General features: G+C 47.2%; 2 protein-coding genes across 2 annotated transcripts; one reads left to right on the forward strand and one right to left on the reverse strand.

Moving 5' to 3' along the window:
* Positions 1 to 27,009: 27,009 nt before the first annotated feature.
* On the reverse strand, positions 27,010 to 32,371 carry LOC127334496 (katanin p60 ATPase-containing subunit A1-like). The gene is made up of 7 exons (XM_051360959.2): positions 32,088 to 32,371; positions 30,990 to 31,461; positions 29,530 to 29,727; positions 28,912 to 29,156; positions 28,459 to 28,617; positions 27,648 to 27,735; positions 27,010 to 27,425 (listed from the first exon to the last, which is right to left on the reverse strand). The coding sequence occupies exons 1-7, from the start codon at positions 32,204 to 32,206 to the stop codon at positions 27,147 to 27,149; spliced, it is 1,560 nt and encodes a 519-aa protein (XP_051216919.1). The 5' UTR covers positions 32,207 to 32,371; the 3' UTR covers positions 27,010 to 27,146.
* A 3,399-nt stretch (positions 32,372 to 35,770) lies between these two features.
* LOC139832500 (uncharacterized) lies at positions 35,771 to 37,785 on the forward strand. Its single transcript, XM_071822275.1, has 3 exons — positions 35,771 to 36,615; positions 36,718 to 37,530; positions 37,764 to 37,785. Exons 1-3 carry the CDS (start codon positions 35,771 to 35,773, stop codon positions 37,783 to 37,785), a joined length of 1,680 nt encoding a protein of 559 aa, XP_071678376.1.
* The last annotated feature ends 34,304 nt before the right edge of the window (positions 37,786 to 72,089 follow it).

Below are 72,089 nucleotides of genomic sequence, written 5' to 3' on the forward strand. Positions count from 1 at the left end.
CGTTTTCTCAGCCCCAACAGCTATATTTTGGGCCCCCTATTTATACCTCTCTTCCACCTCCGGTCCAACCTACCCTTCCCCTCCATTCTCTCTCCTCCATTGTTGACCTTGAGTTGCTTGATCCTCCTCTTGATCCCCCCACTATTTGTTGCATATTTTTGGGGGAAAGGAGAGAGGAGATCTAGATCTAGAGCTTCACCAATTGAATCACTCTCCAAGTGAGGGGATCTTGCTAGATCTAGATCTTGGAGTTGCTTGGTGTTTCTCCTCATATTTGTTCTTCCTCCCTTATTCCCCCAATAGCTTTTGTAGCTTTGTTGGAATTTGGGAGAGAATAACTTGGGCATCTTAGTGGTGTTCTTAGCCATTGCATTAGGTGCATCGGTTTGGGTTCTCTCCGGGGTTTCGATCTCGTAGAGGGCTTGTTCCCTTAGTGGTGTTCTTGCCTTAGTGGCCATCTTGCCTTAGTGTCCATCTTGCCTTTTGTGGCCATATTGCCTCTTGTGGCACCGTGACTCCTTTGTGGCCTTGTAGCCTTAGTGATCTTATCATCTTAGTGGCGTGGTGGTCTTTGTGGCGGTGTGGCCTTTGTGGAGTGTGTTAGCCTCTTGTGGCGCATCGCATCCTTGGTGGAGTTGGTTTCCTTGGTGGAGTGTGTTAGCCTCTTGTGGCGCATCACATCCTTGGTGGAGTTGGTTTCCTTGGTGGAGTGTGTTAGCCTCGTGTGGCGCATAGCATCCTTGGTGGAGTTGGTTTCCTTAGTGGTGTGTTGTAAGCCTCTTGTGGCCGTGTACTTGAGAGCCTCCGTGTTGTGGAGTTGCCTCAAGCTTGATACTTGGCGTTTGCCCAAGCTTGTACGGGTTCGGTGACCACCCTCAAGTGTCCCTTAGTGGATCGAGGCTTTCCTTTGGTGGAAAGGCTCGAGGAGAATACGGTGGCCCTAGTTGGCTTCTTGGAGTGCCTCGTGCCTCCACACCGCTCCAACGGAGACGTAGCACCCTTGGGTGTGAACTTCGGGATACATCGTCGTCTCCTCGTGCACCGGTTACTTCTCAACCCGAGCTCCTTTACCTATACGCTTTACATTGTGATATCTATCATGCTTGATGCTATACCTATCTTGTTATCACCTTGTTTCTCATCATGCTAGTATAGGTTGTTGGAGCACTTAGGCAAACTCCTAGTTGATAGGCCTTGAGCTAAACTAGTAAACACTTGTAGTTTTATTCCGCCAAGTTTAGCTCTCAAGAAGAAGTTTTTATACACCGCCTATTCACCCCCCCCCCCCTCTAGGCGACGTCCTAGAACATTCACCCTTTCTTCACCTCCATTGTTGCTCTTGGAAGAACTTGCTCTCCCCTTTGATTCCTCCCATAGTTCTTGCTATTTCTTGAGGGATCTAAGAGAGGAGATCTAGATCTACACTTCCACCAATCCATTTCTTCTCTAAGTGAGGGGAACTGTTGGGATCTAGATCTTGGAGTCTTTTGTTGACTTTCCCCATTGTTCTTACTCTCCAATATCATCCTAGCATTTGTTGTTTGGGTGGGATTTGAGAGTGAAGGATTTGAACACCTCTAGTGTTCTTGATTTGCATCATTGCATAGTGTTGAGCTCTCCACCACGATTAGTTCGAGTGAGAGACTGTGAGCTTGTTACTCTTGGAGGGAGACCTCCTAGTTGGCTTGGTGATTGGTGCTCCGGTGATCTCTTCAAGAAGATTGTGAAGAGGCCCGGGCTTCTCCTTCGTGGAGCTTGTGAAGTGGTTGTGGAGCTTGCCATCTCCGGAGCGGAGGAAAAGCTAACCATAAGGAAAGGGCCATTATCCTTCGTGGGTGTGGTTCGGAGAATAGGGTGAGCCTTCGTGGCGCGGGGAATCCTTCGTGGGACCTCCACTCCTCCAAACGTGACGTACCTTCTTGCAAAGGAAGGGAACACGGGAATACATCCTCGTCTCCGCGTGCCTCGGTTATTTCTATACCCGAGCTCTCTTTCCTTGTGATAGCCATCGTGCTTGAAGTACATATATCTTGCTATCACTTGTGCTACATATATCTTGTGCCTATCTTGCTTAGCTCTAGTTTCTATTGTTACACTTAGTTGAGCTTAGCATATTTGGGGTTTGTGCTTGTAGACTAAACGTTAGTTTAATTCCGCATTCTTACAAGACAAATCCGCAAGAGTTTGTAATTGCCTATTCACCCCCCCCCCCTCTAGGCGACATCTCGATCTTTCAAGCCTATATCCCGATGGCTGCCGGCCTCCGCCGGCCGAGTTGGAGGAGGAGGAAGATGGACCGTGGTTCCCAGTCATGGTGGCGGTGTGGGGGCCGTCCGTTCCGGCTTTCATTGGTGGTGGTCCTAGGGTTCTTCTTTCGCGAAGATGAAGACATTCCGGATGCCGATCTTTCTTCATCTAGCCGGAGGGATGAGTTTCCGAAAGCTCCGATAGAGAATGGAATAGTGCATCTTTTGCTGGAGTTCAAAGGTTCGGGTGGTATTCGGTCGCGTGCACCCATGCTTTTATTTCGACTGTTTGGTTTCGGAGGGAGCGGCCTGAAGGTTTCTCTGAGTTGACATCAAGTGACTTTTGATCCATGGTGAAGTCAGAAGCACATAATATCATGAAGACGAGATTGGGGGATTAACTAAAGAAGGTCCAAGTCTTCGCGATGTTGTGGAACTTGCTTGGTGTTTCGGGATTCACAGTTGTGGTATGAAAGTGGGGGCGACAGCACAGGTGAAGTTCAGAGTCCTACCTTTCAGGTTGAAAACCCAAGGTTTGGCCTTAACTGGTTGTGCCTGACAATCATGACCTTGTTGGAGGCATTGTTTTGAGAGCGGGGGCTATCTTCAGGGTGAAAACCTAAGATCTTTGATCGGGCGACAACGGCGTGGTGCACTGTTCCCTTCTTGAAGGCGTCGTTTTTGGAGAGTATGTATTTCATGTGTTGTCTTGGTGGTGGATATATTATTGTTGCTAGACCTAGGATACTATGGCAGGACTTTTATTTCTTAGTTTTATTTCTTTTTTTGGATGTGTGCATCCGTACTGCCATTAGGGTGTTGCATTATTGTAGAGGTTGGATGTAATTGGTATTTTTTGATATTAATATATTCTCTTTATCGAAAAAACCTAAGATTGATCTGACAGTGATTGATACAACCATGAAGTCGAAGATCGAAGGTTACCTGCCACAAAAGTGAAGTTTTCTTTGTTGTTTAGGCGAGGTGTCTGCGTAGAATATTTGTGATGTAGAACGTTCGCATGCTAACTAAACTGCTGGTCTATTAGACTATTGTTGTTATCATCCCAAGTCTGTTATGGCAAGACAAAGACTAACGCGTACATGATTGGAGAAAAAGCAAAAGCATTCTGCGTGGGCATTTTGGCCATAACGGGACAGGTCTTACTTTGCTTCCATCTGGATGGAGAAATTAGCCTGAGCTCCTTTGCTTACCTCGATCGATCGGGGGACCATTTTCCATTCATGAATCATCTACCTGCTCCTTTGACCTCTATTATCTCTTCTACGCGTGCTAGTTTACTTCGTGTCTTCCTTTCCCTCTCTTTAATTTGCCTGTCTGCAAAGACACGTCGATGATTTTCTTACAATAGAAGATCTAGAACACTAAAAGGTCTCCGAACCAACTAACACGCAAGAAAATGTTCGGAAAAACGATATTCATCAGCTTGTTCTGTTTGGAACAAGAACCTAAGATGTCACGGTGCTACTATTTCCGGATGCCTTGATGGCAACTAGATGACCTGTTGCGCTATCGCGCAAATGGCATAATTAAGTCAGAATTTAAACCATAAATTTTAACTTGTGTTATCACCAGGATTTGACCGAGTCAGAGGTGGGCCGCGATCAAGATGGATTTGAAGAATATACGTGGAAGAAATACGTGAATCGGCCTGTTATGAAAAGTTTGGGCTAGTTGGCCCGTGTATCTGTAATATATAAACAACAACCAACGTTCAACCAACAAATCAATCTCGGCGCATCGCCAACTCCTTCGTCTCGAGGGTTTCTACCGGTAAGCATCATGCTGCCTAGATCGCATCTTGCGATCTAGGCAGCACAAGCTTTATGTTGTTCATGCGTTGCTCGTACTGAAGCCTTTTTGATGGCGAGCAACGTAGTTATCTTAGATATGTTAGGGTTAGCATTGTTCTTCGTATCATATGCTATCGTAGTGCAACCCTTGCATATCTAGCCGCCCTCACACCTATCTTAGGTGTGGGGGCGGCACCCCGCTTGATCATTATTTAGTAGATCCGATCCGTTACGGTTGCTCCTTGTTTCTTCAAGGATTAGTTTAATATCTGCAATAGTTAGGCCTTACAAAGGGTTGGAGGATCCAGCGGCACGTAGGGTGTCGTTTGCTAGTCCTAGACAGGATGTTCCGGGGATCAACCTCGTGTTGGTTTTTAGGCCTTGTCTAGGATCGGCTTACGATCACCGTGCGTGGCCGCGAGGCCCAATCGTGAGTAGGATGATCCGATTATGCGGTGAAAACCCTAAATCGTCGTAGGTCGTTTTAGCTTTATCTTGATCAAGCAGGACCACCATATATTCGTGCACCTCGTACGAATCATGGGTGGATCGGCTCCTTGAGCCGATTCACAGGATAACCTGAGAGCCGATCGAGGCTCGTATTTAATGTTTACGTGTATGCCATGCAGGAAACTAAGCGAGGCATCTCCATCACCTTCCTGACCAGGTATAGGTCAGGTGGCACGCCCTTGCATCAGCATCGGACGTGTGTACCAGAGGCTTTGCGGGCCGTCGCTCGGAGGGACCAGGGCCAGCCGCAGCCCTAAGTTGTTCCCGGCTCTACTGTGTTGCCCGTCGCTGCCCGCCGGTGGGTTTTGACCGCAACAACTTAATAATTAGCATGAAATTTAGCTGCTTTAGTATATTATAGACACGCCATTTCATAGAGACACTGCACTAAGATATGCTAATTTAGTACGATTTCACATTATTATTTTTTAGCTTTTACGCTTTTGGATAAGCTTCTCCACCAAATTCTGGTTATTGTATTGAAAAGAGGTAGCATCATAAAAGAAGAATAAAAGGATAATTACTAATTTCAAAAAGAATATTTCTACTTATTGTGAGTAGAAGAAAAAATGTTTGGTTCGAGATCTTAAGCCCCTTTACCGATGGCACGGAACCAGAAACTATTTCCACCACTTTTCTCTGCTGATACCGTTCATCCCATTGTGATTTCCGTTAACGGCCCAGTCTCTCCCTCTTAACCCATCTCCCTACCCCTCCTCCGCCTTGAATTTCTACACCTCCCTCCCTTCCCTCCACCTCATCTAATCCACTGAAGCTAAAACAATCCACGCCATCCGCTGCTCACCCCAAGATTTAACAAATTAAACATTTCAGAATCCTAAGACAATATGTTGTCAATTAAGAATCCGAACACAATACATTTAGAGAAATAGTTGTAAATCTTAAAGAATGTATTTCTAAAATAATGACAATGCAATCTGCTGAAAGCCACCAATACCATTAGGAAACAAAATGTACACTTTGCAGATTAAGGTAAGGTAACTTCATGATGTATCATGTGCCTATGATAGTACCAAAATCACACCAGACTTGGTTTTCATGTCAAGCATAGATTTAATAACACTAAGTAGTATATGATTGTTTTTTGTAGCTGTAAGTTCTATCTATTATTCAAGTGACCAAAACATGAGATTGTCACAATTTACCGTTAATTAAAAAACATACACTTAGTCGGCAAGCGTTTGTATACTGATTCCTCAAAGAAAAAGAGTTTCTATACCGATACCAATATAACAATAACTATAAACTGTGTCAACTCCATGTGACTTAAACACATGCTTTAGTCTCAATGACGTGCAACTCAATAAAAGAAATATGGACACGTCACTGAAAGATCCATTAGTTTGTTGGAGTTGTTTTGGTCACATATTAGTCGAGTATTAACTTTCTTGACAGAAGCAGTACAATAAGAACACATAACAATCGTATTTTTATTCGAAGTAAGACATACAATCATTAACCCAACATAATGGCTGAGTATTCAGTTTTTTGTGCGAGTACCTCAAATTAGTTTCGCAAGTAACACATACTCCTATTGATGAGTATTCACTTTTATGCAAATTGAGAATTTCTAAATTGTGTAAACTACATTGTTTTTTCTTAACATGACAAGATTCTGAAAATAAACTCCATTGAAATATTTGGAAAACCTCTAAATAGGAGTATAAGGAACCAGTAGAGTATTAATACATCAATTATAGAGGGCAAAGGGAAAAAAAGGCATCACAAAGAGGCCATAAACTGGAAGAACGTGACAAACAGGGCCTATGTAATATACCAAATCATCAATCGGTTTCCTGACCAAAACTGTTTTGACACTTATTCTCCAGTTTCCATAGTAGATATAATCTTATTGTGTACATACTCTGAGTGTGAAGAGAGCATTCATGATCTCACAATAGTAGCCTCAGCAAGACAACAATAGTTGATCAAACCACTTCCTTTTTCTCTGCAACAGGAGTATCAAGTCTGTAACATACAATACATCTGTGACTACAAAAGCATACAGCAAAAGCTAAGATCAAATAGTTTAGAAAATATCATGTTTTGTCAAGATAAAATAAGAACAGAAAATAGTCAGTGCAATTTAGTCTTCCTACTGAATGTTAAAAAAATATAAGCAACTTGCATTGAATTACATTGGCTTAGAAATATTATATCTGCAACCACCTAGGAACTTTTGCTTTATAATCAGAAATTACAGCTTCATTTGGGATGATATAAAGCAAGAAAACCATATCAATTATGCTTATAACTTTTCTTACGCCATTATATAGGCTCGGTATGAAGCCTATTCAGAACCACTTTGCACTACTGAATTTTGGGAGCATATGCCATTAAGATCTTATAACTAATATTGCTAATAACATATTGAACACACTAAAATCTGGGCACTAACATGTAATATCAGAATGCTATGGAAGTGGAAAGAAAATATTATCTGAGCATACTTCGCATCCTAATGATATTTGAAAGATCTCAACACTAACTTGTATTTTCAAATACTGATGGAGGTGGAAAGGAAAATATTATATGAACACGTTGGTTACCCTAATAATATTTGACCGATTTTGAAAAGAATACTTGAAGCATTCCTTGTTGGTAATAATTTCTAGTACTTTAGCACTACAAGTACGTATTAACAAAATAAAATCCTGTACATAATAAGAAAACCTTTCTTGAGATTTTCCCTTACTCGCTAATCCACTATAGGTATAGTTTATAATCAAGAGATTCAACCTTTCCTTTCAGAGAAATAAAGGAAATTCCTTTACACTGTTCAATAATGGTTCAAAGTATTACTTTAGGAGGTAGATCTAGGAGGATTTTTCTAATGATGGTTCAATAAATCCATGTAGTACATATGAGTATCACAAAACAAATAGTTCAAAATATTACATCACGAAGAATAAAAGGTTTACCCTCATTGACCGGCCTTAATTTGATCTTCAATTTTGCCCCTTAGGTACAGGTGGAAGTCAATGGCAGCAATAGCAGAGCAGAACATAACATACAGTTTTGTCAAGCGGGTATACGTAGGTAGACGGTACAACAGATGACTGAAATAACAATTAAAAGCACACACAAAAATAAATTGCCTCAAAATAAGGGGAAATGGATCTCCTGGATAACTGCAATCCAAATAACATGAGTCACAAAACCATGAACGATGTGCAGTGCAAACTATACTCCTAGCTAGATGAACAAACAATTCTAAATCCAGCTAATTAAGTTAGAAATTGAGTAACGAAAAACAACAAGGTTTCCCTCTACCATAAAAAGAGTGTGGTCGGTATGATGACAGCTCAACTCCTTTTACCTTACTAAAGACTAAAGCCAAAGGTTCCCTGCATCCAATTCTTTGTTTAGCTATATATGGTAAGAAAATGCTAGTACAATCTAATATCGGTGTCTTAGTAGTTGTTGTGGCTTCAACTAAAGAACCAATCTCGTTTCTAATACAAAAGTATAAATATACATATAATATAGAAGCGAGCTTAGAACTGGACTGTTTTGATAAATAAAGTACAAAAACAGATTGCCATTAATTCACCGCTATTGATATTTACATGATCATTTCTTTAAAAATGCAATGTTGTATTTATCTTTCCCATAGTTTAATAAACATCATTACACAAGCACCAACAACAAATTTTGCACGACCAAGGAAATTGCTACATTTGCCAAATTTCACCCATCGAAAGATATACTGCTCATGGTTTCATTTTCATACCAAACAAGTAGTTTTTATGGTGGAAATGAAGCTTACTTGTAACAAAGAAATGGTATGTTTTGGCCATAACACAAATGTGGCTATAACAGGACCCAAAGCAATATTATGTGTTTTTTTTCATAAGGAGCGTTATTACCTTGTTCCCATTCTGAAACGGCCAGGTCTATGGAGACCTAGTACCATGAGCGCCTCCTAAATAGAAGCCTCCCATCCTGACTGGAAGCAAGAAGGAAGCGAGATGCTGGTGCAGAGAGGGTGACGAGGACGAGCGGCAAAGAGGCCCAAAGGGCTCCGAAACCTAGCAAGATGACCACCTCGTCCTGGAGCTGCAGCAACACGAGGTGTGATCAGAATCTGCAAGCCATATTTTCTTCGATGCGCAAGTCTTGGAGCAGATTTGATGATTTCGCATACAAAAAAAAAGAGGCCACGCTGCTACCAACCAGAAGAACCAACAGGTCGCGAGAGGACTTATGACTGGGGCAGGCTGCTAACGGCAAGGGTGCTGAAGGCCGTGGTGCTGCGCCATCCCGTCGCATCGTCTTCCTAAGCTGGGAGCTCTGGCGCTCAGCCACCTTCGGCTCAATGGCCGCGGCGTTGCCCAGCCGCCAGTCACCTGCGTGGGAGAAATCGTGTCGGTGACTTGGCAGGACCCACCATGCACCACCTGAGGCCGCCGTTGTCCACCAACAGCGGCTGCAGAATAGATGAAGAGAAAAGGCTGAACAGAGGCCACTAATGCTCTTCAGACCTGGAGAATTTAACATCTGAATCAGAGACATCACTAAACCCTATAAGTGCAGCAATGGATAAATGTTGCATAAAGTACCATCTGAAACAACGGGGAACCTGACAATTTGTTCTTCCTCGAATTGATATACGTTGTATAGTAAGGGAACTGGCTAGTTTACAGGGTGTATAGCTCTTACATTGTTTTCCTGCAAAATCCCCACCATGAATCATGAAATCCTTTGATGATTCGGTGGAAGAAGCAGCCCTGGTATACATCCCCTTTTTCTCCTGCCCCAACCAAAACAGAGAGAAACGATGCATGAGTCCAGATACATACTACTGGACACACTTACTGACATAAGGAATGGATTTGCTCTCAAAATTGGAGGGCGTGGGGAGAGCTAATTTGAATAGTATTGATTAGCCTGATATACCAGTGCACAGGGCACGGAAGTTGTCAATCATCTTTGGGACGACCTCGCCGAAGAGCCCGATGACCACCTTGCCCACGCGCTTCCCGCCGATCTCAACCTCGAAGAAGAATTTGCTCGTTACCTTGGCCTGGAGCTCCACGTCACTCTGCAGCAGCAGACCAAGGCAAATTCAACCACCATGCAAAGGCTAGCGCCGAGCACAGAACTGCAACAGCTGGTACACAGTCTCATGGAGGGCGAACAGGCGCGCATACCAAGCCTGAGCGACCCCGCGGAGCTAATAAAAGAAGAGAGAAAATTAACCTGGAGTCATTGACCATGTTTCTTGCCATGGAAGCTCCCCTGGTCTTGCCGGAGAAGATCTCGAGGCCCAGGATGCAGTGGAGTGCACTGCAAGTACGTACTAACAAAATAAAATTCCGTACATAAGAAGAAAACCTTTCTTGAGAGTTTCCCTTATTCGCTAATACACTATAGGTATAGTTTATAATCAAGAGATTTAACCTTTCCTTTCAGAGAACTAAAGCGAATCCGTTACAGTGTTCAATAATGGTTCAAAGTATTACTTTAGGAGGTAGATCTAGGAGGATTTTTCTAATGATGGTTCAATAAATCCATGTAGTACATATGAGTATCACAAAACAAATAGTTCAAAATATTACATCACGAAGAATAAAAGGTTTATCCTCATTGACCGGCCTTAATTTGATCTTCAGTTTTGCCCATAGCAGTGCAGAACATAACATACAGTTTTGTCAAGCGGGTATACGTAAGTAGACGGTACAGCAGATCACTGAAATAACAATTAAAAGCACACACAAAAAAAAATTGCCTCAAAATAAGGGGAAATGGATCTCCTGGACAACTGCAATCCAAATAACATGAGTCACAAAACCATGAACGATGCGCAGTGCAAACTATACTCCTAGCTAGATGACCAAACAATTCTAAATCCAGCTAATTAAGTTAGAAATTGAGTAACGAAAAACAACAAGGTTTCCCTCTACCATAAAAAGAGTGTGGTCGGTATGATGACAGCTCAACTCCTTTTACCTTACTAAAGACTAAAGCCAAAGGTTCCCTGCATCCAATTCTTTGTTTAGCTATATATGGTAAGAAAATGCCAGGACAATCTAATATCGGTGTCTTAGTAGTTGTTGTGGCTTCAACTAAAGAACCAATCTCGTTTCTAATACAAAAGTATAAATATACATATATATAGAAGCGAGCTTAGAACTGGACTGTTTTGATAAATAAAGTACAAAAACAGATTGCCATTAATTCACCGCTATTGATATTTACATGATCATTTCTTTAAAAATGCAATGTTGTATTTATCTTTCCCATAGTTTAATAAACATCATTACACAAGCACCAACAACAAATTTTGCACGACCAAGGAAATTGCTACATTTGCCAAATTTCACCCATCGAGAGATATACTGCTCATGGTTTCATTTTCATACCAAACAAGTAGTTTTTATGGTGGAAATAAAGCTTACTTGTAACAAAGAAATGGTATGTTTTGGCCATAACACAAATGTGGCTATAACAGGACCCAAAGCAATATTATGTGTTTTTTTTTCATAAGGAGCGTTATTACCTTGTTCCCATTCTGAAACGGCCAGGTCTATGGAGACCTAGTACCATGAGCGCCTCCTAAATAGAAGCCTCCCATCCTGACTGGAAGCAAGAAGGAAGCGAGATGCTGGTGCAGAGAGGGTGACGAGGACGAGCGGCAAAGAGGCCCACAGGGCTCCGAAACCTAGCAAGATGACCACCTCGTCCTGGAGCTGCAGCAACACGAGGTGTGATCAGAATCTGCAAGCCATATTTTCTTTGATGCCCAAGTTTTGGAGCAGATTTGATGATTTCGCATACAAAAATAAGAGGCTGCGCTGCTACCAACCAGAAGAACCAACAGGTCGCGAGAGGACTTATGACAGGGGCAGGCTGCTAACGGCAAGGGTGCTGAAGGCCGTGGTGCTGCGCCATCCCGTCGCGTCGTCTTCCTAAGCTGGGAGCTCTGGCGCTCAGCCACCTTCGGCTCAATGGTCGCGGCGTTGCCCAGCCGCCAGTCACCTGCGTGGGAGAAATCGTGTCGGTGACTTGGCAGGACCCACCATGCACCACCTGAGGCCGTCGTTGTCCACCAACAGTGGCTGCCGAATAGATGAAGAGAAAAGGCTGAACAGAGGCCACTAATGCTCTTCAGACCTGGAGAATTTAACATCTGAATCAGAGACATCACTAAACCCTATAAGTGCAGCAATGGATAAATGTTGCATAAAGTACCATCTGTAACAACGGGGAACCTGACAATTTATTCTTCCTCGAATTGATATACGTTGTATAGTAAGGAGGAGTAGGAATGAAGTAAACTGGCTAGTTTACAGGGTGTACAGCTCTTACATTGTTTTCCTGCAAAATCCCCACCCTGAATCATGAAATCCTTTGATGATTCGGTGGAAGTAGCAGCCCTTGTATACATCCCCTTTTTCTCCTGCCCCAACCAAAACAGAGAGAAACGATGCATGAGTCCAGATACATACTACTGGACACACTTATTGACATAAGGAATGGATTTGCTCTCAAAATTGGGGCGTGGGGAGAGCTAATTTGCATAGTATCAATTAGCCTGATATACCAGTGCACAGGGCACGAAAGTTGTCAATCATCTTTGGGACGACCTCGCCGAAGAGCCCGATGACCACCTTGCCCACGCGCTTCCCGCCGATCTCAACCTCGAAGAAGAATTTGCTCGTTACCTTGGCCTGGAGCTCCACGTCACCCTGCAGCAGCAGACCAAGGCAAATTCAACCACCAAGCAAAGGCTAGCGCCGAGCACAGAACTGCAACAGCTGGTACACGGTCTCATGGAGGGCGAACAGGTGCGCATACCGAGCCTGAGCGACCCCGCGGAGCTGATAAAAGAAGAGAGAAAATTAACCTGGAGTCATTGACCATGTTTCTTGCCATGGAAGCTCCCCTGGTCTTGCCGGAGAAGATCTCGAGGCCCAGGATGCGGTGTAGTCGATTGGCGTGCCACCGCTGACGCCCTTTTCTGGGACGTGCTCCTTGAGCTCCTCCTTCGCCCGCGTGCCACGGTGGCCACCCCATCCGGCTCGATCCGCACGCCTCCACCTCTTCCAAGATGCGCTCCACAAAGGCAATTCTATGTAAGGCTGAATGAAAGGAACCAAGCATCAAAGTGCAGAATCGAAGTATCCAAGTATTAGAAGTAATGAGCAGAGGAAACATAGCTTAAAACAAACTGAGTTCAAATCAAGAAAACAATTATCAAAGTGCAGAATCAAACAAACCAAGTATCGAAGTGCAGAATCAAAGAAAGGATGAGCTGAGTTTCATAGTCATGAAAATTAAACACACACATAGCACTCGTCCTCTCCCTATGCTTTTAGTTCAGGATAATATCAGCATGCTATTTCTCTCGCGTGGAACATTCTTCAGTCCAAACGGTCTTGCTAATCATTTAGGTGCAACGGGAGAAAACAGAAGTGGCACAATTAACACAGCTAAAACTAAAAATAATAATGCTTATAGAGCTAAGAACAGGTCTATACAGTCCCTCTAATTATTCAGCTACAAAGAGAGAAAATAACAGTGGCACAATACTCAGAACTAACCACATTCTGAAACTCATCATCTGTAGAACCAACATGACAAGAATCCAAATTGATCATGTACATGCAAATATTAAAGCACGCAAAATTTAGCAAATAAAAAATGCAGCTGACTGCAAATACATGATCAAACAAAAAAATTCTCTAATTCATTTTATAGAGTAAAAAATCAAACAGACTTGATCGAAGATTCCTTTAATCTTTTCAGTTTGCTTACACAGTATAAATGAGCACGGTGATGGTGATATTAAATGAAGCTTGTATGCCCACACCAATAGGGTATTATGAATGGAACTCCAAATACTTCAGGACAATACAATACAATAGGTCATGCAGTATAGTAAAGTTAATTATAACAGTAATACCTTTGTTTCACTCATGCCTAGAACTGTCTTGGTGATGCTACTCCTTTTTTTGAGAGTGCAGTAAAGCTACACCTAAGAATAGCAGAAACCATTGTTAGTTATTGCCACTGACACTGAAAATCTGGGATTGAGCATTATTTAGCAGACCACATACTCATAAACAATACTGCTCACACCGCATCTCTCTTATCATCTTTGAGACAATAAATCTGAGGTAGAGGCACTGTGGTGGAATGGATATAGCATATTTAAAAAAAAACAAATCTGCACCAGGATCCGAAAAACTCACAATCGAACAAATTAATACATTTTGAACTGAGACTACAAACGGAGAGTGCAAGGCAGATTATAATATTCTAATAAGCCATCAATGCTATTGAATATTTAAGTAGGGATTGGTAGAGCACCCCTCCCTTCTACTAAACGAACTGATTTCTGTCCTTTTTTTGTAAGGCACACATCTGCTTCCATCTATATGAAAGCGGAACAAATTTTAAGAGAAGCACCCAATAAAAGAGAACTGCTACGAGATGGGAAAAAACAAATCAGAAATCTGCAACTCACAGTGCTTTGCCCCTTTCATGCTAGTGGTCGCCTGGGAACTGGGATGATGGTCAGTGGCAACCTTCTTGCTTTTGAGCGGAGTCGTCCAGCCGTCGCAAGTGCCACGCGAGGCCGCGTGCGGCCGGCTTACCTGCACTCCCGCCCCACGAAAACCTGAGTAAGGAGAGAGAAGTCAGACCATGGAGGCAAATCGAGACGAGGCCGTTGTAGCTTCAGTTCCCGACCTCGGCCAGGCGCGTCTCCACCTTCGCGTCCGCCGCGGCCGGCATCGCCGCCGCTGCCTCGACCTCAACCTGCTGCTGCTTCACGCGGCCTCGGGCGCCGCTGCCACGACCCTCGTCCCCCTCCTCCGGACGAGCACGGCTGCTCCTCCAAACGAGGCCGGCCGCCGACCAAATCGAGGAGGGACGGTTCCCCTCGCCGCCCGCTCTGCCGGCCTCCTCCGGGGCGTGCTCTTACAGCACCTCCTCTCACCCGGCACTGGCTCCTCCAAGTTGCTGCTCTGCTGCTTCGGCTTTGACCCCGGCGTCGGCCTCCACACGCTCTAGGTTTGCGGAGGAAGAGGATTGGGCAGGAGGGAGGCAGCGGGTTGGTGGAGAATTTCACCGATCTAGGTTTTCACCATCTCCTGCCCTCACGCGCACAGAAACGAAGGAGACGCGAGGGAACCGGCTTCGCTGCCTCTGGCTGTGGCTGCCCCACACGCCCTCGGACCCAGCATACAGGGACTCAGAACGAGCAGCAGCGGGTGCAAAAAAAAATGATTGCATCGAACGGCTGTGGTGAAAAGTGGGGAACGAATTTACTGTGGCAAGGCCAAACGAACGGATCAGATGATTTTGCCCCCCTCAGACCCCTGGCTGGCCGGGTAGTGTTGGAACATTTATAGGAAGAATGCAAGTAGCAATGGCCACGAAGAACATTCAAGATGGATAAGATACAGGTCCATGAATTATTAAACTAGATTTAGATGTGCGCCTTGGCGCACGACCCCGTAAAATTTACACCGATTTGCATTTTGTATAACGATAATAAAAATTAGGTGGGAAGATGACAACGTGTTTTTAGGTATTACAAAACAAATGTGGCACGATAAAGCACACCAAATCACAAACTGAGTAGCTAACTCTTATATACAATCATGAAAATTTTGAGAAGGAACCAGGAGATGAAAAGAACTCCATTTCTATGGTAAAATAAGAAAATAAAAGGTAAACCTTTGGACAGACGCTATTTTACAATTATGCTTGTGAGTGTTTATCCACAAGCAGTGTCACAAGATGCTGCCTACCGACCACAAATGCAGGGACCCAATACACCAAGAGTCCAAGGCTTGCTCGTGGCCTGTTCATCAGAATTTGACTCCGTGAGACCCTGCGGTAAAGATACAGGCACATAAGACCAACAGCATGCGTATATGTAATATGCAGTACTCTCATTCCAACACAGCCATGAGAGTCGTCAGTGATGAGAAACAATCAACCAGGATAACATGGGTAGCAAAAGGTTCTTTGTTTCCTCTCTTTTAATAAATCTGATCTGGCACACATCTGAACATAACTGATTTTTTTCCAGAGAGTACGAAAAAAGAGGGGGGCACTACTAAAATCATATCTACTGCATCTAATAGCCAGGTTCAATTATGTAAGTTATTTGGTTCATGATAAGTCCAGCTAAAACACCAAACTCAGTTTGAGCTTGTGTTAAGAAAAGCGAAGAAAAAAGGAATAGGAAACACATATCTTTGTACTCGACTATATATTAAAACGAAAAAGAAAGAAAAGGCAAAGGTTCGAATATTTGCAAAGTCATGCCTTTTGGTTCTCCCAACACAATCTGAATTGTAGTAGCATTACTTGTTAATCTGGAAATAAGTTTTCAGATGCCATCAACTCCGTCAGCAATGTGCTTTTCTTGTGTTGGAATCAAGCCAGACATATGCAGTGATTTAATACACCCTCCAAAACAACAAACATGGCACTGTTATTTAACACATAAAAGTTTTAACCGAAATAACTAAAAATGTTTTAACCGAAATAACTAAAAATATGGCTAATGTTATCTTTGTTACCCGAATCATGTGCAACAATTAGTCGTTCAGACTCTGTCCCATACAGACCACGTGAGATAACACCAGCAGTGTCTGGATCGAATCTGCGATGGCAAGTGCAGGTACCGCAACCATCCATCCGGTCAACGGTCACGCCAACCTGCAGATTAGGCCATATCCCTCCACAATAGATTTGTGTGATATGTCCAACTACAACCCTGGATCTCTCTCTCAACCTCATGTTAGTTTAGTATATGAATTTATTGGTAATTTTCTATTACTTCCTATGATTGTTTTGTAGAAATGGGGGATATTCCTGTTCAATTTCAGGTATGCCATTCGCTTGACAATATCATTCGACTCTGAATACCATGGGGTTGATCTAATACATGAGACTGATACAATTGAATGACTGCTATTTGTTGTTCTTTTACAGTAGGGTTCTACCATTTCACACATAATCATATACTTACTTAAATCTACGGAAATATGAAGTGATTCTTAAGAACAAACTTGCATTCTATCTACAATTCAGGATTACCGTGGTGCTGTTTCCCTAGAGGGCGTGCTTGCTAAAAAAAAATATTTGATTGAAACTGGGGGCATGCTTACTGTTGGATGAACATATAGCCAGACATGGAAACATCCATACCTTTAGGTATGTGATACTATATCTCATTATAAAAATATGTACTTCCTTATTTTTAAGGGTTACTTTTTATTCCTTTAGTTTGCTGATATATTGCAAATTACAGAGATGCCTCAAGGTATTACTGTTTGGCACTTGAATGTGAAGCCTAACTACACCTTGATTTTTCATTTGTGTCATATTGCATTGAGAATACAGTACTCCTGAATTCTGTCCCCTGGGATGTTTCAAGGTTGAAGACAAATAAGGGCACCAATGTGTTTTTGGTTTGAACATAGATGCTATCATTTCATCGTATGTCTATACTGCAAGAGAAACTGATCGATGTTCAGTTTGCAAACTTACATGGGCAAACAATCTTCTCCAAGGTTAAGCACTTGACTTCAAACCTACAGCTTGACAAATGTAAGATTCTAATTAAATACTGCTTTTTTTAGCTTAATTCTAATTAAATAATGCTGACCAAATGTTTTATCCAAGTACTGAGTTTTATCTGTAGTTAAAACTTAAAATACCACTACTTGATTATGCAGGTGATAACGACAATTCTAGCATCGATGAGAGAATCCGGCATGGCTGGTTCTTACTGTCTTCATGTTTAATATTGTTCTATGCAGGCTTGCAGACTGCTGAATAAGATTTAGTAAATGTTTACAGGTTTTCCAACTCAGGAACCATCTCACTTTATATACCTTTGGTTATTCTTCCGCTCAAAATGGTTCAAGGTGACACTAATTTCTATCCACACGCATTTATGCTGCAAGGTTCTCATAGCATGAAATTTCTAAGTCTGCCGCTCCAATGCATCCACAATACAGTAAGTTATAATATGTTGAATTATTGTGAAAATAATATCGTCAACCTATGTTCTTCTCTCATGTTGGCTGTGTGTATTAATCATTAAAATATGGAGATACTATAATTATGTATGCACACATTTAGACAGAGAGAAAAGGTATACTCTGGAATAGTGTCCTTGATCTAATTGCTCACCTTGTGAAGTAATCACACGTAGTATAGTTCAGAAGCCAAACCAGTGGCTGCATCCGTTGGTAAAGTCAAATATTCGAGGACGAACTGAACATATAAGTATATGTTGCTCTAATCCATCATCAGAAATATTGTAGTGGTACCTAAAATTATAACAAAGTAAAAAAGTGTAAATCTCTCAGTAGAAGGAGGGATTTACCACCATAAAGAAGATAATTGTGGCACAGCGACAGTAGAAGGAGGGGATTTTGGGTATGAACATGAACTGGCGTTGCGAGCCATGCTAAATCTACGGTTGACCACCTAGATAACCACCTGTGTATATAAGGGGGTGAAGGGACCTGCCGAGCAGTATCTCAACTTACCACAATCTCTCTCGTTCATTAAGTTTTTCAAAACTGAACATTCCATCTACCGGCATGAAAAATAATGGATTCCAGCTGAAAAACTGTCACTTTTTTCGGACATCTTCTAGTACATCTTGAAGTTATGCACCTTCTTTACATGTGCTTTTTCAAACTTTTATTATCAAGAATTTTCTTGTAAAGTAAAAAACTAACGCTAAAAAAACCTGACAATAATTTTTCAGATTATGTATGTCGATGTCAACCCCTCACATGGCAGCTTATGTCACTAAATAATTATAAGCAACACATATGCATCAACTCTCACGGTACTCATTGGATTACATAGATAACACTGAAATACACATTAAAAGGTGGAAATGGGCATGACCATGCTAACAGAGAATAAAATTGCAAAGAAACCAACCTCAAACTTCTCTGCAGTTTGCGAATAGAGTGATGGAAGGTAGCGTGCAATCGGTAATTGCAAACCTGCGCAAAGTTATGACAGTCAAATCCCATAAACCTGAAAGAATGCAAAAGGCAACATAAACTATTCTGATTTTCCAATTAGTATTTCATTTGATGAACGAATCAAATTGTCCACCTTTTAGAATGTAGTGCCTAGTATATGAAATAGCAGTGTCCAGATATTAAAAAATTGTGATCTTGAGGGGTTCATTCCCCTCCTCTTGTATTCTGATAAAAATGTGATATAAAATCAATGATTTACATAATGCAATCCAATATAATATACACATGATACCCTTTATATATAAGTGTTGTAGCTAAACTATTATTCAATACAAATATAAATATGAGCTCCTTTATAGAAATTAACTTTGCAAAAATCCATATCTCAACAAAATGCCAAAATGGAGAGCTAAACCAGATCCTATTTCAGATCGCGGCCCAAGAAACAACATCGATATCATAAAGCATTTCAAGACAAAGAAAAACCTACCCTATTTCATTATCCAGTCAGAACCATAGCTGATCAAAAAATAATATGTTGGAGACCCCCTTGTTGTAATAACAGAATTTGACAGCAACAAGTTAGAATAGGATACCAGAAAATTAATGAAGATCCATTATTTACCTCTCGAACATGGAGGAGAACCTTCTCTTCTTTTTGGGCAGCTTGAGATTTGCATTTAATCCTGCACCCACAACAGCCACATCACTCAACTTAAAACCTAATCAATGGATCAAAATGAATGAATCAGATAAGAGGGGGTTTATCATTGCAAATATTTTGAAAACCCAGAGCAGCATAAAGTAGTAACTGCTTCAATGCAATAATATACGAATTTCCCTAATGTATAAGCCTCATATAAGGGAATTAATTTTGAACCTTTGCAAAATATCCTTTGTTTTCAATCTTGGATAGAAGGAATCTTTTATATAATGTATATTAAGAACTTAAGAAGTTGGGTGCTAACGGGATAGAAAATTATTAGATAAATAAATTGGACGGTCATACCTAAAGATCATCACATATTAATATAATCCAATTTAGGATGTCCATAACTACATCTTCAATGATCTGAAAATAAGATGACATGCTTTGGTTAACACATATTGTTCAGTAGTACATGATATAGAAAAGCACATATGTATTCTACATATGCAAGTACATATAAGGAGAACGACTATTGTTGCAGATTGTTGTACTTCCCACTGGTCAAAGCAAAACAAAATAAATTAAAATAATACATGAAGGAAAATATTAGAGCTGAAAAGTCACCACCGTGACAATGGTTAGAAAATAATTCTCTGTAGTTATATGTTAATTCTCTCTATACAGTTATATGTGTAGCCCAACGCCATCCTTTGAAAGGTCTGTTTTCCTCCTTTGCAAGTAGCCAAGTAGACTTTCTATTGGCCCAAATGAATTGTATGGATTGCTTCTAGCCTAGATCCAGCGTTGTAAAATAGGGCTTGCAAAGATACCCTTACAACTCAGGCTGCTAGCCAAATTTACAGGATAGAGTAATAGCTGCTCTGCTAGCTTCACTGACTGAACAAACGATTGGGGAGGATAAGAATTATGCTCGTTATATATTTAAAATTCTGCCGAAGTTCACAGGCAAAACATAAGCATTTTCCATAATTCAAAATTTACCGTATTACACTTTCTAGGATGGACAACAGTACGTGATCCTCTCAGATTATAGTCTAACTTCCTGTTAAACGAACTAAGACATTCATCAGAACTATCAATAGAGGAATCCTTCAATTCTAGGCTTTCCCATTGTCCATTTTATGAATAATATATATATATAAGAATGGCGTAGAGGTGTAGATAAACCAACATGGACAGAACATCAATATAACTATTTTTTGAGGGAGAATATCAGTTAACTAAAGAACACCAAAGAGTTAAAGAAGCAACTGTTTTTAGAGGAAAGAAGTAGCATATGTATGTCATAGAAATGGTGAAAAAAATACAAACCAAACAGTCATATATGGCTGGCCAGTAGGACTGAAGTCAAGTTCAAGAAATTCACATGCCTGCCTAATAATCAGCACAATTTTCCCAAGCTCAGATCCTTCTAAATTTTAATAAGCAGTACCTCTTATCCATACATTCAACTCCAGCCCCCATAAACTTAACCTAGGGTACCAATCACTATTCAGTGTAAAAAACTGAAATACAAACTGCTCACTTCCCTTTATAGTTCCTACACAATGCATAAAGCCCTCCACGCTCTAGGCTACGTTTATCTTGTTCTAAGCACATAATTTATGGGTTACCACCTTGTTAGCTTTGTTGTTTGCATTAAATAGCAGAATCTCTCAAAATAACCTTGTTTTATAAGATTAGTATTCAATAATCTTACATGATATATATAGAGTTTTATCAGATTCAATACAACATACAACAAGTATATTTAGCCATAACACCTGAGTGAACCAGTGAGTTTACATAAAAGAATTAGCAGAAAAAATAGTAACACATATCAAAACTGCATCGAGTGAGATGTTATAACATGTGAATGAATGAAAAGGACAGGTACAGGAAAAAGATGCTTAGGTGTGACATCCTTAGTCAACTCCAAAGGCTGACATGTCTTGCTATGAAATTAGAGGCTATCTTGATACACGTAACTGTTCAATAAAAGATAATGAAAGCTAAAAAGAAAGCTGCAAAAAATAACAGATAACCATTGCTTACCTGCTGCTTTAGGGGGGGAGTGAACGTTGAGCCATGCCACAAACGCAGAGCCAAAGAGGAAGGACCAAGCCATGGTTGTGCTCAAGCAGTAAGCTCATGATGCGGCAAGTTTAGAGTCCTGTTATTGCCTCGTCAAGCCTCTGAATATTTGCCCACTGTCCTCCACATCATATGCCCTACTGGAGACCTACAGGAAGTGACGCCACCTGATCATAGCAAGAAGGGATCACATCTTGACCATCTCAAATCGAGATGCATCCTAAAAATCAAGAAATAGAGAGGAGAAGTGGAGGTGTTGATTGCACACCTTGCTTGGCCACCAAGCCCAACCACGAGCCTGAATAACGTCTTGGGGAAGCCAATCAGAAGAGATGAGGAGGACAACCGCGCTTCTCTGCTCCAGTTGCTTCCCATCCTGCACTGCTTCCCAATGGATGACGACGGGCGCAGCTCCGGCTCCCTCCTCCTCGCTGCTTCTTCGCGCGGCTTGCCTCTCCGCATCTCCGGCATCTCCACTCCTTCCCCTCCAGCCAGCCTCTCCTGCTCCCCAATTCCAACGTGAAGGCCCCGCCGCCGATGGACGATCTTGAAAGGAGGAGAAACGAAGGGGACGAGAAGGGGGCGCTGCGGGGCGGGTGGAGGCGCGGGGCTCGAGGAGGCGGAGGAGTGCTGCCCCGCTGTTTCTTGCCGGCGCCGCACCCCGCTGCTTATTCGTTGGTCGTCCTGGGGAACGAGGCGGGGGAAGCGCCCTCGACGAAGATCTCGAGCCCCGCCGGCTGTGGACGAACTTCTCAAGGCGGCGCGCGGCCACCACTCTCTACGCCGCCGCTCGACGACGTGGGCTCTCCTGCTCTTGGCATGGCGACGCCCGCGACCGGCGGCGACCGTGGCGCTCTAACAGCGGCGGCGCCCGCGTGCGCGCTGCCTCCTTATGCGAGGCACGAGGCGGCGGGATCAACGCCGCCACCGCGCTCGGGATCTTGTCGCCGCCACCGAACTCTAGGTCGGGCACCGGGTGGACAGGGAGGCCTCCGCCTTCGTCGCGCCTGGTCACCCCCCGCCGCGTTCCGCCAGATCCATTCGCGCCACCACCGCTTGCTCCTCTCCTTCCTCCTGCTTCTTGCTCCTTTCCTCTGCGCGCCGCCATACCACAGGACAGACGAGGGAAGAAGAAGGGGGAAAAGAAAAGATATGGTTTCGGGTGTGAGCTCTCGTTCTCTCTCCCCAATCCCCATGTACAAGGGCAGGAGCAGGCGGCCAAGGGGCCTCGCCGACACTGTGCTGTAGCGAGCACGTACGGCGTCGCCTCCCAGCCGCCACGCGCGTACGGCGGTGGAGGAGAAGGACGAAATGGGGATGCGATATGGCAAAAATGCCCCTGGAGGACAAGCAAAACCACAAACTCAGCCACCGCGCGTTACTGTTTGGCTGTACTCCCACAGAAACTCACGTACACTCGGTCGCTGACGTTCGGGGCCCACGTAAAGAAGGCCCACAAATCAGTGGTTGGGCGGGTGCACCACGCACGGTGAAAAGGGAGGCTTTGCCTGCTGGTTGTCTCACACCCTCTAGTCGCGCTTGACCCAACCAACACTTACCCCCATGTGAATGACGAGTGGACCCGGACAAACATGGGTCCCGAGCGCAGCTGCATACGGGTAGACCATGGCCGTTGCATGGCTTGATCAAGGGAGTGCTGCTGTCCAGAATTGATGGCCAAGATCCCCTGTCTTAGAGCTGCTGGCAAGATCCAATGGCTCAGAATCGAGGATCGCTGTGAGACCCCCTATGGGGGGCATCGTTTATACCTTTAGATTTAACGGCTAATCGAAACACAGTTGACTTAATCTATCTCCCCTCGCGTCGCCCTCCTCTGGCGGCCGAGGGGCAAACCCTAGCCGCCGCCACTCACCCCCCCCCACCTCCTCCCTTCCCTGCCTCACCGCCGCCGGAGGGGGGCCGGCAAAGCCGCGCGCTCCCCGAGGATGGTGGCGGCGGGGCGATTTCTTCCCCTCCCGCGTCCCTGGCGAGAAGGAGCTCGCTCGGGCGCAGCTCAGGGCGGCGGGCGCGGCGGCGGGCGGTGGAGCTCGCCGGTGTCGCGGGCGTGGCTGCTAGGCGGGCGCGGTGGCTCTTTCTTGCCGCCGGCGGCGCGTGGAGCTCCGGCGGTCGTGGGCGGCCGGGCCTACGGCCGGGCGGCCATGGCGGCGCGCGGATGGCCGGCGCAGGCCCCCCCTGGTCGTGGAGGTGCTGCGGATTGCTGCAGCAACGGCGGCCACGGTGAGGGCCCTGGGCCGGGAGGGCTGCGCGGCGGCGGCTTCGGTGTTGGCCACGAGGTTGGTGTGCCGTCGTCGGCGTGTGAAGGCCAGGGCGGGCGCGGCATGTCCCTGGGAGGAGGAGCTCGGTGAGGGGCGCGACGGGACGGCGGCCTCGGTTTCCTCGGCGGTGTGGCGGCTGTGGTGGCCACGTGGGCGGCGTGGCGGTCGGATCTGGGAGTTCTCATCTACGGTCTTCGGTGTTCATCTTCGGGCCCCGTGTTGGTGTTGGTCGGCGTCCCCTCTATGTGGCGTTCCGGCGGCGTCCACGGTGTTCTTCGGCGATGCTTCGTTGGCTACAGGCGCGTTGCTCCGGGGTTAGAGATCCGGCGGTTTGCAGGTGGTGGTCTGTGCCGGTCCTCTTTTGGGCGGGCGCGAGTTTTCTTGGGACTCTTCGCTAGGCGAAAGCTTTGTCTTGGCGGCCGGCCAGGACCGACGACGGTGACACCCGTGGGCGCCGCTTCCTTCTTGAAGGCGTCGTCGAAGCGGGTATCTCTTGATCTCCGCCCGGGCTCTCCGGGGGAAACCCTAGATCCCTCACGGGATCGGGCGTGGGCGGCGCTCTTGTGTCGCTTTGCCTCTTGGGGCCTCGCTTTGGAAGTCCGCTGGTCAGAGGGGTTTGTGGAGTGTTTTGGCGGTTTCGGTGGAGGCGGGTTCGTCTTCGGCCAGGTGGGTCGCGGCCTCGGGGTTGGTGTGGTAGTTGGAGCGGTGGCTCCGGTCTTTTCACCTCCGCCTGTTGCGTTGAGGTGTGGTGTCGACCTGGTTGGTCGTCGACCCGTGTGGAGCGCAGCCTCGGGGCTGGCGTGTGGTGTCGTGATGTAACGGTTTTCGGCCAGTTTTCCTCATAAACAGGCCAACTCTTTTCTCCTATATCAATGAAAGGCAAAGCTTTTGCCTCGTTTAAAAAAAAAGAATTATTAAATTTTAAGGCGTATTTTTTGCCTAAATTAATTGACCAACAATGGCTTTGCTAATAGTATGTGTTTATGTGGCATAAAACTAGTGCCACTAGACAATAATCAAAGTATTTACTTATGATTGTGACATTGCATGACCTGAACCCAAATTTGTTGGGAGTGATTGTTTGTCAAAGTCTCAATTTACAACGTCTTACATCTTACTATGGATGAAGTGGAATTCAGCTCTACTTGATGTTAACTTTGTGAATAGTGGGTCCACAATACAATTTTTTCTAACATGTCGACTAAGGCCAGGAATTCATTACATTGAAGTTGGCTAAGGCCATGAACAAAAATACTGTAGTGGAAGAGGAGTAGCAGCCGACATCAACTGAATGCCACTTTGTAGCTTGTTTTTGTACAATTTCTTGCGGACACTCTATAACCTTTGCTTTGGCAATTCCATTTTGCTTGAAGCAAACTTAATTTTATCTCTTATTTTTGTTTTTAATTTAATGGATCTTTTATCTGTGTGTGCAGGGATAGGGGGAGAGTGGTTGTTGAACTGTGCGCACTGAAATTATTTTATGATCTACTTAGAACTTACCAAAAATTAAGAAAAAAGTTTAGAAATTCAATTCGGCTCCTGAGTGCGTATGCTCCCTCTACCAACAAAACATATTTCGAAATGTGAAAAAAATTTATAAAAAATTCTGCATGTACATCTTCATAATATATGTATGTGCGTCAAGTTTCACGAAAAAATAATATTTTGTGTGGCCTATGTAAAAAAGAGAAAAATTATCCTGTGAAAAGCATTGTTTCAGCACTGAATTTTGTCTTTTTTACACACGTCACATGATAAGTTTATTTTTTATGAAACGACTTTGTGAGCGCGTAGCACGTGAAGATGTACATGCGAATTTTTTGTTTCAATTTTTTAAAATTTAAAATATGTGTAAGATGCATTTAAAAATATAGGGAGCATATGCTCCCATGTTCCAAAACACCACTCCCAAGAAAGTTAGCCAAAAAAACAATAAACAATAGTTTGTTAAAAAAGTTGGATCAACACCAAAAAGGATTTTGTTTACCGGGATTTTGTTTACTTCAAGGGTTAGTGACTGACTCTTACAGCATCTCCACCGACGCGTCCTATAGCGACCCCCCAATAGTGACTTGGGAGTTCGGCGCAGTTTTTAGGCCACACAGGCGTGTCCCAAAAGTATCCGGCTAGTTTTTGAGCTCAATAGATGGGCCGAAAACCCCGTGTCGGCCATTCGTGCGGGGTGCCGAACGTGCGCGCCACATCGGATGGAAGCCCTCGGGCCCGATTGGCAGCCGTTGAATGAGCGGTCAGCGTAATGACCTAGCCATGTGTGCCGAAGATTAATGGCGCCACCACCCACCTAGCTACCTTCTCCTACCTTCGGCCAAGCAATAAATGCGCATCACCACCCACGTCTGCCTCCAGGTAAGCAACGGGGTGTGCTCGGGCATCGGCTCCTCCTCACACAAACCCTAGCGCCACCGTCCACTTCTCGGCCCCCCCACCCGATTCATGGCCGGTTCTACGGGTCGCGATCGCGGACGCAGCCGTTGAGGCCGCTATGTGTAATAACCCAGAACATATGATCATCGAATGGTAGATTTAGAATTGGGATATGCATTTCATCGCAAAACGAGGGAAATTTTCGCGCCTTATTGCAACTAAACCTAAGAGGGATCGAGGTTCTCTCTCAATTGCAATTAGGGTTAGGCAATGTGAGTTAAGAATTTCGACATGATCTCTTTTGTAACTTGTGTATTTGGGAGTTGATTTTGAATTGACAAGTCATATTGAATTTAAAACTAAATGAGTAAAAGATAAACAATATAAAATATAAAATATGAATTCATAATTCTAATACACATCATAATTCAAATCACTTTGAATTTCAAATTGCAATATGAATATACAAATAATTCATAAATAGATGATACAAATACAATGGGGCTCATAAGGAAAATTTGAGCTTTATTGATATACACACACACATACAATGTCTTTACATTATCCATTATACAAGAATTGGACAAATAAAATGCAAAATAAAAAGAAGATTACATGAAATTGAATCCTAGGCTAAATCCTAAACTACATGTCTTGGAAGAAGTTGTCTTGGATCATCTTCATCTTTGGAAACCTGCAAAAGAGAAGGAAAGAACTATACAGGGGGTTAAAACCAAGTGTCAAGGACACTTGTGCATGTCCAAAACCTGGACAGAACCAAGATAACCATAGGCAGACCAAACCTGAGCCACACACAGGGCTCAAGTTTCACCAAAGTGACCACGCAGCTCATAGAGCTGCTGTGCAATCAACAGCACAACAAGGCACAACTATTAGTCACCAAGCCAAGCCAGACTTGTGTGTCACAGCAAAAGGAGAAGCACAACAGATATAAAAGGGTAGAAACCCTAGAAGCAATGCACAGGTCGACATATCACCATTCACCGAGAAACCAGACAGGAACAGTGAGAGTTTGTCAAAAATCAAGTTTTACGAGACATAACTTGGTCATTTGGTTCGAAAATAAGTTGTACGAGACATATTATTAAACGAACATTGCAACTTATCCAGACAACAAGAAAAGTGGTAGTAGCGACAACACAACATAATTAAATTGCAAACTTCCCGTTCCAGTTCTCGTGCTGCTCGATATCAGAGGTCGAAACACTCTTCTGGACCTTGGCCAAAGCCTCTTCGAAGTCGCACATGGCCACTGGGTCCTTCGAGATATAGTCCTTCGACATGTTCTTGATCTCGTCACGGGTCTTGCCTGCAATCTTTCGCCTCATGCCATTCATCGCAGCATCACGGCAAACATTTGTAAGGTCATCGCCACTGTAGCCTTCAGTCCTCTTTGCAACTTCATCGATGTTAACATCAGAAGATACCTGTTGGTATAAAAGCAGTAAGCAACCGGAGATACGAAACGGTAATTTATCGTCAAATAAGACACCGCGGTACTGATAAATGAACGGCATCAATGGATGAAATAACGAAAGACATCACATCGCGGTACCAATGGATGAAACAACGAAAGACATCACATCGAACATATAACAACAGAAGAAAATATGAGCAAGAAATGCATTAGTACTGTAGTTACACCATACCTCAACCGTTCTAAGATTAATGTTGATGAGTGACTTTCTGCTTTCAGAACTTGGAAGTGGAATGTAAATACGCTTTTCCAGCCTCCGCCTGAGCCAATCAAGATACACCGAGTTAAAAAGACACATGTACCAAAAGTGTAGTAAAAGAAATATAGTTGCAATAATTGCATGTAGCTAGCACGTTGACTGTCAAAGAAATAGCCAAGTAGAATTAAATAACAGAAGCTGTAGATTGTTGTCCCCACTGCAGAAAAAAAATGTTTTTACAATAGACGTTTCAGCTAGGTAAAACGGCCATTAATCACGGTGGAGGCGTAAGAGCAGTCAAAAGTCAAAACAACCAGATATGACTCTAGCCAAGAAGGTCACACTGATTTAAATGTTAGTGAATGATGTAAATGTTAAGTATAATGTCTGCATGGAGCAACTAATTCAATCATATATACTGCTCTAGTCCTTCATCCAAAGTGTTTCTACTTACATGCTGAACTGACTTTAAATTTAGACAAGATATAAACCTATTTCTTCCAGGAAATTACATCTATACAAGGCTTATGGCCTTATGAAACTAACCAGTGACAAAAGTTACAAATGCGCAAGGCTCTGATTTTAAGCCATAAGCGGTAAATGAGAAATGAAGCATGAACTGAACAAAAGGATTCTTTGCATTTTGAAGGACTCCAACAGCAGTACAACTCAAGGAATCAATGATCTTGTATAAAACAGGATATTATTCCTGAAGTTCTGATACTAACAGAAGCAACTCTAAGAAATTAATATATGCAAATATCACGGAAAATAGTTTGCCAACCTGAGTGCTTCATCAATATCCCATGGAAAGTTGGTGGCTGCCAGAACCATAACATTTTTTGGCTGACCATCTTCATTGGTAGAGCTATTGTTAACACCATCCATTTGCACTAGAAGTTCAGACTTTACCCTCCTCGATGATTCATGCTCACCAGAAGCTCTGAATAAATACATAAGCTGATAAAGCTGGACATAGTATTTCTAATGATTATAAATAAAATAAAAGAACTACCAATTTCAGATTTTTCTGTCATTTGCTTGTTGAGCTTTATTAAAAAGAAAGATGTAAAAGCATGAAATATTCTCTTCTACAAAACGTAACTTGTTTACCAAACAAAGAAATTAAGAGTGTCTTCATTTATGATACAAGCTTTTCAGGGAGTTGTCATTATCTTGGCAGTAATCAATAGAAATTGAACTTGCATGGCAAACGGAAAAATGTATGTGCACATACCCACGAGATGTACATAAGGAGTCAATTTCATCAATGAAGATAGTACTTGGAGCGTGGGCCCTTGCAAGTTCAAATAAACAACGGACCATGCGCACACCCTCCCCCCGCCATTTAGAAGCCAATGTTGCAGAAGAAACATTAAAGAATGTTGTGCGACATTCTGTAGCTACTGCCTTTGCCAAAAGGGTCTTTCCAGTACCTGGTGGGCCAAACATAAGAACACCTTTCCAAGGTCGACGAATACCCTGATCAGAAATAAAACCCAAAGGGACATGATGAGGCTAGATGTAACTTAGACTGGATGGAAAAGGTTACAAGAGAGAAGATAATATACTACATGGAATATCATAATTTACTAATGTTACAAACTCAAATTGTGGTTAGGGTGATTGGAACATAATTCTGAATGAAGTTTTCCTAAAACCGGTCGTATTTAAGAACAACTGCCATGTGTGATGTACAGATTACTCACACATGCTGTCAAATAAAGACAGCAACATTATCCTTGGCCGTGATGTTAAATAGCAGAAAGAATGGGTGAATAAAATAACAGACGCTTTATTGTGGAAAGTATGAGGAGGTCCATACAATAGCATAGTCCAAATTATAAATCAATACCTGAAAATATTTAGGCATCAAGAGAGGAAGCACAACGGCCTCGTCAAGGAGTCTTTTGGCCTCACTAAGTCCTGCAACATCATCCCATCTCACTCCTGGGGTCGAATCTAGAACATCTCTTTCAAGCATGGCAACTAAGTCCCCATCTGGCCCATCATATCGTGACTTCTTGGACTTGCCTTCTTCGGCATCGCTACTCTGAAACAAAAAGATCAGAAAAAATAGAAATTTCAAGAAATTCTGAATGTCATATAAAGGTACTCAACAAGAGAGGAAAATTATTTTACACAATGTATACATGAAGATTCCAGTTCCTTAACTTAAAAAATAACAACATATGCTCTCTTGTTTCAGTCGATGATTGCTTTTGAGATGCTTGGTGACTTCAACATCATTCTTGTTGTGCGCACCATCATATTTTGTCTCTATGAAATATGAACAGCAAGGAACTACAAATAGATGATGATGGTATTCCTCCTGTAGGGTTCAATTCATTAGGAATTTTCCTATAGCGCTTGTTTGGTTCGTAGGATTTGAACCCATAGGAATTTTTCCTATGGTCTACTTTGCATGCAATCCCATAGGAATTTTTCCCTTAGGTCCAACCTCATAGAAAGTTTCCCTTGTTTCTATGACAACTATGGCAAACACATAATCCTTCACAGCAATTCCTCCCCCAGTTTCGCCAAAAGACCTCTATTCAACTCCACACAAGCCTGTCGTTGGGCTACTTGCATCTTCGGCAGGTACAAAGGAAGTGTTTTTTCCATGGTGCAACCAAACAACATGCAATACACAAATTCCTGTGATTTCAATTCCTGAAGGATTGAACAAGCCATGGCATTCTATTTCTACTTTTTTCCTATTCCTGTGTTTTGTAAATCCTGTGAATCAAACAGGCCCTAAAGAGGCATGTTTTCTCACTAAGACAAACTTAAATAGTTTTAGGAACAAATGGAGAAACCCAAGTTAGCTTTTATACAAAAGAAGTGCTAAGTTGGACTGAGTGGCATCATGTGATTGACTTCAGCAGTACCTTGCAGAAAATTGTTAACCATACTTTGAATACACCAAGAAGGTATGCTAGAAATAACGGATCTACAAACATTTTGAAGCCATACACATAAAAGCACTACTATAAAAGAAGTACGCCGTCCTTCCATAATTCTTGTCGTGGTTTTAGTTCAAATTTGAATACAATCACGGCAAAGAATTACGGAACAGAGGGAGTATGTACCTTAGATTATATCGTGAAATTTCCATCCTTTTTGCACTACGCAGATAGGTAGGTAAACAGTGCCAAAAGAAAAGGAAGCACTACAAGTCTAATTTCTTAAACATACGCAGAACATGTGTATTTTCTCATTCACGGATGCAGACAGAGAAAACAAACCGCAGCAAAAAAAAAATCAAATAAAGAGTTTATAGTGAACAGAAAATATTTTCTTGACAGAAATTACCGCTGAATCACCCTTGCTTGAACTTGATTTTCCTTTCCTCCCACCAGCGCTAGAAGCAGTAGATGATCTCACCACAGAGCTTGATTTACTCCCGTTGGGCTTTGCACGACGGCTAGGTGTTCCAGTCTTCGATGGACCCCGTGACCAAGCTCCATCTTGGGAGGATTTTTTGGCACTAGATTGGCCTCTTGTTAACCTTCGGGTTGGTCTATCTTTTGGAGGCGCCCACACATCAGGGTCATCAAAGGTTTGTGGCAATGATGTTGGATACTCATCCAACGGTTGGAACAGAAATGATTTATTAGAGCGAATAGGAGGCGATGAGGACCGCATTGTCCCACTCCCAGGAGCTTCTTTAAAGGACTTCATTAGGGCATCAAGCTGCCTCACAATCTCCACCTCTTCACTGATAGCTTGCTTACATTTCATCCATTTTGTGCGAGTGAAACCATCGTCCAAATTAGTCAGATGCCTGCATGATCAAGTCTTATCTATCAGAACAGGAAGGAGAACAAGTAAAGTGCAAGAAGCAAGATAGGTAAATTGCATTATCTAAGTATTTAATATAACAAATATTCACGCATCCATCATTTTACCTTGACATAACTAATAATCAAATGAACAAGAACAGGAGCCTATTTTTCTTTGGAACAGTTGCATAATGGAACTGAAAGTTGATCCGCAAAAGGATTGTCTATTGCACTGTTTTAGTGAAAACGCGCCACTATTGTTTTGGAAGTTTCAAGTTGAAATAGAGCTGTCTGTTATGCAACCATGGTAAAACCCATCGCCACTTCACAATAAACAAGGTGCTTTTTCTGACTTCCAGACAGGCTTTACATGCATCGCTTGATATTCTGAAGCACCCAAATCATAAACATCAGCTACTGTGGCGCTTCCAACAACTCTAATAAGTCTAAAAAAAAAAGCCCAAGCTATCGAGTCAAAACTCAAAAGTTCCCTGAACTTACACCGAAGCGGGATTTGACCTAACTAGAGCCATATATGACGGCAGAACGGTGAAAATAGACGATGATTTTCTCAACCCCAAATAGTCTATGATGGAGGTGGGGCGTGTTAGGGGGCTGGGGCGCTCACTTGTTGATCTGCGCGAGGACGCCGTCGAAGATGATGATGGAGGTGTCGTAGAGACCGTCGAGCGCGTAGTCCCGCGCGAGCTTGAGGTGGACCTGCAGCCTGGCGAGCGGGTTCGCCATTTCCGCCGCCGCCGAGGTGCGGGGAAGCAGATTCGCCGAAGCCCGTGCGGGGTGGGAGGAGAGAAGGAGACGCGCACGGGCGGATGGAGAAGATGAGAGCTATCCTGTGATTTCGAATTCAGAGACAGAAGAGAAGACAATCGTTGTATACCATGCAGTGGCTCACGCACAGAGTACAATATATGAGAGAGAGCCTAACGGCTCCCCACGCACGATCCGATCAACACCTGAATAGTAGGAGGAGTGGTTACAGATGAGAAAAGCGTTCAACAAGCAGCAGGTAACACAGGACTATGGCTGTCTATTGGCGTCGGAGATTTGGGAAGAAAGGAGACTCGGTCACCGACGCGGGAGTGGCTCACTGTCAGCGAACTCCCATCCGCCGCCACTTATATTTTCCTTCTTTTCTCCTATTTCTCTATCTCTACTACTTAGGGCATGTACAATGCTCAACGCTTAGGTAGGCGCTTGCAGAGAAAAAGTTAATTATCTTAAAATTAAAAAATCATCAAAGCGCTCACTCTACAATGCTGGACGCTAATAACAGGTGCTACATACACGCTAGGAAATAAACTAAGCGCCCATCTCCCCAACGCGAAAAATGATAAGCGCTCATTTTACCGATGGGAAGTTAGTTTCCTGCCCTCGTACGTTTCTGTCAAATCTTTTTTTTTCGCGTCCTTTTTATTCATCTGGATAGCGCCAGATCCGCAGGCGACGGAATCATCGTCGAGCTTGGCGGCACCTCTCCGCGTGGAGGAAGCCCGAAGTCGGCGAGGAGGCCGCCCCGACCGTCCATGCGCCATCTTTCTGCAGCAAGGGGTCTCGCCTCCGTCTCAACCCCTACCAGGAGTCTGGTTTCTGGAACACAATCACGGTGAGATACAAAGTCTTTCCGTCTAGAGTGATCCCCTTTATTTTCTTTCTTAGGGCATCTTCAACGCAAGGCGCTTGCCTGGACGCTTGAGGGATGAAAAACTAGCAAAATCGCTAGCGTCCATGGAGGAGTCACTGAGTCAGAAGGTTCCAACGCTAACGCGCGAGCAGAGCAATAAAATCGGGCCGTTGCGGTAAAATTGTGGTGGAGCGTCGACTCAAACTTTAGTATCGGACTGGAATCGCTCGTAACTATCAACCAGGGTATTAATCCTGGCGCCTAACTAAGCGCCGCCCGCTGTACATGGCCTTAGCGCCCCTAATAATCCATGAGATTTGGCTATTTTTCTTTCAATTATTTGGCTCCTCAATCATACCCAGATGTAGTAACTTGAGGGTTTTCTTTGATTCCTTGCAGGGAATTAATGTGATTTTCCTATTCTTATGATGTGATTTTTGTAACGAGCACGGAGATTGGGCGTGAGTACTTCTCCTGGTTATCCAGTGTTCCTGATTTTTTCCCAACAAGGTTTCAGGAATCATTGAAAATCTGTGGATGGTAGTAATCAAGGCTAGCAGAAAGCATGTTTGAAGGCCATGTCGCTTCCAATTTTTCATTACCGTTTGCCATATCTGTTTAGTTTCAGCAATGAAGATTTATCCTGCTATAGATTTTGTCTTTATATTCCCTTTCTGGCCTGGTTCAAAAAAGCGCTGCTGAGCGTACGCTTAGGCGGAAAGCGAAGCGCAGCGGAGGTCTACCGTATAGGATTAGGCCTAAGCGGCGATATAAGCGTGATTAAGCGGTCTGCTTAAGGGCTTGTTCGGCAGGACTGGATTAGAGTGTTTTATCCCAAGTGTTTTGGGTGAAGTGATGGGGATATGCTCCAAGGGGGTGTGTCGTCAGTCTCACTCGCCATGGAGACGAAGGCCCAAGAAGGCTGCCAGTCGCCCAAGCGACTGGGTGACTGGGCCATGCGGCGACCGGGTGGTTGGACCCTGTAGCGACTGGGCCACAATCCCTGGATGAAGATCTGCGCGACTGGAGAAGGGGATTACTTGTAAGAGGGGTGGCGAATCCCGGATTAGTAGCAACTGATATGATTCGGAGTTATCCTCATGTAACCCTAGGTCGGGGGTGCCTATATAAACCCCCGAGCTAGACCCTAGAAGACAGATCAACTGAGATCCAATCTCCCCCTTGTAAGCTCTTGGCGTAGCCGCCGACTGAGCCCCCCCATTGTAATTCTCCACTGAGCAATAAGATCTAGCAGGACGTAGGCCTTTTACTCTCCGTTGAACCTGGGTAAAACCTTGCGTCCCGTGCACCTCGATCCGCAGATGGCAATGTTCCCTTGCCCCCGTATCAACGAAGTGCTGCTCCCTGTAGCACCTGTCGTGGTCATATCCACGATAGTGGCGCCCACCGTGGGGCATGGGACATCAAGCCTCCGAGCTGCGGCGACGCCCTACTCGCCGATACGCCGGTCGGTCGCCTCCGGTAGGATGATCGCCACAGGCAACTTCTTCCACATCCAGCCGAGCTCCTACCAGTCGGCCTCATCGCCCCTCGCGCACGCTAGGATGGTGCCAGTCGGCACGGTCAACCTCTTCGTTGGGCTCGCTGGCGTCAGCGACCCCACTAAGCCTCGCCCTGGCCAGCTGCCCGACCCCTTTGCGCCAGGACAACTCCTCACTGCCACTCTCCCCCTAACCGGTGAAATACATGTCGAGGGCGAGTCGGCCCTGGAGGACGACGTCGATTCGGCGGCAACGACGTCATTCGTCGGATCCACCGCCACGACGTCAGCCGCTAGATCCATCACCGCGGCGTCGTTCGGGGACTCCATCACCCCGGTCTCCAACCCAAGCGACTTTGAGGACGATTCTGTCCTCCCCCTCTTCGGCAGCGGCTCCGAGTCGGATTCTGTCGACGCCACGCAGTACCAGCACCCCACCGCCGTCTTCATGGCAACTGGCGACGATGCTCCACCTCCGCCGGATCCCTTCTCCACCCCACTCCCTGCGACTGCGACCGCAGCCGAGATCGAAGCACATCGGGCAGCCCTGGAGGAGCAAAGGAAAAAGGAGCTCGTCGAGCGGCAGAAATTCCGCCTCGAACAGGACTCAGCGAGAGGCGTGTCCCACTTCCGCAACAAACGCAATCGCCTGCGCATGGAGCGCATCCAAGCGCAGGGCTTCCCCAGCGCCCGCCTCAACTTCGATGATCTGTACGGAGAAGTCCGGGTCGCCCGAGTCCAGAACCACGAAGTCCCCGAATCAAGTCGGGTCGCCGCCGGCAGGGTGGCACACGGAGCACCACCACCCCCCTCCTCCACCTGGAGGACAGCCGGATCCTCGAGCAGAGGTCGATGCCAATGCCTGCCTCTCCACTCGTCGCCAGCCGACAACGTGGCGGCAGCTCAGGCCGCCCTCGCCAACCTCCCCGAAACGGGAGACGGTGCAATCTTCGTCCAGCACGCCAAGGCCCTAGTCGCCAAGGCCCTAGAGCAGCAGCACGCCGCCGCCGACTCCCAAGGATGACTCTACTCGCGTTCGTCCGCGAGTCGAGCCGCGTCATCAGCCACGGCGAATCGTGCATTCGCCAACGGCAATAAATGCCCGCCTCCAGTGCCACGGGCTGCCCACTCGACCAATAACCGAGTCGAGCCACGCCCTCCGCGGGCGATGGTCGCCGCTAACGGACAACCGATCGTCGCGCGCACACACATCGTCAACGACCAAGAATGGCGAGCGCGCAATCGCGCGAACGACCGCCTCATCGACGAGGCCCCGCGCCAAAGCGCGTTCAACCGAGTCGTCCCAGCATGCTTCGGCCCCATGATAAGAGGCGAGCCCTACCCCGTCGGGTTCAAGGGCCCCCGCGACATCGAAAAGTACGACACACACATCGACCCCACGGTCTGGATTGATTCGTACACCATGGCGATGGGTATCCTGGGCTACTCCGAGCTGCTCGCCGCCCGCTATCTGCCCCTCATGATGGATGGGGTAAACCATCACTGGTTCAACACCCTCACCCCAAACAACATCGACTCGTGGGAGGAGGCTCGCGCTGCCTTCATCCAACACTTCGCCAGCGCATATACCCGCGCCACCACCATAGAGGACCTAGACCGCTGCGTTCAAAGCCCGCGCGAATCGACTCGCCGGTGGGTACAACGTTGGCAGGACATGTGGACGACCTCCAGAGGCATCATCACCGACACGACGATCTACTGCTTCGGGCGGTGTTGCCGATACGAGCCACTCAGCGCCAAGCTCTGCCGCATCAGCAGGGACAACATCTCAATCGCCGAGCTCTTTGACATCGCCCAGCGCTACGCTGACGAAGACCCAACGGTCGACTCGGACGATGAGTACGGGCAGCGGCGCAATCGCCGCCCCACTCACTCCGACACTCGCTGTGGCGACTACCGGTTTGGCGGCCGGTCAGGCAACGGCAAGCGCCGCGCAGACGGAGGCCACACAGAACTCGTCGCCAACGCTGATTACGAGCAGCGCGACCCAAAGTCGTTTCGCCGAGACAACCGCGCCCCAAGATAAGACCGGCCCCAGCCCAAACGGTTCGACGCGCGTAGCCTGCTGGACGCCCCGTGCATCTACCACAGTAGGGAGGGCAAGCCCTCCACCCACACGACTGGAAACTGCTTCTCCCTGAAGCAGATAGAGAAGGCCCGCCGTGCCAAGGAGAGCAACGGCGGCAATCAGTACAAGGACCGCACCAAAGACCAAGATCAACACAAGGAAGACGGTTTCGGCCGCAGCGCCGGCTCGCTCCATACTTTCACCAGAGTCGGCGACCGGCGCGACACGAAAGTCCTTGCAAGGGTGGCGGCCGTAAACGCAGTCATCATCGACGTCCCCCGTTGGCTCAACTGGTCCGAGCAGAGCATCACATGGAGCCGTGAAGATCACGCCCCACGCATCGAATACCCGGGCCGAGTGGCGCTAGTCATCAGGCCCAAGGTCGCCGATTACTGGCTTCCGAAGACTCTGATGGATGGAGGCAGCTCCATCAACATCCTATACTACGAGACCTTCTGGAGGCTCAGCCTGCCTGACTCGCGTCTCGAGAACACCAAAGTCACATTCCACGACATCAACCCGGGGCGGAAGGCCTTCCCGATCGGCAAGGTCACGTTGCCGGTAACCTTCGGCACGCCCGTGAACTACCGCACCGAGCGGATAACATTCGAGGCGGTCAACTTGCGCAGCCCGTACCACTGCGTCCTCGGTCGCCAAGCGTTTGCCAGATTCATGGCTACGCCTCATTACGCCTACAACATGATGAAGATGCCCGGGCCTTGTGGCATTATCACCGTCCACGGCAACCCAGAGATGGCCGTGGAATGCGAGGACAACGGTGCTAAGCTCGCCGACGCTGTCATCGCCGAGGAACATGACAACACCGCCGAGCTCGCCAAGTACCCAGTCGACCGCAACGACCCCGCCATCCTCGAGAAGCCGACCGAGCTCGACTCGCCCACAGCAACCTTCAATTCTACAACCGGCACTCGCCAAGTAGATCTTGTAGAGAACGACTCGAGTAGGCAGGTTACCATTGGGACGGGCCTGTCCGCCCAATAGGAAAGCGCACTCATCAAGTTCCTCCGTGAGAATCGAGATGTCTTTGCATGGAAACCGTCTAACATGCCAGGTGTCCCGTGAGAACTTACTGAGTGTAACATCCCAATTTTCAATAAAAAGAAAGTTAGAAGAATTCCAGAGAGCAAAATTTCAAACCAACAAAAACTTTTTAAATTGCATATAGTGCCCTGCATAGGACTTGTGCATTTGATTGATATGCCATGATGATTGTTATTATGTGTATGTGCTATACTCTAAAACCCTAATGTGATCATGAGAAGATCATCAACCAAATAAATCAAAAAGAGAAAGAAATCAAATAAAAGGAAAAACCCTAAAACCCTCACATATGGCTTATGCCATTTTTATAAATTTTGACCCTAGACCAATTTGGTCTTCACCATTAGTTGAACAATGTTACTAAACACTTATTACAACTTTTGGAATCAAAGAAACACAAATCAAATGGATTTCAAATTCAAATTTGGCTCACATATGATAATGGTCAAATCTGCCAATTATAGTCTGATCACTACTTTGAGCCCCTGCAATTCAAAATTTTCAAACTAAACCTTGCTAACTCTTTGCACCTCGTCCAAGACAACATCAAGGTGAACACTTTTTGTAAAGATCACCATGCCAAATTCTTTGTAGATCAAATGCTATGCTCATCCAAAGTTGACACTTTTTATTAAGTGGAACAATCTCCCACTTATCAAATTTTGCAATTCTTTGAATTTAACAATTCCACCACCACCTCTCATCATCTCTAGTCTTTTATAACTCAACCAAACACACACAATTCAAAACTTGCCACCTTCTGAATTCAATCAAAAATTGGATAAATTTGCAATTTGCAAATATGGAACAAATCCAAAACACTAGTGCAAATAGTTTTGGCCTAACCCTACTGCCCCAACCTACTCCACCCTGTCCCCTGATCTCTTCTACCTCTAGCACACTCAACAGCAAGCCTAGAGGAGGGCCATGAATGCCAAGGCCATCACCATGCCGGCCATGGCCATGAGCATCTCCCTCCCCTCTCTTCTCTCCACCGTGGCCTCGACCACCTTGCCATTCTTGCTCCCCTTGGTCCCCTGAGCACGCCGGTGATCGCCGTTCGTCGAGAGGTGGACCACAACGCCCTGGCCAGAACGCGCCCGCGACGCCCACGTGCGACAAGAGCGGCATGGCCATGCCATGCTTGTCGGCCGACGCGCTCGCCACGGACACGCGCCGCCTCGCTGCATCCCTCCCTCTCTGGCCCCCTTTCCTTCACCGTTCGCCTCGCCGCGCCACCACGATTTCGCCAGACACAAGAGGAACGGAGACTGACGTGGGCATTACCCTTCGAGTAACCAGCGTTGCCCTATCTGGTATTGACTAATTGGAGGCCCATGAAGATACCTGAAGGCGTGATGGGCCGCTAGGTCGGCGTACCAGAAGATTCCTTGACGGGCAAGACAAGGAATTGAACAAACAAGGAAAGATTGGATCTGAACTACTGTAAATCTAATCGTATTCGGTTAGACCTCTTGAGACCTGGCCTCCTATATAAAGGCTAGGAGAGGGGCTGCCGAGGGACACAATCAATCTTAGCAATCTTAGCCAGAAAAAGCTTAGAGCTAGGTAACCCTAGCAATAGCAATCTCGACTAGATCTCAGCCGAACTATTCGGCACCCCATTGTAACCCATTGTCTTCATAATCAAAGAATAGACAGGCAGGACGTAAGGGTTTTACCTCATCGAGGGCACCGAACCTGGGTAAATCGCTCTCCCCGCTTGTCTGTGAACCGATGTCTCGTGTCAGCCTACAGGATTCCATCAACCCTAAGCCCCTATCGGAGGGCATTGGCGAGGAGTACCCTCGACAATTGGCGCCGTCTGTGGGAACCCTGTCGGCACAAGATCGGACATCGGCTGAACCCGTCATGTCATCAGCAGCTTCATCAGCACCATCATCGCCTCATCTGGGAAGCCCGATCCGTTTTGGCTCCTATGAATTCACCCCGCACAGCGAATCATCTCGCTCGACCTTCTCTGGCCTACAAGGCAACATGGAGATGGCTTTCGGGAGCGTCCACTACAACGTCAATTCAGAAGGAATTCTTCGGTTGCTGGAATCTCCTATCTCCAGATCGACGAGTCCAAGCGCATCGTCGACACCCGACCTTTCGGCTGGCCTGACAAGCCCGTCGAGTCCGTCTGCGCCATCGACTCCTCGTTCGGCATCTTCCATGTCGGTCGGATCTGATGACCCCGTGCCCTCGGAGCCGACCTCGTACTACTGCATGAACTGCGACACCAGGCATGGACTAGGGTCAAGCGACACGCCATTCATCTGCAACGCCTACTATTCATCGGGAGAGGACAACATCGGCAGCATCGCCCGAGGAGACACCCGAAGAGTGGCGCCCCTCCAAGTTTACGTCGCTAATAGGGGAGACGGAGATCGCACCCCCCGCTCTAGCAGGCGGGCTAGTTTTGAGAATAGCGCCAGCAATGACAATAGCGACCACACCATTACAGAAGAGGAGTGGGCAGCGGCCAAGGCAGCCGTACTCAACAACACACCGCTTTCGGCGGGAACCACGGTTGGCACACTCAATGCTTACCGCTCCATATTGGAGAAAAATCGGGAGCGCCTGTCTAAGGAGCAAGCCACCCTCGAGAGACGCCTATCTGCAGCAGACCGGTCCAGCGAGCGACGAAGGGGCTCGCAGGGGAGTGCCTCTCGAAGTACCCACGGAGGAGGCAAACATCGATCGAGGCTGTCCAGGCTTTCGGAAGATGACGCAAGGGAGATAACATCAAACCTGACCAAGTCTTTTATGACCACGGACACCGCGGGCATGCCACGGCCAAAAACCGTCGCGGGAGCAACAGCCAATCTTGCAGCATATCTCATTAACCAGCGTCCCGAAGGATCCATGGCTCAGGCCCACCGTGGCGCTTTGGAAAGTCTTGCGATATTGGGGCATAATCTAGTTCCACCAAAAGAAAAGACCCTGCAGGCCAGCGGTTCGAAACATCGCGCGAGAGATGCTCGGGATGAAATTACACAGAGCAGGATTGACAAGGCGAGGCGGCGACGTGCCACCAGGGAAGAATTTGACAGTGACTCTTCGGATGAGACCCAGGAGAACGACGACAAGCTTAGAGGAGCCGATTGTTTGAGTTACAAAATTTGGGAGGTGATGCCACCCAAGAAATTCAAACCCACACCTACCGACGCCGCCAAATATGATGGGCAGCAGGAGCCAAGATCCTGGATAGAGGACTATCTCGTGACGATTTGCAAAAAGGGAATCAGATAGCAGCAATGCAATGTCTGCAGCTTTACCTAAAGGACTCAGCACGAGCCTGGCTCAGAGGACTGCCAAAGGGTTCCATCAAGTCATGGGACGACCTAGTAGAAGCCTTCGTCGCTAACTTTCAAGCAACCTACAAAAGGCCCGTCGGGATTGAGGAGTTACGGCACTGTCAGCAAAAGCAGAAGGAGTCGATGCACGCATATATCGGGAGGTTCACCAAACTCCTGAATGTTGCGGAAGACGTATCTGTCGACAGAGCAATCGATGCTTTTAGTGATGGCATCCGACGTGAAAGCTATATAGAAGAACTTGGGCGCAAGAAGCCGAAAACCATAACTAAGCTAATGGAAATCGCCAATAGCTGGGCCGATGGCGAAGACAACGTCCGAAAGCCACGACAACGCAGTGACGACGAAGAAGATGACCAGCCGAAGCATGATTCGGGTGGTTGAAGGGATCGGAACAAGAGAAGGAAGAACCGCAGTTACGATGACAATAACTTGGTGGCCGCAGGTTACTCTGATCGGCAGGATGATCGGTACGACGACAGGCGAGACGATCGACAGGATGGTAATCGGAACAACTCTGGGAACCGTGGCAACTATAAACCACGACAACAGAGAACTCCCGAATTGCCTTACGCTGAACAGATCAACGCCCCTTGCTACCTGCATTCATATACCGATTCCAAGGATGGTAAAGTAAAGTCTAGCCACCTGCTCAGGGACTGCCGGCAGTTCCTCGATATGCATAAACTCATCCAGCAGGCAGGCCAGCAACAGCTACCACCACCACCACCGCCACCCCCGTCACAACATCAAGTCCAGCAAGCTCAACCTCATCAACCCAACGAGGCGTTTCCCACACCACGTGGGCAAATGAGTATGATCCATAGGATAGGTGTTTCAAGGAGAGAGATGAAGAAGCTTACCCGAGAAATCAACCTGGCAGAAAGTGTTATGGCGAACATTCCCGAATATGTCGAGTGGTCGTCTCAGGAAATCACGTTTAGTCGAATGGACCATCCGATGACTATACCAAAACCAGGGCACGCCGCCCTAGTGGTCGAAGCACAGATAGGAGGGTTCAAGATGAGCAAAGTCTTTATGGATGGAGGAAGTGGACTCAACTTGATATTCCTTGACACAATTCAAAGTATGGGGATCACCATGAGAATGTTGGAAGACTCAGACACCCGCTTCCATGGGATACTCCCTACTTCACCAGCGCACTCTCTTGGCAAAGCATACTTGACGTCGTCTTCGGCAAACCCGAGAACTTCAGGAAGGAGAAGATCGAGTTTGAAGTCATGAACTGGGAATCACAGTATCACGCCATACTCGGGAGACCAGCTTATGCCAAGTTCATGGCTGTACCGCACTATGCATACCTCAAGCTGAAGATGCCAGGGAACAACGGGACAAACATCACAGTCTACGGAAGCTTCTCGCGTTCGGACAATTGTGATCGTGACTTTCAAAGGATTGCTGCAAAGTTTGGGCCACGGCGAGAGACTGTCGACCCCTCCCCCAGATTGACGATACAAGAAATCAAGGAGGAAAAACTCGACAGGGAAACCAAGAAGAAGCCAACTCCTGAAGCCCCAGCAGCAAAAGCATCGGCGGAAAAAGTCTCGGCAGTGGCCAAAGCAGAAGATGTAGGGGGCGGCAAGATGCTAACAATCGCTGCCCAGGCACCTGGCGAAATCAATAGCGCTGCAGCAACCACCAGCATGACGAAGAAATCGGAAGATGCTTCTGAAGAAGAGAAGAACCCCTTCCTTGATAAAACACTCCCTTAGTTTTTAATTTTTTTCCCTTTACTTTACACAGGGCCTCTTGTTTTCGCCCTCTAGTTTCGTATTTACCCTATCAATAAGCACTTAAGTTTCGATTCTTGTTAAAGTATTGCAGTAATCTAAAGCATCTATGACCGTGCCGCTGCCAAGTAACGGCATAACGTAACGCGCGGCAGAAGATAGCACCCAGGGCAAAAGCCTCTACGAGGACTGCAAAGAAGAATGAGGACATTAATCCTTCCCTCTGCTTCAGATGCCTCTACGAGTTGCTTACAAAGCAAGAGTTTGGAAAACTTATACACAACCCACGCTCGATATTTCACTTATGGAAATATCAGAGAGCAACGGGCTCATCGGCAGAATCATTACACCTGAAATATTTGGGAATGACTGTCGAAATTTACAATCGGTTGAAAGCAAAGTTGCGCATACAACAGGTTTAGAAAAACCTACAACACGAGCTGATCACTCATAATGATTTGCTGACCAACTAATACACATACACCCAACGGGCAATTAAGCTTTGCTCCTTTGAATATTTGCCAACGGCATGGTAAAAGTACATATTCATGTATTAACCAGATAAAAAAAAGTTTCGGCTCAACAATCCTAACACTCGGATGGACTAGCCAATACAATTTACAAAAGTAACTTTACACCTTCACATCACCCTTGTGGAGTTTCCCTTTCCTCAGGTACCTTTGACTCCTCCTCAAGTCTGTCGACAATTATATGGGCGGGTGCTAAAACCTTCGGGTACAACTCTTCAAAATCACCGGTTGCGTTGGCGATAGATAACAAGCAAGCTGAAGGATAATGAGCAAGCACAAGGGCAAGCGTACACTTGGCCCCTGCAAAAACTTGAGCTCTTACTAGCTCCCGAACCTTCTTGGCATTTCCAAACTCGGACATCAAAGTCAAAAGAGTAGGGGGGAACTGCATTCAAAGGAAACATCGTCTTCCAAACTACCCTCATAGCTTTGTAGCACTTGTCGAAGAACTGGTGGACCTGTTGCACTCGATCCTGAAATTTGACGATAGCTGAGGCCTTCGAGTGTTCCCGCCAGAAAATCTCTTCGGATGAGGAAAGCTGAGTCAAAGCATGCACTCGCTCGTGTATCCGCTTGTTCTCTTCCGCATGGTTCAGAGCTATGACTGGCAAAACAATCAGTAAAGACTCAGACAAGAAGTTGCTAGCAAACAGGCAAAGGGATCAGGAAACTTACAGTTTAAACTTTCGGTAGCCTTATGCAGCTCGCTAAGAATGTACCGCTCCACGTCGGCTGCAATCTCGCTCTTTTTATTGACAATGGCAGCTAAGGCATAAGTGCTGCGTAAGTCCTTTTCCATCTGCGTGACCCGGTCCTTCATACGCTGGACCCGATCACTTTCAGGAAGGGCACCCGACGAGTCATCAACAAACGAGGGCACTGGGAAGACCTGCAGAAGATACCGTTATAAAGGGATGATGGATATGGTACAGCCGAACATCCAAAATAACTCCCATCGGGAGAAGTGCAAGAAAGTGATATCATAACAAAAGTGTGACAACAACACTGCTAGCATGGAGTTTATTACAAGCATAAGTTTTGCGGCAGAACAATGTTTCGCATCAGCTCAAGGCACAAGTTTGTTACAAGAATCAAGGGAGTTGGGTCTGGGTCGATAAACTGGGTCCAGCCGACGACTTCCTTGATGAAACTAGTTCAAGGAGCTGACGGGCACAAGTAAGAGCAGACGCCTTAAAGGTGCTCAAATCAACAAGCTGCCCGTCTCGCTCTTTCGGAAGCCCCTTAGTCATTTCCTCGATGTCACCCTTAAAGCCGTAACCCATCATAAGCTGGAAGGCAAGGACATCACCAAAAGTGCGCGATGTACGCTTGAATACCTCGATAACCTCCTTGGTGTCAACCGCGAAGGTATCGATCAGCTGTCCCAGGGTCTTCTCTTGCTTGATCTTGGGGAAGATCATCGAGTGCATCCGCGCCAAGGCACCCTTCCCCTTCACAAGAAGCTCTTGTGTAAGCTGGTGAGAAGCAAGAATCGTTGATACAGCATCCGCTGGGGAGTTATTTGGAACTCTTTCCAGGGCATCGACAGGGATGTTTGCTGCCTCTGCAGTAGAAAGGAGGGAAAAATTCAGTCATTGACAAAAAGTTCGAATCCATAAGTACGTCATTCGACGGAAGTATGTCAGAAATTACCAAGCAAAGCCAAAGAAGACTGTCGAAGGACTTCATCCTTTTCGGCTGCCCGAGCTTCAGCCGCCAGCCTGGATGCTTCTTCCTCCTTTAGCTTCTCTTTCAGCCTGGCTAGTTCCTCCTTCAGAGAATCGATCTCTTGGCGAGCCGCAGCAGCTATCTTGACTGCGCCATCCAATTTTGAGGAAGAGGATTCGACTTCCTCTTGTAGCCGAGCCTTGTCAGCTTCTAGAGAAGTGAATCGGGAGGCGAAAGCTTCCAGAGAAGAAATAACGCCTCGCAGGTCCTTAAGAGAGAAAGAAAAACAATTAAACAAGGCACGCTCCAAGAAATCTGTATTGCAATCAGAAGAGGACTTACAGAAAAAGGAGTCGCAGCGGCGTGCTTGGAGAAATATCCTTTCCTTTGGAAAGGGAAGAAGCAGTCGATGCTTGGGCCATGGGGGCAGCCTTAGGAGCCGAAGCTTCGGAAGCCACCACGACCGGCGAGGCAGCATCAGATTTGGCTTTTTTAGGCGGAGGCTCGATAAAGCCCTCGTCGCTGCCAAGGTGAATGGTCGACTATGATTATAAAAGGGGTATGAAAACTAAAAAGGCAAAGTATAACTTTTGGAAAGGAACTACTTACATGTCAAAGAGATCATCTTCATCGGCAAAGCCGCCGATTGATCTCTTCGCAGGTGAAGCTCTGGCCCCTTCCGCAGTTGCATCAATAAAAGTATCACGATCAGTGTCGTCATTACGCACTGATCCATTTGCGACACAAGTGTTATCGGCTGAGGAGGGAAGGTCAGTGTGGGCAACTTCGAGATCCATCGGACCATTATATTCATCCTCTAGACCTGTTTGCTCGGTGGTGTGAAAATCTACGGGGATTGAGGAGCCTCTCCCCTCAGAAGTATCATCCGGTGAATCACGTGTATTTTCAGAAGCCATGGGGATCTGGCGAATAAAAATGACAAGTAAGAACAAAGGTAATTATGTCGGCTAAGAAAAAAGGTGTAGTAGAGATGTGAAGAAACAAAAATACCCCTAATGGTGGGTGATCAGCGTCAAGGGGAGCATAAGAAGAGATCAGCGGAATCGAATCTTCCTGGTTAAAGGAAGTAAGGCGACGGACTTCATCAAGCAACTCCTTTTCTGATAAATCGGCAGCATTAATTCTGGTTTCATCCTTTGGACCAGAGTACAACCACATCGGGTGAACTCTGGCCATGACTGGCTGGACTCGGCGCTTCAGGAATACTGCTGCCACCTCTGTACCAATCATAGTTTGGCCGTCGGCCTCTTTGATTCGAAGGAATTTGGCAAATAATTCTTCGGCTGAAGCCCTTTCGTCGGCTGAGAGAATATTCTTCCAAGAGTTCTTGGGCTTGGCTTCAGAAACATCGGCATAGCAAGGGAGCCGACACTCGGGTGACGAGGAGTCCTTGACATAAAACCACTTCAGCCTCCATCCTTGCACGGACTCTCTCATTTGGAAATTAAAGTAATTGACCTCTGAGCGAGCAACAAAACCTACTCCTCCGGTAACAAAGTACCCATTACTACTGCTGTATCTCTTCACATGGAAGATCTTCTTCCACAGCCCGAAATGAGGTTCAATACACAGAAACGCCTCGCAAAGGGTGATGAACACAGCAACATGGAGGATTGAGTTGGGGGTAAGTTGCCATAATTGGATTTCGTACGTCCGCAAGAGATGGAGGAGGAATCCATGAGTGGGGAGCGAAAGGCCTCGGTGAAGGAAAGATAAGAACATCACAGTAAATCCAGTAGGAGGATCAGGCCGAGAAATCGCACCTGGAAGGATCACATCTCCCGCATCGGAGGATATCAATCCTAGGCTTCGGGACCTCTTCTCGTCACGCTTGGTGACGGTTGATGCTACCCAGTCCCAGGTTTGACCATTGAGCTTGGCGGCGCTGGCGGCGCCGGAGCTGGGGGAGGGGCGCTCGGAGCGCTCCCCTTCGGAAGAGAAGAGGAGGACTTGGCGGCGGCACCTCCGCTGGTGGAGCTAGCGGCGGCGGTAGGATTCTTCTTCTTCACCATTGTGGGATCTGAGGAAGATTGGAAAAGCTGTGGTGGCGGCGCGACAATGGCGAAGGAAGGAAGAAGGGGAAGAATGAGGAGATATCATGGAACCGTGGAGAAGATTAGGAATTTTTCGCCCTTTGGAGATTTTGAGGAGAAGTTAAGAGTTAAGTAAGCACGTGGCGCTTGAGGAAGGGGAGGAACCGGCGGCCCACTACGTCCACGATTGTGCGAAAATCGAGGAGCCACCTCGATCGCTACGCGTGTAGTGGTCAAGCCCTAAAAAACTGATTGCACAGAGCTAGGGCAAGCCCGTCAGGTCAGGACCCGTCAAATCAGCCCGCAGCAGTTACACGTCAACAATGACGTCATAAAAAAAAACTAGAAGCACTCGAAGGAAACATGAAAAATCATCGGATAAAGGACTTGAGTCTACGCACGGATTACGAGCATCCGAACCTAGACTCGGGGGCTACTCCCATCGGGAGCGCTGACGCGCGCCCGATAAAAGAAGACTCGGCAGAATAAGCAGTCGAAGGAAGAAGGTTTGAGTCTGTACCCAGACTCGATAATTACTCCCATCGGGAGGACGTGGTGCACACCCGTTAAAAGTTTTTTGCACTCCAGGATCATGCCCGGGGACTTGATTCTGTGTAGGCTAACGTTGTTTTGCCATCGGCAGTTAACCAACAAAAGTTGGGCACGTTACTCATTATCCTTTGCGTAAAGAAAGTATATCGGATGACCTATGAAGATCTGCGAAAAATTCGGCAGAGGAGAGTATTCGAGTAGAACAACTAGAGTCTACGCACGGATTGTAAGCATCCGTACCTAGACTCGGGGGCTACTCCCATCGGGAGCGCTGACGCGCACCCGATAAAAGAAGGTGAAGCAGATTCAAGATGAACAAGGACAATGAAGGAGAAGAATATCAGGAGAAGACATGCATTAAGTCTCTACCCGAATTATCTTCGGCTAGACACTCGGGGGCTACTGACGTGGGCATTACCCTTCGAGTAACCAGCGTTGCCCTATCCGGTATTGACTAATTGGAGGCCCATGAAGATACCTGAAGGCGTGATGGGCCGCTAGGTCGGCGTACCAGAAGATTCCTTGACGGGCAAGACAAGGAATTGAACAAACAAGGAAAGATTGGATCTGAACTACTGTAAATCTAGTCGTATTCGGTTAGACCTCTTGAGACCTGGCCTCCTATATAAAGGCCAGGAGAGGGGCTGCCGAGGGACACAATCAATCTTAGCAATCTTAGCCAGAAAAAGCTTAGAGATAGGTAACCCTAGCAATAGCAATCTCGACTAGATCTCAGCCAAACTATTCGGCACCCCATTGTAACCCATTGTCTTCATAATCAAAGAACAGACATGCAGGACGTAAGGGTTTTACCTCATCGAGGGCCCCGAACCTGGGTAAATCCCTCTCCCCGCTTGTCTGTGAACCGATGTCTTGTGTCAGCCTACAGGATTCCATCAACCCTAAGCCCCTATCGGAGGGCATTGGCGAGGAGTACCCTCGACAGAGACCCTGGACCGCCGCCGCCGGAGACATCGAGCAAACCCCGCCATTGCCGCGGCATACCTGGAAGCAATGCGACCAAACCAAGCACCGCCCGACCAAGCTGTCGCTGCCCAGAGGACCGTTGTGACGTCGTGAACACCACTGCGCCCTTGCATAGCTTGCCGGAGGAGCCGCGCCATTGTCGACCTCACCACTGCCCCGCCACCCTCTCGCGATTCTATAAATAGAGGACTCCCTGGACGAAGCTGAGCACACCATCCTCTTCTCCTCCCATCCCTGCTTCTCAACGACCAAACCACACACTCAATCGTCGCCGGAGCAAGCTCAATTTGGTGATCGGAGCCGCCCGTACCCGGAGATCGCCGCCGTCGATTGGAGCTTCCCCACGCCGCGCCACTGCTACCAGCTGCTTCGCCGTCGTCCACAACTTCATCACGCACACTGCCCACCCTTGCTGGAGCCTCGGTGAGCGCTCCGACCCCTAGGCTTGCCGGAGAAGCCACGGCATCTCGTCGGAGACGACGATGCACGTGAGCCGTCCGATGCTCGTCTAATCCTACGCCCCACGTTAGTTCATACCGTTTCGGGTTTTAACAGTCACTGACTGGTGGCCCCCATGCTGTCAGCAAGCCCACGCGTCTGTGGACCGTGGTGGGCTGGGCGTGGGCCGTTTTAATTCAATTCGGCCCAGCTTCGTTTCCCGCCGGCCCTTTTATTTCAAAATCCATTTAAATTAATTCAAACAATTTCAATACTGGCTCCAACTTTGAAAATCCATATAATCTGTTTGGCTTGGCCAAATTTAACAAATTTCATATTGTTGGAAAGCTACTAAAAAGATCTACAATATGCCACTGGTCCCATGTCAAGATTATTTGTATAATTAATCTGATAAAAAGATGAAGGCAGGGACTTTTCCCTATTAAAATAATCATTAAAAATCAACCAAAATAGATATTAAGTTAATTCCAACTCCAATAGCTCACATTTGACTTACACTAATTGTTTATGCAAGAAAATCGTGTGGTCACTTTGCATGATCATGCCCTTGTTTAATTATGGACAATATGGCTAGTTTATCTAAGTGATATTGTCCAAAACTATTATGCAAATCATATGAAGTATTGTACTTCATTTAAATCTTGTCCGAAATGAATTCATGTGATGTTTGGACCCCTGGCCCAACTCTCTTATATGAATTACTTGGAGATTTAAATCATTTGTAGCATTATTAAATGGTATGAGGTGGTCTACCTCATTTAAATCATTTTCTCAAATGATGATAATGAATGTTTGACTTAGGTCAATATAAGTTCATGTATGATTGTTTGAGAAATTAAATCTTAAGAAGATTTCAATGAGAGGAAATTATTTCTCGAGAACCCTATGGAAACTATCTTTTACATATTAAATAAAAGGAAATTATTTCTCCTCAAGCAACACAACCAATGCACCATAATTAGATAAATTGTGTGCTTAGAATAGTTTGTGTGAAAATATGTGATGTATGGAATAGCCATTGAATTAGTTGAGTGATTATACTCGTATTTAAATTTAGACGCTAGCACCGGAGAATACCCGGAGGAAGAAGGTTGCTATCAAGAGGAGGAGGAGAAGAACTTTGAGAACTACCAAGGCAAGCTAATATTCTTGCAAAGTGCAAAGCCCTTTGGGGCAAGGCACCATAATCTTATCTTTTCTTACCATAAGCCTATCCCAAGTTTCTACATTACAAGTTTTACTTGTTGTTTTCCAAGAGTTACTTTTATAGTTAACTTTGGTCAAAGTAAAGAAGTTTACTAGAGTAGTAAAGTTAGTCTCAATCAAGCAAAGCAAGATAGCACCCCTCATGATTTAGAGCTAGTGCTAATGAATTAAAAGTTGACTACTCTAGATGGGAATAATGTGACTTGAATTGAATTTTGAAACCTTGGAATGATGAAGCATTCCAATGAATGATTTTTGAAGGTAAATATGACAAAGAGAAGATGGTGATTTTTGATAAACATGATATTGGTTTGAATGCGATACCTTTCCAATATTGAGTACCCCCACAATACCTGATTATGGGTAGGGCTTAACTGGAAGTTTATGCATCTTAGTATGGGTTCCCTCTGAACACACATCATAGGGGTTATGCTTGAGGCTGCCTCCGTTGTTGAGAAAAGATGTGAATTGAGGTGAATTGTACGGCCAAGCCCTGTGCAGTTCCCAGGTTGAGAGTTGGCCTTCACTGGGAGGCCAAGCTCATGGGGAGAGGTGCTCATACTAGGATTTGTAAGTGAAAGGTTATGGTTGATGATCCGCGTATTGTGTTACGATGATTCGGGGTAATCCCGACGGATGAAATCAAATGTTGTGGCACAAGTGTGCAACCTCTGCAGAGTGTCAATCTATTCGAATAGCCGCGTCCACGGTTACGGACGGTTGGAAAGGCCATACAGTTTCCGATGTCAAATTCTTGAAAATGATGTTGAAATGAAATGGGTGAAATGAATGGTGGAGTGGTGAATTGAATTGAAATCACCACTTGAATGGTGGGAATGACACTAATGTTCCCACTTGAGTTAGTTAGCACATGAATAAGCTTTTCTCAAATACTTGTGAACTAAAATTGGCTTTATGCAAATAAACTAGAGCTTAGCAAACCTTACTAGAATTGTCTAGCACTTACACTAGTATTAGTTTGCGAGTACTTGAAGTACTCACGGCTTTGTCCCTGGCTATTCAAATGGCCAGAGTATGAAGATGAACAAGGAGATGACCAGCAGGACACCTACGGCAACTAGGAGTCTTCCGACGTCAAGCGTTGGCCTACGGACTAGAGAGTCCTTGTATCTTACGCTTCCGCTATGATCTTGTGTTTGTTCGTTGATCAATAGATCAACTATTCGTGTAATATGGATCATGTGATTCCAATTTGTAAGACATTATGGTTTGTAATGAATGATGACTGTGATACTTAACTATTATGCCTCGCAACAACAATATTCCTGGGATTGCGATGTATGACATAATAGGCATCCGGACTTAAAAACTCGGGTGTTGACAAGTTGGTATCAGAGCCATTGTTTGACCTTAGAAGACCTTAGTTAGAATGGGCGTTCTGAAAAACTTAACTTTGAAATCAAATGAAGAAAATATTTGTGAAAATTTACTTACACTCTTGTCTTTGAGACTGTTCCACAATTTGATGAATCATGTTCTATCTTATTTGAATCTACTTAAAACTTTGCCACACTTTGCACTCTCTAACTTACTCATCCAATTCTCTTTCAGATGGAGCCGAATGAACCCATCAACACTAAGTTTTACCAGCTTGGGAACGGAGGGAGCTTGAACTTCGAGCACGACCTCAACGCCCTTTCGGACTTCCTCGAGCGCCCGCACCCTGAGTTCCACGGGATTCAGGTGGACGACACTCCTGGAGGAGAGTTGCAGTGGATCATTACTGCTGACTTGAGGGGCAAGATGGAGCCTCCCACCTCGGAGAGGATCCTCTTCTCCTTCCGTGAGAGCAACTGGCTCGACGGACTCGCACGTGGCCTTCAGGAGGCACTTGCGCGCCTCTGTGGACAGAACATGGTGCGCATCCTCGCTTCGCGCTTCACGCATCTCGTGAGGCGTGATGCCATGGGAGTGCCCATGGAGCTGCAGCCGCACCCGCAGTTGAGGCACCATGCTGAGCACCTGGACTTCATGCTCTACCAGACTCAGAAGGACCTCGACGCCACTCGCGCTTACGCGAACCAGACCCATGCTCACATCATCGAGCAGGGTGAGGCGATCAAGCTACTCAACAACGACCGCAAGAGCCTTCGCCAGCAGCGTGCCAAGAAGGACTCGACGATTTCGCGCCTTCGCGCCAAGATCACGTCTCTTGAGGCCACTGTCAAGGCCCAGGAGGATCAGATTAGAGAGTTGGAGGATAACGACGGAGGTATCGACATTCAGGGAGGGGGAGCCTTCCTGAGCGATGACGACGACTTTGAGGAGGACGAGTTCACTGAGGAGGAGGACTACGAGTTCCTGGAGGCAGGACCTGACGACTACATCCCTATCGACGTCGAGGATGAGGAGTAGTTGCACTAGTTTCACTTATGTAGGTGTGAGTTGTATCCCGTCCGTTGTATCGTAGGATGGGAATGGTTCTTAAAACCATGGTAGTATGAGTGTGTTAGTTTGTACTATGTGATGAATGAATGAATGAATGTTATGTTTTTCATGAAACGGTTACAAGTTTCAAATGTTCTCAAAACTTACTCAAAATAAACCATAGAAATTTCCCTCTTATCTCATGATCTTCTCTATCTTCAGATGGCCCCTCCCAATCGCACCAATGAGGCGATGATGCAATTGCTGCAAACCCTGCTTGCCGACAGGGAGACAGAAAGAGCTGAACGCCAAGCCAACATCGCGGCTTTGCAGAACATTGCCAATCAAGGCCCTGGAAATCATGACCACCCCGGATCCAAGCTCAAGAACTTTCAGAACACCAACCCTCCGGTGTTTAGCAAGACGGAGGAACCACTCAACACCGACGAATGGCTCCAGACTATGGAGAATAACTTGGAAGTAGCCGGAGTGGAAGCCAATGAGAAGGTCTTGTTTGCAACCCACTATCTCGGCGGACCAGCCCGCGCTTGGTGGACAAGCACCCGTGCCATGAATAGAGGTCAATTCATGACTTGGGAGGATTTCAAGCTAAAGTTCAGCAAGTACCATGTACTCCCGGGTCTTATCAAAAAGATGAGGGATGAGTTCCGTGAACTGAAGCAAGGTCGCTTGACGGTGGTAGAATACCGCGACAGGTTCCTTACACTGTCAAGGTATGCCCCCGATGAGACCGACACCACCGAGAAGAGGCAGGAGAGATTCCTGAACGGACTGCATGATGAGATGCAGACTGTCCTCGTCAACATCCCCTTTGCCGACCTTGAAGCCCTTGTCGACTCCGCCATCCAGATGGAGGGCAAGCTGAACCAAGCCAATGAGAACCGCAAGCGCCGCATGATGAATCAAAGTGGGTCTAGCAATGCCCAGAAGTATCGCCCCAGCTCAAGCGGAGGTTTCACTCCGAGGAACAACAACAAGCCCCCGATGCAGAACTCGCGCCCCGGTTATCAGAACCGGAGTGGAGGAAACTCCAAGCCAGGAGGCTACAACAACAACAACTACAACAACAACAACAACTACTACTACAACCGCGCTCCGCCCCGAGCCCCCAACAACAACAACAACAACACCAACACCGCTCCCAGAACCGGAAGCAACGCCATCCCCGTTGCGACCAAGGACAAGGCCACCATCACTTGTTATGAGTGTGGTGTAGTGGGGCACTACTCCAACAAGTGTCCCAAGAGGCTCGCCAAGCTCGCAGGCAACACCGCTGCACCTGCTCAGCAGCAACGCCATGTCTCCACTGGCAAGAAGTTCGCCCCCAACAACCCCAATAACCGCAACGGCCGTCTCTACCACATGAACTCCGAAGAAGCTCAGGAAGCACCAGATGTTGTACTGGGTATGTTTTCTGTCAACCACATCCCTGCCAGAGTGTTGTTTGATTCCGGAGCATCTCATTCTTTTGTCACTGAAGACTTTGCATCAACGAGTAAAATTCAACCCATCAGTTTAAAGCATGTTATGATAGTTCAAATCCCTGGATCAACCACCAAAGCCAGAAAATTTTGCAAAAATGTACCCATCAAAATCCATGATGTAGATTTCTATGCCAATCTAATCATTCTGGGAACCAAAGGTTTGGAAGTCGTACTAGGAATGGACTGGATGTCAAAACACCATGGTTTGATTGACTGTGCAAAGAAAGCCATAACCATGACTAGCAGCACCGGTATCATAGTAGAACATGTCTCTGAAAGACTACCCAAAAAATTCACCTGCAACCAAAGTGTATCCAAGCCAACTCTGGATCAAATCAGGGTCGTTTGTCACTACCCTGATGTGTTTCCGGATGATCTACCCGGTATGCCCTCGGATCGGGATATCGAGTTCATCATCGAGTTAATCCCCAGAACTGGACCTATAGCCCAGAGAGCCTACAGCATGAACGCAACTGAGCTTGTGGAGCTGAAGAAACAGATAGATGATATGTTAGCCAAGGGTCTGATTAGACCTAGTGCATCCCCTGGAGATCCCCAGTTTTGTTTGTGGACAAGAAGGATGGTGCAAATCGTTTATGTACGGACTATCGTAAGCTTAACGATGTCACCATCAAAAACAAATACCCCCTACCCAAGATAGAAGACTTGTTTGATCAACTAATCGGAGCCAAAGTTTTCTCCAAGATAGATCTTAGAACTGGATATCATCAGCTGAAGATCCGAGCCACCGACATTCCAAAGACTGCCTTTACCACCAGATATGGGTTGTATGAGTACAACGTCATGTCGTTTGGATTAACCAATGCCCCCGCTTATTTCATGAATCTCATGAATAAGATCTTCATGAACTTTTTGGACAAGTTTGTCGTTGTCTTCATCGATGACATTCTTGTATACTCCAAGTCCGAAGAGGAACATGAACAGCATTTGGAGACTGTCCTAGAAACCCTTAAACACCACCAGTTGTATGCCAAGTTCAGCAAGTGTGAGTTTTGGTTGGAGGAAGTAGGATTCCTGGGACATATCTTGTCTGCAGGAGGAATTACCGTAGATCCCGCCAAGATCAAAACCGTTATGGAATGGCAAGCCCCAACCACCCAAACCGAGGTCCGCGCTTTTCTTGGATTAGCCGGATATTACCGCAGATTTGTAGAAGGATTTTCGAGCATCGCTCGACCAATGACCCAACTGCTAAAGAAGGACAAGAAGTTTGAATGGACTGATAAATGTGAAGAGAGCTTTCAACAGCTCAAGAGTAGACTAACAACCGCCCCAATCCTGATCATGCCAGACATCGCCAAGCCCTTTGACGTATATTGCGACGCCTCCAAGACTGGTCTTGGATGTGTACTTATGCAAGAAGGCAAAGTTGTGTCCTACCTTTCAAGACAGCTGAAACAACATGAATAGAACTACCCAACCCATGACCTCGAGCTTGCAGCCGTGGTCCTAGCCTTGAAAGTTTGGCGTCATTACCTCATGGGTAATCGATGCGAGATCTACTCCGACCACAAGAGCCTTAAATATATCTTCACCCAGAAGGAGCTGAACATGAGACAACGCCGATGGATCGAATTGATCAAGGATTACGACATGGAGATTCACTACCACCCCGGCAAGGCCAATGTGGTAGCGGATGCTTTGAGTCGACTGCCGTGTCAGTTGAACTCCATGATCGCAACCGAGCAGCCCAGCTTGTATCAAGAGTTTGAACAGTTCAGACTAGAACTTGTTAGTGAAGGATTCCTAGCCAACATAGAACTGCAACCCACCTTGGTTAGCCAGATCAAGGAAGCCCAGAAGGACAACGCTAGCATCGACGGAATCAAGAAACAGATAGCCGCAGGAAAAGCCCCCGAATTCACTGTTGATGAAGCCGGAGTTCTTTGGTACAAAGAACGCCTCTGCGTACCATCGGACTCAGACTTGAAGCAAGTCATCCTGCAGAAGCCCATGACACCCTGTATTCAATCCACCCCGGAGGTACCAAGATGTATCAAGACCTGAAGGAGCAATTCTGGTGGCATGGAATGAAGAGAGAAATCGGAATCTACATCGACAAGTGTGACATCTGACAGAGAGTCAAGGCAGAACATCAACGACCCGCAGGACTGCTACAACCACTCCAGATTCCCGAATGGAAGTGGGACTCCGTAGGAATGGACTTTATCACCGGACTGCCCAAATCCAGCAAAGGCAATGATTCAATATGGGTAGTTGTCGATAGACTGACCAAGGTAGCCCATTTCATCGCCGTCAAGACCACCTACCAAGGCCCAAAGTTAGCTGAACTATACATCTCCATAATAGTCGCCCTGCACGGAACTCCGAAGTCGATAATGTCAGATAGAGGATCACAGTTCACCTCAAGATTCTGGCAGAAAGTGCACGAAGGACTAGGAACCCGTTTGAATTTCAACACCTCCTATCACCCTCAGACCGACGGACAGACTGAGAGAGTCAACCAGATACTGGAGGACATGCTGAGAGCATGTGTACTGGAATATGGATCCAAGTGGGAAGACTGCTTACCTTACGCAGAATTCTCTTACAACAACAGCTATCAAGCCAGCCTACAGATGGCCCCCTTTGAAGCCTTGTACGGAAGGAAATGCCGTACCCCCCTGAACTGGTCGGAAGTTGGAGAAAGCCAAGTTTTTGGCCTAGATGTTCTTCGTGAAGCCGAAGAGAAAGTGCACAAGATTCACGAGTACCTCAAGACGGCGCAATCAAGACAGAAGAGCTACGCCGACAAGAGACGTCGGGAGATGACCTTTGAGATCGGAGACTTCGTCTATCTCAAGGTATCCCCCTTGAAAGGAATGCAGAGATTCCAGCTGAAAGGAAAGCTTGCACCCCGATATGTCGGACCCTTTTAAGTTCTGAGTCGCCGAGGTGAAGTATCTTATCAACTGGAGTTGCCCGAAGAAATGTCGGCTGTGCACGACGTGTTTCACATCTCACTCCTCCGGAAGTGCCTTGAAGTCCCTGAGAAGACCGAAGTGTTCAAGAACATCGATCACCGATCGGTGGATATCAACAAGGACCTAACTTACCGCGAAGTGCCGATTCGCATCCTGGAGGAAGCTTACCGAACCACTCGCACCTGAAGCATCAAGTTTCTGAAGATACAATGGAGCAATCATACTGAAGATGAAGCCACCTGGGAACGCGAAGACTACATGAAGAAGGAGTACCCAGATCTCTTTAGTACCTAACTTTCTTTTCGATCTCGGGACGAGATCTTTTGTAAGGGGGAAGGGTTTGTAACATCCCAATTTTCAATAAAAAGAAAGTTAGAAGAATTCCAGAGAGCAAAATTTCAAACCAACAAAAACTTTTTAAATTGCATATAGTGCCCTGCATAGGACTTGTGCATTTGATTCATATGCCATGATGATTGTTATTATGTGTATGTGCTATACTCTAAAACCCTAATGTGATGATGAGAAGATCATCAACCAAATAAATCAAAAAGAGAAAGAAATCAAATAAAAGGAAAAACCCTAAAACCCTCACATATGGCTTATGCCATTTTTATAAATTTTGACCCTAGACCAATTTGGTCTTCACCATTAGTTGAACAATGTTATTAAAAACTTATTACAAATTTTGGAATCAAAGAAACACAAATCAAATGGATTTCAAATTCAAATTTGGCTCACATATGATAATGGTCAAATCTGCCAATTATAGTCTGATCACTACTTTGAGCCCCTGCAATTCAAAATTTTCAAAGTAAACCTTGCTAACTCTTTGCACCTGATCCAAGACAACATCAAGGTGAACACTTTTTGTAAAGATCACCATGCCAAATTCTTTCTAGATCAAATGCTATGCTCATCCAAAGTTGACACTTTTTATTAAGTGGAACAATCTCCCACTTATCAAATTTTGCAATTCTTTGAATTTAACAATTCCACCACCACCTCTCATCATCTCTAGTCTTTTATAACTCAACCAAACACACACAATTGAAAACTTGCCACCTTTTGAATTCAATCAAAAATTGGATAAATTTGCAATTTGCAAATATGGAACAAATCCAAAACACTAGTGCAAATAGTTTTGGCCTAACCCTACTGCCCCAACCTACTCCACCCTGTCCCCTGATCTCTTCTACCTCTAGCACACTCAACAGCAAGCCTAGAGGAGGGCCATGAATGCCAAGGCCATCACCATGCCGGCCATGGCCATGAGCATCTCCCTCCCCTCTCTTCTCTCCACCGTGGCCTCGACCACCTTGCCATTCTTGCTCCCCTTAGTCCCCTGAGCATGCCGGTGATCGCCGTTCGTCGAGAGGTGGACCACAACGCCCTGGCCAGAACGCGCCCGCGACGCCCACGTGCGACAGGAGCGGCATGGCCATGCCATGCTTGTCGGCCGACACGCTCGCCACACTGCATCCCTCCCTCTCTGGCCCCAACCTTCACCGTTCGACTCGCCGCGCCACCACGATTCCGCCAGACATGCGAGGAACGGAGACCCTGGACCGCCGCCGCCGGAGACGTCGAGCAAACCCCGCCATTGCAGCGGCATACCTGGAAGCAATGCGACCAAACCAAGCACCGCCCGACCAAGTTGTCGCCGCCCAGAGTACCGTTGTGACGTCGTGAACACCACTGCGCCCTCTCCTAGCTCGATAGCTTGCCAGAGGATCCGCGCCATTGTCGACCTCACCACTGCCCCGCCACCCTCTCGCGATTCTATAAATAGAGGACTCCCTGGACGAAGCTGAGCACACCATCCTCTTCTCCTCCCATCCCTGCTTCTCAACGACCAAACCACACACTCAATCGTCGCCGGAGCAAGCTCAATTTGGTGATCGGAGCCGCCCGTACCCGGAGATCGCCGCCGTCGATTGGAGCTTCCCCACGCCGCACCACTGCTACCAGCTGCTTCGCCGTCGTCCACAACTTCATCACGCACAGTGCCCACCCTTGCTGGAGCCTCGGTGAGTGCTCCGACCCCCTAGGCTCGCCGGAGAAGGGACGGCATCTCGTCGGAGATGACGATGCACGTGAGCCATCCGATGCTCGTCTAATACTACGCCCCACGTTAGTTCATACCGTTTCGGGTTTTAACAGTCACTGACTGGTGGCCCCCATGCTGTCAGCAAGCCCACGCGTCTGTGGACCGTGGTGGGCTGGGCGTGGGCCGTTTTAATTCAATTCGGCCCAGCTTCGTTTCCCGCCGGCCCTTTTATTTCAAAATCCATTTAAATTTATTCAAACAATTTCAATACTGGCTCCAACTTTGAAAATCCATATAATCTGTTTGGCTTGGCCAAATTTAACAAATTTCATATTGTTGGAAAGCTACTAAAAAGATCTACAATATGCCACTGGTCCCATGTCAAGATTAGTTGTAGAATTAATCTGATAAAAAGATGAAGGCAGGGACTTTTCCCTATTCGAATAATTATTAAAAATCTACCAAAATAGATATTAAGTTAATTCCAACTCCAATAGCTCACATTTGACTTACACTAATTGTTTATGCAAGAAAATGGTGTGGTCACTTTGCATGATCATGCCCTTGTTTAATTATGGACAATATGGCTAGTTTATCTAAGTGATATTGTCCAAAACTATTATGCAAATCATATGAAGTATTGTAATTCATTTAAATCTTGTACCAAATGAATTCATGTGATGTTTGGACCCCTGTCCCAACTCTCTTATATGAATTACTTGGATATTTAAATCATTTATAGCATTATTAAATGGTATGAGGTGGTCTACCTCATTTAAATCATTTTCTCAAATGATGATAATGAATGTTTGACTTAGGTCAATATAAGTTCATGTATGATTGTTTGAGAAATTAAATCTTAAGAAGATTGAAATGAGAGGAAATTATTTCTCGAGAACCCTATGGAAACTATCTTTTACATATTAAATAAAAGGAAATTATTTCTCCTCAAGCAACACAACCAATGCACCATAATTAGATAAATTTTGTGCTTAGAATAGTTTGTGTGAAAATATGTGATGTATGGAATAGCCATTGAATTAGTTGAGTGATTATACTCGTATTTAAATTTAGACGCTAGCACCGGAGAATACCCGGAGGAAGAAGGTTGCTATCAAGAGGAGGAGGAGGAGGAGAACTTTGAGAACTACCAAGGCAAGCTAATATCTTGCAAAGTGCAAAGCCCTTTGGGGCAAGGCACCATAATCTTATCTTTTCTTACCATAAGCCTATCCCAAGTTTCTACATTACAAGTTTTACTTGTTGTTTTCCAAGAGTTACTTTTATAGTTAACTTTGGTCAAAGTAAAGAAGTTTACTAGAGTAGTAAAGTTAGTCTCAATCAAGCAAAGCAAGATAGCACCCCTCATGATTTAGAGCTAGTGCTAATGAATTAAAAGTTGACTACTCTAGATGGGAACAATGTGACTTGAATTGAATTTTGAAACCTTGGAATGATGAAGCATTCCAATGAATGATTTTTGAAGGTGAATATGACAAAGAGAAGATGGTGATTTTTGATAAACATGATATTGGTTTGAATGCGATACCTTTCCAATATTGAGTACCCCCACAATACCTGATTATGGGTAGGGCTTAACTGGAAGTTTATGCATCTTAGTATGGGTTCCCTCTGAACACACATCATAGGGGTTATGCTTGAGGCTGCCTCCGTTGTTGAGAAAAGATGTGAATTGAGGTGAATTGTACGGCCAAGCCCTGTGCAGTTCCCAGGTTGAGAGTTGGTCTTCACTGGGAGGCCAAGCTCATGGGGAGAGGTGCTCATACTAGGATTTGTAAGTGAAAGGTTATGGTTGATGATCCGCGTATTGTGTTACGATGATTCGGGGTAATCCCGACGGATGAAATCAAATGTTGTGGCACAAGTGTGCAACCTCTGCAGAGTGTCAATCTATTCGAATAGCCGCGTCCACGGTTACGGACGGTTGGAAAGGCCATACAGTTTCCGATGTCAAATTCTTGAAAATGATGTTGAAATGAAATGGGTGAAATGAATGGTGGAGTGGTGAATTGAATTGAAATCACCACTTGAATGGTGGGAATGACACTAATGTTCCCACTTGAGTTAGTTAGCACATGAATAAGCTTTTCTCAAATACTTGTGAACTAAAATTGGCTTTATGCAAATAAACTAGAGCTTAGCAAACCTTACTAGAATTGTCTAACACTTACACTAGTATTAGTTTGCGAGTACTTGAAGTACTCACGGCTTTGTCCCTGGCTATTCAAATGGCCAGAGTATGAAGATGAACAAGGAGATGACCGGCAGGATGCCTACGACAACTAGGAGTCTTCCGACGTCAAGCGTTGGCCTGTGGACTAGAGAGTCCTTGTATCTTACGCTTCCGCTATGAACTTGTGTTTGTTCGTTGATCAATAGATCAACTATTCGTGTAATATGGATCATGTGATTCCAATTTGTAAGACATTATGGTTTGTAATGAATGATGACTGTGATACTTAACTATTATGCCTCGCAACAACAATATTCCTGGGATTGCGATGTATGACATAATAGGCATCCAGACTTAAAAACTCGGGTATTGACACTGAGCACAAACTTCACGTCGACCCCACCGCACGCCCCGTTAGGCAAGCGATGCGACCCGTGGGGGAAGAGCGTCGGTGCGCAATCACCGAAGAGGTGAACCGGCTACTCGCCGTCGGCTTCATCATAGAAATCAAGCACCCCAAATGGCTGGCAAACCCAGTCTTGGTGCTGAAGAAAAACAAGACATGGCACATGTGCATCGACTACACCAGTCTCAAACGTGCCTGCCCCAAGGACCCATTCGTCCTACCGCGAATCGATCAGATCATCGACGCGGTCGCGGGGTCAGAATCTCTATGCTTCCTCGATGCATACTCCGGGTACAATCAAATAAAGATGGCAGTGGAAGACCAGGAGAAAACGGCTTTCATCACGCCGCTCGGCGCCTACTGCTACACGGCCAAGACCTTCGGCCTCAGAAACGCCGGAGCTACTTACCAGCGGTGCATGAACAGCTGTCTGGAAAGCCAAATTGGACGCAACGTCCACGTCTACATAGGCGACGTGGTGGTCAAGTCGACTCGGCAAAACGACTTAATCGCCGACCTCGCCGAGACCTTCGCCAATCTGCGGCGCTACCAGATCAAGCTCAACCCCTTGAAGTGCACCTTCGGGGTCCCTTCCAAACAACTCCTCGGCTACATCGTTTCCAAACGCGGCATCGAGCCCAACCCGGAAAAGACTTCGGCAGTCATGCGAACCAAGCGACCAACCTGCCTTGTCGACGCGCAGAAACTCGCCGGGCGAGTCGCAGCCCTCAGTCGCTTCATCCCCCGACTCGGCAACAAGGCCATGCCACTCTACCGTCTCCTGAAGAAATCAGACTCGTTCGAATGGACAGACGAAGCGCAGAAGGCCCTGGAAGAACTCCAGAATGCCTTGAGAAACGCTCCTGTCCTCGCGCCCCCGCTTCCACAAGAAACCATGCTGTTGTACGTCGCCGCCTCCAGTCGCGCAATAAGTGCATTCATGGTCGTTGAGCGCAAGAAGGAAGGGAAAGATCAGCTGACTCAACGACTAGTCTACTACATCAGCGAAGCCCTAATCAAGTCGAAGCAGCGGTGCCCGCACTACCAAAAACTGGTATACGCCATGCTCAGGGCCCATCGGCGACTGGCCCCTTACTTCCACGAACATCCCATCAAGGTGGTCGCCTCAACACCACTCGCCGATATCATCCACAACCGCGACGCAACCGGCCGGATCGCCAAGTGGGCAGTCGAACTCGGCGTCCACAACATCACGTACGAGTCGCACCACGCCATCAAGTCCCAAGCACTAGCCGACTTCCTCGCCGATTGGGAAGAAGCCCAGCAGCCGAGCTCCCCGGCGGACCTCAAGCATTGGACACTACACTTCGATGGTTCCAAAAACCTCGAAGGAGCAGGAGCAGGGGTCGTCCTCACTTCGCCTAAAGGCGACATCGTGAGATACGTCCTGCAACTCCGATTCGAGCCCTGCACCAACAACATGGCCGAGTACGAGGCACTCCTTCACGGCATACGCATCGTGAAAGAAATGGGCGCAACACGACTACGTTGCCTCGACGACTCTGATCTCGTCACCAGCCAGACATCCAGCACCTGCGATGCCACCGATGCCAACATTATCGCCTACAAGCGAGCGGTCAAACAGGCCGGCGCCAGCTTCGCCGGCCACGTCGTCGAGTGGGTCGACGGGCGCAAGAACAAAGAGGCAGACGCACTAGCCAGGCTCGGGTCCAAGCGACTCCCACCCCCTCCAGGCGTCTTCCTCGACATCCTTACTCACTCGTTGGTGCGCACGCCGCGGGAGATCGACATCGCCAAACCACCCGCACCCGACTCCGTCCTAGTCGCACTCGCCTCCGACACTGGGGATTGGACGGAGCCATACATAATCTACCTCGAGCGCCAGTTATTACCGATGGACGAGACAAAGGCACGCACGCTCGTACGCCGCTGCAAGTCCTTCACCATCATCAACAATGAGCTCTACAAACGCCGCGTTTCCGGAGTATTCCAGCGGTGCATTCCCGCTGATGAAGGGCGCAAGATTCTGCGCGACATCCACGCAGGCGACTGCGGACACCACGCAGGCGCGCACTCGATAGTAGCCAAAGCCTTCCGGCATGGCTTCTACTGGCCAACAGCCCATGAAGATGCAGTCGACCTCGTCCGCGCATGCGCCGGATGCCAGAAATACGCGAGCCAGTCGCACATGTCGGGCTCGGCACTGAAAACCATACCCCTCACCTGGCTATTCGCCGTCTGGGGCATGGACATGGTGGGAAAATTCAAGACAGCCCCTGGCGGGTACACTCACACTACAAGGAAAAGGCCTATTGCCGGCGCACCTATTTGGTCTACTGCCGGCGCAACAAAGCCCGCCGGTGCGAACGGGCCGGTGATAAGTGGCTACTGCCGGCGCACCACCCTGTGCGCCGGCAGAAGTTCATCTACTGCCGGCGCACCAGCTTTGCTTCGCCGGCAAAGGGCTTGTTCCACCGGCGCACGTGCCACTGCGCCGGCAGTAGGGCTGCCAGCACTGGCGCGTGCGATGTGCGCCGGCAAAAGGGCATTGAGGTGCGCCGGCAGTAATATTCGAAAATTCATTTTTGGCGCTTTTTCCAGCATATTACAATTCATATTTGCATATTTATATAGCAGTATATAACAGTTCACATTTAGACAGCAGTACATGCAATATGAGAAGCACATAGAGAGCCAAGTTTCATTTCGGTATCAATAAACAAATACGCAAGTCTCGTTTCGGAATGTGTTGATTCATACAACACATGTGCATATGCAACACCGAACGACGAAGTTTCACAAAGTTAGAAGTCTCGGTACATAGTCTTCACAAGTATCGTCATACACCTCACAATATAGGTCCTAACCTAAACTACAATCACATAGAACATGACCAACATGGTCATGATGACCATCATCACGAAGGCCATGGCCTTCATCCGGTTCCTCCTCATGTCCCTCATCTCTCCCGCTAGATAACGGGCGTATCTTCCTTCCGCCTCCACCTAGTGGGGTATCCCTTGTAGTTGTTGCCGCTGAAACGGTGCACCTGTCTCCGACAGTCCTCCCAAACGTCGTAGACTCCAGGAACCCTCCCCTTGTACACGACATATGTCGTCGGCATCTCTATTCACAAGACAAGTAAAACGTTAGTACCAATGCAATGAACAAGTGCCAACTCAAATAAGAGACAAGTAGTATGAACTAAATAGCATGTGCCTCATACTTTGTTGGTCGAAATAAATAATAACATACAGGGATGGGGTCAGCGAGGCTAGGTAGGATGCACAATAGATTGATATTTGTGGCCATCACACCAAGCCTCAGTGGCCCCACCCCGGAGTGTACAAGTGACCGAACATTTTAATCATCGGCCAATGCAATTAAGAAGTGCGAACTCAAATAAAAGACAAGTAGTATGAATTAAATAGCGTGCCTCATACTTTGTCGGTCGAAACAAATATTAACATCCAGGGATGGAGTCAGTGAGGCTAGGTAGGATGCACAATAGATTGATACTTGTGGCCGTCGCACCAAGGCTCACTGGCTCCACCCCCGAGTGTACGAGTGACCGAACATTCTAATCATCGGCGAACTCCAAATAAAAGACAAGTAGTACGAATTAAATAGTGTGCCTCATACTTTGTCGGTCAAAACAAATATTAACATCCAGGGATGGAGTCAGTGAGGCTAGGTAGGATGCACAAGAGATTGATACTTGTGGCCGTCGCACCAAGGCTCACTGGCTCCACCCCCGAGTGTACGAGTGACCGAACATTCTAATCATCGGCGAACTCCAAATACGAGGCAAGTAGTGGTCGAGTAAATGCAAATAATTATTAAGCTATCTACGCCATAATCTTGAAATATATAGCAAAGTAAATGAAACTATAGACACATGTTCACATGCATATTCATACAACTAAATAAAAGCAACTAGTCGATTCTATGAGAATATATAGCAATTATTACAATACGGAACTTCAAGGACATATCCTTAAAGCTTTAGCAAGTGTTCCCGTCGTAGGATCAGGTTGTACGCCTAGGGGGGAATGGACGGTAGCCCTCAAGCGAGTTGAACGGCCTCTCATCACGCGAAATCTCCAAGCGGAGTTCTATCTCGTCATTAGGTGGTAGACCGTAGCCGTAGAAGAACTCGCCAGACCTACCGTTGACATCCTACAGGATTATCGTGCAAATGAACTGCTGGATGCGACCCCAGTTCTTTCTAATCTCTCTATCAGGGACATCCGCCATGTTTGCAAACCTGTTTCTGAGATTCTTTGGCAGCAACATGTCATCTGCGTACTTTATGTAGTCCTGCATCTGAAGGATGGCGTACCACGCGTCCATCCCATTGTCTTGCGTCGACTGCCTAAGGCAGGGGAAGTTGGTTGTGTGGGTTAAGACCAATCCTCCTCGGGATTTCCTCTCTACTTTGAGGGGGCCTGCCTTGTTGGCGAAGCCGGTGAGAGCATCATTGAGAAGGGCCTTGATGTGGGTGTAGTCTTTCTTGTGGTCCCTACCCGAGTCGAGATAGACTGCATGCGTGTGTTGCGGGTGCACGACGATGAGGGTGCAGAACTTGTCTCTGCGAAAACACACGGATTAACCTTTGGAAATGCAAATGGAGATATAGGATAGAATGGTAATGGGGGACTAGCGAGTGATTACTTACCCAGGGAAGTAAGGGATGAGAATGGTGCCCTTTTTAATGTTCGCCAGCATGAAATCCTCGACCTGCTGGGTGGCAATCGCCCGATCCCCAGCGTTGCAGATGATGCTCTCCCGCATATAGAAGGGGTCCATTATCGCGATGGTCGGCGTCCCCTCCTTAACAATCTGGGAAGACAAGCTAAGAGCAACTAGGTGAACCACACTAAAGTGGAGCAACTAAGCGTAGAACCGTTGAAGCCGGGGGGCGAGCGGGAAGTACCACACAACTTTCCGAGGAGCTTTTTTCTTCCCTTTCTTGTACCGTTCAGCGTCACACACAGGACATTTGGTCTTGTCCACGTGCTCCTTGCGATACATGATACAGTCGTTGATGCAGGCGTGATACTTTTCGTGGGGTAAGTCGAGAGGGCACACGATTCTCTTGGCCTCAGCTAGACTACCAGGACACGTGTTCCGAGCAGGAAGGAGATCTTTCACGTATTCCAGAATGTCGTCGACGCTTGTATCCGTCCATCCGTGTTTCGCCTTCATCTGCAGCACATCGAGCGCTACTCTCAAGCGGGACTCCCCCAACCCGCGACCTGAGTCATACAACGGAGTATTCGAGTCTATCTCCAGTTGCTCAAGCTTTGATTTCCGCTTGGCGCCTTTCGTCTTTTCGAGAAGCAGATCTTGAAGATGAGGGTCCCGCACGACTGAAGCTAGCGGCACTTCTTCGTCGTCGTCAAGGTTACTGTCGTCGTCAAGGTTACTGTCGTCGTCAAGGTTATCGTCTTGTGCGACAAACTCTTCATCGTCATCAATATCATGATGCCCTCCTTCTTGCCGGTCATTACCACCTGCTGCCGTCGCCCCATTGACCTCCGCGCCATCATCACTCATCCGTTGAGTGTTTCCATGCATGAAACCAGTAGTGAGCAGGTGCCCCTGCAATTTGCCTGAATAGGGGTCAAACCATTTCACTCGTTTGCATCTTCGGCACGGACACAATACCTCTGTGCGGTTATTTTCATACATGTCGATGATCGCGTGTTTCAGATATCTCATCACGATGCTTTCACTCATCTCGATAACCATTATCGCCTGCACGGTAAGATTATATAATTGATTAGAACCATCCATCTGTCAGTAGTTTTCACGGAAAATTTCGGCATGACCTTCCTACACGGTAGGACATACGAGCGCCAGAAATGTGCCGAAACGGAAACTTAAAGAATCAACATTTCGGTGCAACGTTGGCAACTCATTTTCAACGCCAACACACACAAGCACAAACACAACATATATATATGCCACACACGAGAGCTTTGCTTCAAATGTCCAACATACGTCGATTTCATTCCTCAATTTGTTCATTAATCACCTATTTGTTTGATATATTCGTCGATGAGATCGAGACGACGCGGTGCGACAATGGCATATGGAAGCCGACTTACTAGATCTAGAACTAGATCTAGATTGAGCGGTCAATGCGCGATAGATAGATCTAGATCTACATAGGGATGTGGGAGATGCATGTAGGAAGGGAAGATTTGCTCAAAAAATATGACTTTGTTTGGTCAAATTGGCTAAAGTTGGGGTAGAAATGGGCAAAAATTAGGTGGGTTGGGAGAAGGGTCGGGTTGTGTGGATGAGGAGTGAGTGTAGTGGCTTGTGTGAGTGCTGGTTGGTGGCTGTAATAAGTCCCAGGTTACTGCCGGCGCACCAGGACCTGGGTGCGCCGGCAGTATATAGCCCATCCGGCTATATCTCTGCTCCTGCACCAGGCCCACGAAGCATTGCCGGCGCACCAGCCCATGAGCGCGCCGGCAATAGAAAATTACCGCCGGCGCGCTCCTGGGCTGGTGCGCCGGCAATGCTTCGTGGGCCTGGCCCGAGTTGGGCGAGGTATTGCCAGGAAATAGCGCCGGCGCGTCGGATCAACAGGTGCGCCGAGTGGGCAGGCATCGCCGGCGCGGCGCTTATTTGGTGCGCCGGCAACAAGTTCCACCGGCGCATGCCTATGGTGGTGCGCCGGCACCACTTGCCTCCACCTATAGGCTTTTCCCTAGTAGTGTCACCTCCTCGTCGCCGTGGACAAATTCACCAAATGGGTGGAAGCGAAACCCATCAAGAAGTGCAATGGCAAAACGGCCACCAAGTTCTGACGGGAATTGATATACCGCTACGGCTACCCTCATAGCATCATCACGGACAACGGCACCAACTTCGCCAAGGGAGAAATGGCCGATTTCTGCGAGGAAACAAGCATCCGACTTGACCTCGCGTCAGTCGCACACCCCGAGTCGAACGGGCAAGCAGAAAGGGTGAACCAGAGCATCGTCCACGGAATCAAGCCACGACTGGTGGTACCCCTGGAGCGCGCGGCCGGATGCTGGGCCGAAGAACTCCCAGCCGTACTCTGGGGCATTTGCACAACACCGAACAGGTCGACTGGCTTCATGCCCTTCTTCCTGGATTACGGCGCCGAAGCTGTCATGCCCACCGACATCGCCCATGATTCACCACGAGTCGCCAACTATGTCGAAGAAGAGAACGAGCATGCTCGGCAAGACGACGTCGACCTCCTCGACGAGGCACGAGACCTCGCACTCTCCAGGACAGCCATTTACTAGCAAAGTCTTCACTGCTACCACAGTAGCCGCGTCCGCGGTCGCTCCTTCCAAGAAGGCGACCTCGTCCTCCGGTTAATCCAGGACAAGAAAGGCATGCACAAGCTCTCCCCCTTGGGAAGGACCGTTCGTCGTTAGCCGCGCACTCGGCAACGACGCCTACTACCTCACCGACGTTAGCAAAGACGACAAAGGCGAGCCACTCACCAGGGAAGTTGAGCGCCCCTGGAACATCAACCTCCTCCGTCGGTTCTACACTTAGAAAAAGCATGTAAGCAACACCTGAATATCAAATAAAGTCGCTTGTTGCCTCAATCGCCCCCGCTGACCATCTCGCCATCTCTTGCCGCACGGACATATCTCCCATCTCACCACCACAAGCCCAGTCGCCGAATCGCGCAACTTAGGGACTGGGAGACTTTCGATTGCTGCTGCTGTCAGTGCAATCCAAGATCAGTCAAGTAGCTCGGCTAACAAGGGCACGACAGGCAAACCGGTCACAACACCAGGACCGGCTAGCCCCGTGACCCTTACGCCGTCAAGCGAACACGGCGACCGGATCCTGCAGCAGGGTCGCCCGCCCGACCAGCCTTCCGGGCCCTCGCAATCGTACAGTGCTACGCTATACAACACGCAAACGCCCTCCTCTACCTTAGGCAGGTGACTTCAAAGGCTAAGTACTTCGACCAGGGACCCCGCAAAACGGACCCGCGGTTCGCCAAGGAACAACGCCACACCAAGAACCCCATGGGAGTCGCCATGCGATTGGCTCACCGAGCCACGACGAGAGGCACGCTACATAAACAGCGTAAAACAAACAACCCACTCCTCCACCCATGAGGCTGCTATTCCCACTAAACGACTACGTACTACGACTGGGGACGCCCTGCTCGGCAAGGAAAACAGTCAAGTCGATAGCCTTCATCGGGGTCGCAGAGCGACTGGCCCCTCTGCCATGGAGAGTAGGCTCACAACATAAACACTCGCATAAAGGACTAACCAACCACCATTCACCAAAAGCACTTTACTTATACATATAACTAACACCCACGAGTCTCGCTCGCAGGAGCAAAATATTTGTCTTTACAGGCCAGAGGGACATTGCCCACACAAGAAAAACTACTTGGAAGGCCCCGGCCCCTCCTCTGTCACCGGCTCGGCACCACCCTCTCCATGTAAAAACATCGGGGTGTACTTGACGACTGGGTAGGTGGACAAGGCATTGGTGGCCGCAGCATGGAACAGGCGCTCGGCGGGGAAGTCCCTCGGGCCCAATTCCTTCGCCGCATCCTCAGGAGCCGACTGGCTGACAATGTGCGTCTCCAAGTCCGCAGTCGCCAGCACTCGGTCGGCGTAAGGATGCACCATCTCCATCAAATGCAACACCTCGGCGATGTCAAACTCGCCAGTCTTGGACGGAAAGCCGGCCGTCACCTCCTCCACATCAAAGCCCTCCGAGTAGTGGGCGAGCACCATGCTCAAAGCCATGGTAACGCCCACACGACAAGAGGAGCGGCGGAGCCAGTCGACCACCGCCGGAATATCGGAGACAACTTTGAACACCGACGGCGCATCACGGGGGATCACCTCCCGCGGACTTAGGTACTGAAGCGCCGCCAGTATTCCCCCCCGCATAGGCGATGATGCGCGTGGTCGCAGTCTCCAGGCACTCGCGAGGGGTCGCCACCTCCACGAATTCACATTGTCCTGGAAACACGAAAAGATCACAACGTTAGCACCCGCTCACAAGTAGCTCGCCAAGCTCGGGGACTGGCCCCCGTCATGGAGTCACCACGCTCGGGGACTGGCCCCCGTCATGGAGTCTCCATGCTCGGGGACTGGCCCCCGCAACGGACTCGCCACGCTCGCGGACTGGCCCCCGCAACGGACAAGTCACGCTCGGGGACTGTCCCCCGTAACGAAGTCGCCACGCTCGGGGACTGGCCCCTGTCATGGAGTTGCCACGCTCGGGGACTGGCCCCTGCAACGGACTCGCCACGCTCGGGGACTGGTCCCCGGCCCGGACTCGCCATGCTTGGCGACTGGCGACGCCATGCTTTCCTAGCAAGGTAACGAAGAGACAAAAGGGAGGAGCACTTACCAAGGATCTGCCGCGACATTTCGCGCACAAAGGCCTCGAAACTGGTCTTCTCAGCTTGCACCGCCAAGACAGTACCCTCCGACACCTCCTTCTCCGCGGCAAGGTCCTTGGCGTGCTGGAGCTTGAAGGCCGCAACCTCTTCCCGCAGAGTCGCCGCAGCTCCCCGGGCAGCGTCCCTAGCCTCCGCCGCAGACTCGAGCTTCCCCTTGTACTGAGCAATGATGTCCTCGAGCTCCTTGCCCTTGTCCTCCAAAACTTTGTTGAGGTCAGCAAGCTCCGTCTTCGCCTTCTTCGTCGCCTCCTCAGCCGTCTTTGCCCGGAACTCGGCGTCCCGGTAGAAGGACTCCTTGACATACCCCTCGCGCGCTTCAGCCAGGGCCTTCTCGCGCACCTCTGCTACAGGAGAACAACGAGCATCAGAGATATTAAAAAAGGTAGCAGAATCACACAAAACTCCGCCGACCCCGAAAAGGGAAGAAAAACCTACTGCCTATGGCGATCAGCTGGCGGTTCTTCTTCACCACCTCCTCCACCAGCGCTGTCAACCGCTTCACTTCGGCCAGCAAAAAGGCAAATGCATATAAAGCAAATTCGTCCGGTTCCTAACCAAACAGAAGACTCGACTCGCCCTTTATCCCAAGTTGACCCTCGGGGACTGGGGGGAAACCGTACTACAAGCTAAAAAGATGCTTACCACATGAACTTCACTGAGCGCCGCGTGAAGTTCAGTAAAGGACAAAGTCGACAGCGGAGGCCGACGCAACTCGTGTGTCTCGCCCCCCTGCACCTCCGCCTTGGTTGATGGTGTCTCTTCCGCCGGCGCTTCGGGATCGCTGGGACGAGTCGGGTCCCTGGCGGCCTTCGTTCTTCGCGCCCTCATCTTCGCCGGGGGACCACTTCCCTCGGCAGCGCCCTGCTCCTTCTCCACCACGGGAGGTATGGCATC

The sequence above is a fragment of the Lolium perenne genome, chromosome 6 (genome assembly GCF_019359855.2).
Source record: "Lolium perenne isolate Kyuss_39 chromosome 6, Kyuss_2.0, whole genome shotgun sequence".
NCBI classification, from domain to species: domain Eukaryota; kingdom Viridiplantae; phylum Streptophyta; class Magnoliopsida; order Poales; family Poaceae; genus Lolium; species Lolium perenne.

Coding starts and splice junctions, on each gene's coding strand:
- LOC139832500 (XM_071822275.1), top strand. CDS start 35,771: ATGGTCGCCGCTAACGGACAACCGATCGTCGCGCGCACACACATCGTC. Junction 36,616..36,717: donor TACGAGCAGCGCGACCCAAA/GTCGTTTCGCCG, acceptor CTACCACAGTAG/GGAGGGCAAGCCCTCCACCC. Junction 37,531..37,763: donor AACACCGCCGAGCTCGCCAA/GTACCCAGTCGA, acceptor CTAACATGCCAG/GTGTCCCGTGAGAACTTACT.
- LOC127334496 (XM_051360959.2), bottom strand. CDS start 32,206: ATGGCGAACCCGCTCGCCAGGCTGCAGGTCCACCTCAAGCTCGCGCGG. Junction 31,462..32,087: donor GTCCTCGCGCAGATCAACAA/GTGAGCGCCCCA, acceptor TTGATCATGCAG/GCATCTGACTAATTTGGACG. Junction 27,426..27,647: donor TTAATCTTAGAACGGTTGAG/GTATGGTGTAAC, acceptor TTATACCAACAG/GTATCTTCTGATGTTAACAT.